At 35.8% G+C, this 51,922-nt stretch overlaps 3 protein-coding genes across 4 annotated transcripts in view; 2 read left to right on the plus strand and 1 right to left on the minus strand.

The window, feature by feature from the left end:
• Positions 1-937: 937 nt before the first annotated feature.
• Positions 938-4,603, minus strand: LOC148867271 (methyl-CpG-binding domain-containing protein 1-like). Its single transcript, XM_088978004.1, has 2 exons — positions 4,464-4,603; positions 938-1,669 (listed from the first exon to the last, which is right to left on the minus strand). The coding sequence occupies exons 1-2, from the start codon at positions 4,503-4,505 to the stop codon at positions 1,169-1,171; spliced, it is 543 nt and encodes a 180-aa protein (XP_088834130.1). The 5' UTR covers positions 4,506-4,603; the 3' UTR covers positions 938-1,168.
• A 10,769-nt stretch (positions 4,604-15,372) lies between these two features.
• On the plus strand, positions 15,373-20,184 carry LOC148867272 (RING/U-box superfamily protein). Its single transcript, XM_088979466.1, has 4 exons — positions 15,373-15,513; positions 15,850-15,886; positions 16,051-18,302; positions 19,492-20,184. Exons 3-4 carry the CDS (start codon positions 16,164-16,166, stop codon positions 20,032-20,034), a joined length of 2,682 nt encoding a protein of 893 aa, XP_088835592.1. The 5' UTR covers positions 15,373-15,513; positions 15,850-15,886; positions 16,051-16,163; the 3' UTR covers positions 20,035-20,184.
• Positions 20,185-46,039: 25,855 nt separating this feature from the next.
• Positions 46,040-51,922, plus strand: part of LOC148867273 (pyruvate, phosphate dikinase, chloroplastic-like) — a 16,129-nt gene continuing 10,246 nt past the window's right edge. For both annotated transcript variants that reach the window (XM_088981566.1, XM_088981568.1), the window contains exons 1-5: positions 46,040-46,339; positions 48,600-48,935; positions 49,984-50,040; positions 50,723-50,956; positions 51,234-51,371. In XM_088981566.1, coding sequence (XP_088837692.1) covers positions 48,630-48,935; positions 49,984-50,040; positions 50,723-50,956; positions 51,234-51,371 — 735 coding nt within the window. In that variant the 5' untranslated portion in view covers positions 46,040-46,339; positions 48,600-48,629. The remainder of the gene's footprint in view (positions 46,340-48,599; positions 48,936-49,983; positions 50,041-50,722; positions 50,957-51,233; positions 51,372-51,922) is intronic.

Consider the following 51,922-nt stretch of genomic DNA (forward strand, 5'->3'; position numbering starts at 1 on the left):
CATTGCTGTAAAACTAACTGGATCTTCTGCCCAAAAAAAAAAAAAAAAAAAGACAAAAAAAAAAACTGGAACCTTTCAGTCCAATACCACAAACTCCAAGGCGGAGTGGAGGATCCCAAAATACAATTAGGACCTTTGAGTCAGAACATATAGCTGGGGAAGTATAACCAAGGTCCACAGCAAAACAAATCCCATAAAATAGAGTGCAATGTTCAACCACTAGATTATTTGATAGACCATAAAACGGGGCAAAAGAAAAAGGAATAACATTGTGATGATTCCTCAAAACGAAACCACTGCCACCAGTACTAGGGTTACCCCCACATGCCCCATCAACATTCATCATAACCTCATTAGACAGAGGAGGAACCCAATGATTATCTTAGCTCTCATGGAAGCTATCGGCCTGCTGAGTACACCCAAAGAATCAATTTGAGCAAGTTGAACATGACTAGGAGCCTTTGTAAAACTTAGAGGGTAGCACATCTCCTATAGCCGATGTATAATCTTAGAGATTATGCCTTCGGAACTACAAAACTTGTTCTCTATGTAACACTAATTGCATTCTTTCCATATTTCCCATAAAATAACAATGGGTAAGCTACCAACAACCCAGCCCCATTGAGAGTCTTAGTACCTGCACTAATCTGCCAAGTATGAAGTCTACTACTATCAATAGAGTCCTCTGGACTAATAAATGTACAAACCCAGAATGGAAGTAAAATAACTCCAAATCTTAGTAGCAAGAGTACCTTCAATACAAATATGATGAACCGTCTCCTCCTTTGCATTCCTACAATAGACACTTCATAATGGATCTAGTTCAGGTTCAAACTCGGTCCAAGGAAGTTGCAAATTACCACAGAAGTATAAAAGGAAGATGGTTCCACATGAAAATTACAAAAGATTTATCACCCATGTGAAAAAGAAATAGGAATGATACTACTATTACAACACAAATATGATTAAAAAATCAATGATTTTACATGGTTAAGTATCTTATGAATCTCAATAAATCACAAGATACGCTGGCCAAGAAGCCTAACAGCAGAAATCAATCAAATGTGTGGAGGATAGCAAATACAATTCTGGCATAAAACCAACGCATTTTAACAAGCTTTGGAGAGAACTCTTGAGAATACTCTTTTTTTTATCAATCTGAGAATATTCAATCATCACCCACCTTTGACATTTTTAGTTTTTTATTACTGCTTGTGGAACCCCGTCCTTCCACACCTTTAGGAATTGTTTCCTCCATTACTTTTGGGACTGCAAAATTGAAGTCTGAAACAGCCACACCTTTGTATTTTGGATTTGCTTCTAGATACTTCTCTACCTCCGAAGGAGCTCGGACTTTCTTCCCAGTTGGTGTAATATAATAGGTATCCATTCTAGAGTAGTCTTTCCTCATCACAACTTCCCTCTCAAAACCATCTGGGGTCTTTGGTATGTTTGGCTTGTCAATGACCCAGGTACGAGTATTATCATACTCGATCTCAGCTAGGTCCTCACAGGAGATACCAGATCTGTTGCTACAGAACCATGGATCCTCAACAAATCTACTTCTGATGTCCTCGTATTCTTCTTTGGTTGGAATTACCCTCCATTTGAAGCATTTGCCACACTGTACAGCATATAGACTAACTGAGCCTGTGCCTCCCCTTGATTTCTACATGGAAAATGTGTACTATTCAGTAAACCATACAATCTCATACAAAGCTAAACAGACCTTTGAAGTTAAACCAAGCAACATAATCAGACTAGCATACATACATGACTAGATGTTCTGATTGTACAAAACCTTGGAAAAAGAAAGATAAATAAATAAACAGGTATTGAAATGAGAAACATAAAAGCATACACATGCAGACACCCCCCACCCACTCAGAGTGAAAACCTAAGCAGCCTCCAGAAACTTTTCTTTTTTATTTCTTGTTCTCTTTCTTTTTTTTTATTTCTTTTGAAGGGCTACACAATGGGGGGTAGCCCATCCCCCAATCCATAACCCCCCCGCCAACCCAGGTGCAGGCGGGATTCGATCCCAAGTCTCTGCTACGACCAGCAGGAGACCTTACCAACCAGCTGGTTAGCACATTGCTTTTACTTCTCATTCTTTTACTGATAACTGGAAAACATTTCTTTATCAGTAATTGGAAGGATCAAAAAGAGTAAAAAAGAACTCTACTCCCAACATGATTATAAAAGGATATTCATAAATGCCACTGAGTTTAAATACATGTGGTGACTGTAGTGTATTCCAACAGAAACCTGTTTTATACATTCCTTCATGGACATCTCTTTTCTAGATATTACAACCAACTAAATATCAGGGATACGCTTGCCTAGGAGGGACCTTCAACGTACCTATGTATTGGTGACCATTACTGAATTTGTAGCACCTGTCTTTTTAATAACTCCCCACTCACCCACCCACACACACACAGACACACACACATAAAAGGAGTCTGTTAGTGACCATTGCAGGCGGCTGGGCTCATCCAATTCATGGATGAGTTGTCACTGATGGAAGACTCTTCAGTAAAAGCACTAAAAGCTTCATATAGATTTCTTGTAAAATATCAAAAGACTGAACAAAGAAAAAATTATCATCAATGGACTGGAAGTAGGCAAATCTTGCTATGAAGTTTGGATAAAGCCTCAAAAGACTAACTAAATGAAAGGATGACTCAAAAAAAAAAAAAAAAAAGATCTTTGAAATTTAATAGAGTATGGACATTTCAAAGAAGCCCTAAACAAGTGTGACTGAAAGAGTATGGAGTCAGAAATCAAAAGGATTTTTAACAATTACAGGGTAGGGTTCTTGAAAGCTCATAGTGAGGTTTCTGAAGTATTTGGCATTGGCAAAAATGCACACCATATTGGAGTTATAGCACAAGCCTTTTGAAAGATGAATCGTGCCAATTATATGGCTTACTCCTTAAATATAAAGTCTCAGATACTGCCACTCATGAGTCATGAGTGGTGGGAAAGTGCAGTGCAGTGACAATTTCTTGAGAACTCAAACACAAACATTAGAAGTTGTGGCTAAATCATAACAGTGTGAAATCGTGCTCTAGGTCTTGTTACCAGTCCCATTCATGCCAGTTTCAGTGACTGATATGAACAGGTTCCGACATGTTTCCAAAATGTTCAACAAAGCAACTAAAATATAATTGAAACTCTGGTGACAGAGATGCCAGGAAATTGGATCTCTTCAATTTTACAGGTTTTTACCATAGTTTAAAATAGGAAATCCTAGTAGAAATGATCCTCTGTTAGTGAACAAGTTTAGAGACATTATAAATTTCAGAAAAATATACTATAACATTAACTCTTTCCATATAGCCAAAAGGCAGAAACCTACTTAAAGATGTCAATGAGCCTGTCTCAAAGGAAATTTGAAATTTCTATCTTAAATTAGCACCTTAAGATATCTATATGGTACTCATGTCTTTCAAATAGAATACCAATATCTTGGTAAACTATACCAAATATAAATTGTACCCAAAACTATGATAAAATCTCCTCAATTTTTCAGAAGAAAAGGACAAATAATTATTGATTCCAGGCAAAGGGGAGGATTAAAAAAATCAAAATGTAAGAAAAAAATATATATTTTAAAGAGTCCCATGAACGTAAACATGACTCTAACTCACATCTACTGCAAGTTCTTGCTGGGTGGCTCAGGACATGCTTTCATAGGTAAAATTTCTGAAAGATGAGATCCGTTAAGGGGGAAGCATTTGGTTATATGGAAGAGAAGCTTACAGCTGATAATCTTGATTCATCCAGCTAAAGACATTGTTACAGTAAGTATTGGATACAAGAATTCCTTCACTAACCAAAGGCCATCTCAGACCTGATCGCCAAAAAGGATTACAAAGGAAATCAGGATAAAACCTCTCTTGCATCCTTATATTTGTCTTAAATTCCAATTTATCTGGACATTTACCACTGTCCATTGAAACGCAGCTCATCCTATATACCATCTCATGCCAATCAATGCGAAACAAGAGTCCGCCTCTAGACTAACAAATCTCACTGACTCAACCTCACGTGACAATTTTTGTACGTTAATAAATTAGGGAAAGATGTCAAGAAAAAAAAAAACGAAAATCTAGCACATGGATTTCCAGAACGACTGAAAGTCAGAAGCAAAAACAGAATTTCAACTACCACGAACACTTTCCTTTGAGTTCATCGTTGAAATGAACTTAAATTCCTACAATATCGAAAGAATATATTGGAATGAATACATACCTAGATCGGAAGATGAACTTAAAACCCTGTTTTCTAAATTTTTCTGGTGAAACCAAGTTTTGATTAAACAAGATGGAAATTAAACTAAGCTCCATTTCCCCAACTTTCCCCTTTCAAAACTTAGATTGTAAGATAAAACAGAGCTAAGAAATGAAGTAGAACAAGCGATCGAATCACATTGAGGGAGAGGTGAAGATCCATACCTCTGAGGTTTTAGGGGTTGATTGACTGCCAGGTTTCATCATAGTTCAGCTCAGTTCTGATTCGAACACACGCGCTAGATACTCGTGGTCTGCGTAAACCATTGGATGAGCTACGAATATAAATGAGTCAAGCCTCAAAGAACGCTTCCTGTGAGCTAAGTTCACATGGAGTTCGGGTGATCATGGGCCGTGCTCTTCTTTGGGTTGCTGTGGGGGTGATCATGGGCCGGGCCCGGCCGGGGTTCCGGGCCTGAAACATAAGCCCGAACCAATGTCTACAGATCTCAGAGCAGGCCAGGCGTGATTTCGGGCCTATGTCTTTCATATTTTAGTGTGTACATGGTTTGTATGTGGCAAGTTTTTATGATGACAATGATATTATTTTATATTTTCTATATTTTTTTATATTTTTACATAACTGATTAGATTTAGATTTGATTTCTTTAACTATCATTTTTTTCCATATATTTATAATTCATTTTTTTGTTTGTAAATTTTGTTCCCTTAGTGGGAGGAAAATTTACATTTACAATGGTGTATGTGAAGGTGAGGGTACATTTCCTTTTAATTGGGTGAATTTTAATGGGAGCAAAGCTTTGGGCCCTAATGGTCTCAATGCTTTATTTTTCAAAACATACTAAACTATTGTTAGGGATTCAGTTTGCAAAGTGGTGAAGGCATTCTTTCACTCAAGGAAGTTATGTAGGATTCTAAATAAAACTTTTATCTCTCTTATTCCAAAAAAGAAAAACCTAGAATCAATGGATAGTTATAAACATACAAGTCTTTGTAATGTCATTTATAAAATTATTTCTTAGATTCTGGTCAGTAAAATCAGACCTTTGGTGGACAAAATTATCTCCCCATTTCAAAGTGCCTTTGTGCCAAATAGACAAATCAATGAAAATATTTTAATCGCCCATACGATTCTATGAAGAAGATGAAGGGTAGGTCCAGTTTGATGGCTTGTAAGATTGACATGGAAAAAGCTTATGATAGATTTGAGTGGGATTTTATTGAGAAAATCTTGAAAATATTTGGTTTCCATGAGAAATGGGTGGGCTGTGTTATGGAATGCATCAAATTTGTCTCTTACCAGATTTTGATTAATGGCAAGTCCTCCAGAAAAATCCATCCCACTAGAAGCATAAGGTAGGGAGACCCTCTTTCTCTTTACATTGTTGTTCTTTGTATTGAAGCTCTTGCAAGACTGTTGGAGCAAGAATCTTAGGATGGTGGTAACCCTATTGGCTGTAGAATTTCTAGGGATGCTCCCAAGATTCCTATACTACAATTTGCAGATGATTGTCTTATTTTTGCTAAAGCCACTATCCCTGCAAGTCTTAAAATCAAAGAAATACTTGATGACTATACTAAGGCATCAGGGCAAAGCCCTAACTTTGCCAAATCTACAGTTATTTTTTCCAAAAATATGCCCATGAGATTTAGGAAATTGTTACCTAAAATTATGGAAATCCCCCCTGGAAGTGAACTCCAAATCCTACTTAGGGGCACCAATCAATAATGGTAGGGTGATTAGAAATACATTCCAAGATCTCTGTGAGAAAATTGTTGGTAAGTTGGCCAATTGGAAGAAGAATACCCCCTCTATGGCAGGAAAAATTACTTTTCTCAATTCTACTTTAAATATGATCTGTCAATTTATTATGAGATCTTTCCAAATTCCAAAAAATGTGATTGAGGAGATTGATAGGTGTCAAAAGAACTTCCCAACTCTAAGGGTGGAAAGCCGATTCATCTAATGAATTAGGAAAAACTTGCACTTATAAAAATAAGGGTGGTTTAGGGCTCAAAAATCTTATTTGGGTTAATGAAACTAATCTTGAAAAAATGGGTTGAAAAAATCTCACCGAGAAGACAACCTTTGGGTGAAAGTTGTAAAGAGAAAATACCTTTAAATAATAATTTTTGGATGTTAAAATCAAAAAAGGAGTTTCATGGGTATGGGAAGGGATTCTAAAGGATAGAGATCTACTTATCAATGGTATGGGGTGGGAGATTGGCAATGGTAGATCAATGAACTTCTGGAAAGATAGACGGTTTGGAGATAAGGCCATTGCTGATTTGATTTCTCAAGAAAACATTGTTACTGAGGAGCTTTTAGTGAGTGATGTAATTGATCAAGAAAGAAAAGTATGGAGGGAGAAAATCTGTAATCTTTTTCCAAACAATGTTTGGTTGAAGATCAAGGCCACTTTCATTCCTTCAGATCAAAAGGAGGATAAGTTGGTTTGGTGGTTTAATTTTAATGGAAAATTTTCTTCTAAGTTCGCTTACAGATTGATGTATAAATGTGTAATCATTTAGGCTGAGTTTGGAAGGAGTACAAATGCAAATATGTAGAGTGCAAAACCTTATATTTTGTATGTATTTATGCTGTATATATTTGCATTTGTACTGCTTCCAAACTAAGCCTTTGTGAATCCTATGAATGGTTTCAATTGGAATAAGATTATATGGAATCTCAAGTGGCCTCCAAAACTGCAAGTTTTTATGTTCCTTCTGCTGAATAATAGACTACCCACTAAGTCTTTTTTAAGATGTAGAGGAGTTAATATTGATGGAGGATGTAATTTATGTGGTGAGGAGGAGGATGTGAATCATATTTTCAGAGGTTGCTCATTTGCAAAGAACTATTGGTTGATTATCTATCCAACTATTCAAGGTTTGGACGAGAAAGAAAGATCCTTTAAGCTATCCTTGGTTTGAAGGAAAAAGTAGGGAAAGGAAAGGAAAGATAGAGAAGTCTTTACAAACATTGCATAGGTTTCCCTACCTTTCCTTTCATTTTTCTATCTTTTCCTTCAAACCAAACATAACCTTAGAGATTGGTGATTGGACCTTTTCAACAACTTACCGAATGAGGAGGAAAGGTCAAGGGAAAAATTCGTATTTTTTCTATGGAAACGCTGGAAAAGCAAAATCATTAGGGTTTTTAAAAATATTTCGATACCCCTACTAAAGTCATAGATAAAGCCTGTCTCCTTTGAGGATAGCATGATAGATATCAAGGGAGAGAATAGTATCAAGAATTGTAACTATATAAGGTGGAGCCCCCAGGAGAGGGGTGTGATTAAAATAAATTTTGATGTTTTGCGGTTGGAAGGTGGTTTGTGCACCATTGCTACACTTGCTAGGAACCACCTTAGTGAAGTGCTGGATTTTAAAGCCTATAAATTGGGCCTTGCTTCTATTAACAAAGTTCAAGCGTGGGCTGCTTGAGAAGCCCATAATTTGGCCTTGAATTTCAAGAATTATCCTTTCATTATAGAGGGAGACCCCAAGATCGTGATCTCTTGCCTTAATAAGGTAATGTCTTGCTCGTGGAACTTGCGGAATGTCATCTATGACTACTAGGAGCTGAAAGAGAGGTGCGAGAAGGGAATCATCTACAGACATGTCTTTCGTGAGGCTAATCAGGCTGTAGATTGGCTGGCCCACCATGCACATGAAGTCCAGTGATCGGTTAATGGTTGTGTTTGTCTAAACCTTTGTAAGCTTCCTTGGTCTTTTGCTTCTATTTGTTCCAGTGATTTGTGGAGACGTGTTACCCCCATCTTATGCCCCTTCTAGTCTTATCAAATAAATAAATAAATAATGGGAGGATGAGGTGGCATCTATCCATACAAATGGCTTCTATGGTTCAACAATGACTTACAATATTAAATGTCTTAATTATGATGCTTTGTCAAATTACACATTTGTCCCCAAGAAATTCAGTGATTAAAGGACAATTTATGTCCAATGAAAATTCTAGAAAATCAGGCCCTATTCACATAAGTATTATATAAAATATTACATATATAATATTTCATATTTAATGACATATAACATGTATATAAATTTATTTTATACATTATATAATATAAGATATCATATATAATATAAATTATAAGTGTCATATTATAATATTTATATATAAAATAACACACACACAAATATATATATATATATATATATAGGGTAGATTGGGTCTAGGCTGAACTTGAAGTATTAGGCCTAAGCCCAGAATTTTTGGGCTAGGTTTGTGCAGGTCGTAACAAGCCAAGCTGAAATGATCACCCTTAGTTGCACCTCCCCAATGAACACGTGAAATTGTGAACTGAAGATATGTATGCTACTCTCACTCTGTGTTGAATTAGGCAGGCTGTGTTACACTGTTACCAATGAGAATACAGCAGGTTTGTATCACACAAGGTTTGTTCTTTTGGGTAAATTGTGAAACTTCTCCGACTGAGGCTGATTTCTATAGAGAAATTCTCTAATAAGAAGCATGGAAATGTCCAAAATACCCATGCAGTTATTACTGAGGCTGATTTCTAGAGAGAAAAAAAAAAACAATACAAACTTTATGAATAGAAAGAAGAGTTTAAAGTTGTAGTTTTACATTTGAGCAAATTATATGAAGGCAAATTTGGAAAATAAATCAATTTTGGAAAAGAGATAGGAGAGGCATGGATAGTGATTGATATGAAGAAAAAATTAGGAAAACAAACATTTTGGTCAAAAGTAACTACATGGGTATTTTAGGCATTTTCATGACTCTTGTTAGAGGATTCTAATAGAGGGGTCTACTTGCAACTGTATTAGAAAGTTTAGGAGAGGTAATTGTAATTACCAAACTTCAAGAGAGGTCTTAGCAACAATGAAAAACTTTAGGTGAGGTTTCAACAATTTACCTTTTTTTTAAAAAACAATTTTCATAACCAAATCACCCTTGAATGGTGAGTTAGAGGAAAAGGGTCTTTTTCAGTTTTCAATTTTATTGTTTTTTTCATTTTTAATGTTTTGTTTAAATTTTTTTTCACATTTTTCTATTTTCTACAATCTATAAAATTTCCTGTATATTTTGTTATTTATTTGCAATTTCTGTGTTTTTCTATAATTTTTGGTGTTTTTCTAAAATTTTTATTTTCTGATTTTTTTTTTCAATTTCTATAGTTTCTATAATTTAAAAATAAATTTTTATTTCCTGTGCAATTTCTATAACTTTTTATATTTTTTGTAATTTATGTGTTTTTATGTATTTTATATTTGAAATTTTTTAAAACTTTTTCCTTTTTATGTCTAAATATTAAAATATATGTATATATTCTATATTTTTCTATGAAGGTTAAAATGGTAATATATTAACACCCGTTAGTCTCTTTAACTTTAAGTTGGTGACATGGTGAGTTTTAGACAATTTCCCATAAAATAATGACCTTTTATGGACAAGAGGTCATTATTAAAAGAGGCAATTTTATCCTATCCAAGTATTGGCAACCCTCCACCCCCACGTGGAAAAGTTACTTATTATTATTATTATTATTTTTGCTTTAAGTAATAATGGTATTTATTCAAAACAACAGAGATTAATGATTCATTACATCCCATACTTATATACTCACTTGGGAGATTGGTAAGGTGATACCCAAGAAAAATAAATTTTCCGTAGACTCCATATAAATCTGAAAAAATAAAAAGAACATGGATATCTTTGTCAATGGAAACTAGAATCTCATTTGATCAACTTTCCCCCTCTCAAAATCCAAAAAACCGAATGGGCCCTAATGTTAATGCTTCAACTTCAACCGGGGAATACAAATAAAGAGGGCAAGGTTTTCGAACAGTCGTTGACCCGGACAGTTAGGTTGTTCGGCCTGGGAACAATTTAGGCAACCAGTTCTGTTTTCCCTAGCCAAAAACTATTGAATTGGTCAATGGCCCATTGATCCAAACGATCAAACCATTGACCCGTTTAACCCATTGAACGGTTTTTAACCGTTTTTTATTTGAATTATTTTTTAATTTTTTTGTCAAAATGAGCCATCAGTTCGAACCGTCAACCCAAAAACCGGTGGCCAGAATGGTTCCGATTCCAGGTGAGTTTTTAAAACATTGAAGGAGGGCATAGACCTAGCTATGATAAATGCATCATTATGATCTCTCACCACCATTAGATAAATCAACCCAAAATCAAAATCACTTTGGAAACTGGTTCCTAGTTAGTGATTCAACTGTTTGATATGAATCGATTAGCTCGTGATGTTTTAAAATTAAAAAAAGAAAGTTAAAATAAAAATATGGCCCCAAAAGCCATTGTTTGGGTTAAATTGGTGAAAAGTTTGATCGCTTGGTTCGGTGGGTTTTTGACTAATTCAATGGTGTTGTGGGAAAATAGTGATTCAAGGGTGAAACCAAACCAATACTGACCCAAACCGATACGAGCAGTCCAACTATTAGGGCCAAAAATGGTTTCTAAGCCTTGATGATGATGATGATGATGATGATGATAGTAATAATAATGTAATATAATAATAATGATGAGAAAATATTTAGAAATTATTATTATTATTATTACTATTATTATTGTTGTTTGTGTTGTTGTTGTTATATGAATTATCTATGTATTATTTAATTACATATTTACTTTTTTTTGTTATTTGTTTAATTATTTATTATTTCATTATTTTAATTAATTAATTATTTAATAAAACAACAATTATATAGTTTCTTTAGTTATGTAGAAGTAACTACATCTTAGAGAAGGTCGAAACTTAAAAGCCAATAGAGATATAGGAGAAGTCTAGAGAGATGTGTGATAGGTATTCGAGTTAAACAAAATCTAGCATAATCTACAATTTAGGGCTCATTTGGTTCACGAAAATAGTGATCTTGAATTAGAATCGGAATGGGCTATTCCGATTCCAATTGTTTGGTTGGGCAGAATTGGAATCCCATTCCCATTCTCGTTGGAATGGCATTCCCACATTTCAGGGAATGGTCATTCCCTCACCTCCCTTGGAATGGAATCCCATTTCAACTCATTCCAATTCCGATTTCAATTCCTGTCTAAATCAAGTAGACTATGGGAATAGACCATTCCAATTCTGATTTCAAGGGATTTTGATTTGATTTCAATTTTGATTCTAACTACGAATCAAACGGATCCAAAACTTAATGGGCTGCCATCTCATAATTAGTTTCATGCAAAATTACATGGTTTTAAAAAATGAAAATTCAAAAAAAAAAAGAAAAAAAAAGGAACAAGGATTTTGGAGCAAACACAAACCATATTAACATGAGTAATGATTATTTCCTAAAATGGGAAAAATGCCATTCTAGCAAGAATGGGAATGAAATTCCTATTCCATCCAACCAAACAATTAGAATTAGAATATGACCCATTCGGATTCCAATTCCAGACATCTATTCCCACAAACCAAACCGGCGTTTAGTATATAATATAAATAAGAATTGCACTCAATCATAAAATATTATCTACAAGAAAGAATTAAAATTGATGGGATTGGTCTCCTACCAAATATTATTGATTTCAAGAACCAGTACAGGAGTATTAGGGCCTTGTAGTTAGAACTTAGGACATAGTTTTAATCTACACGAAAGCATCCATAATATAAGTTGGCCCTCATAAAATCCTGACCCACCAACTACTCCCCACAAATGAAAAAAAAATAAAAAAAGGGTTTAATCGGCAAGAGCACGACGCAAATAATGTCCTTTGGGCAAGAGTTATGCAATGTGGATTATAACTAGGCAAAAGAAATAATATGGTATACCTGCATCACCATTGAACAATACGATGTACTCATTATCTAAGCTTGAAGAAAACTACTATTCTCAACTCTAAAGACACTCAGGCTCCACCCCGTGTACCGTGTAGTATCAGTGGAGTACTGGAGATCTGGAGCCCACCTAAGACACCAAGCCTCAATGTCTACCAATATCTCATGGCTGAGAATTCTTGAACAGAAGGGTTGGTTTGTGCAGATGCTCATGGTAGCATTGCTCAATTAAAAATCTCTTGCTACATCACCCATTACGCAATATATCTTGTCATTATTCTTGAGTGAGTCAGAGTTCTTTACTTCATTTTCCCATGAGAAAAACAAAATAAAATAAAAGGGCTGATTTAACGAAATACCAATTCATTTTTTAGATTAGTATAGGGATCGGGAGAGAAAAGTTTTCAATATTTGAATGGGATAAAATTGACCCTTTTAATAATAAATTTTTATAGATGAAATATTTCTCAAAAAAATAATTACCCAAATAAATAATTTACCCAAAAGTAAACTGGCCGAAAAGTAAAAGGTGGGGAAATAAAAGACAAAATAAAAAACATTTTTTTTCAAGTATCTATGCTTCCAACGATATCCCTTCTTTATTTGGTGGTACCACCATATCTATATCCAGTCATCTACAGCAATTCCTTTTCTTCCATTTACTTCCTCACTAAAAACGCAAAATATCATTTCCTGAGGAATTCTAATTACATATTCTGATCAAAATGAATTTGTATAGGAGTTGATAAGATACCATGGATTTAGTAGTTACTACCTCAAGTGGGAGTTCAAAATCAACCCCCCACAATGTCCCACAGCACATCTCCACCGTGTATTGAGAGTATCTTTCGATGATGGCATAAACATTTTTGGGATTATTGCTGGGAGATGTTTTTAATACACGGTGGGAATGTGCTATGGGATGTTGTGGGGGCAGATTTGGTCTCCTCAAGTGGGACCTGGGCACTGAGGCTCTACATGATGTACCAGCCAAATGGTCATGAAAGCAACCATATATAAATAGGAATCGGAACTGAAACCCCTTTTGCCACATGTTTTTAGGCCAGTGTGGTTAAACTCTTCGGTATGAACAGATCAGTCCATGGCATTTTAAAAAACTAAAAAATAATAATAATTAATTAAAATAAAAATTGGCCCATAAATCATTGTTTGGGTTGAATGGGCTTAAAAATTAAAAATATAATAAAATATTGTTTGGGTTGAACAGGTTGACAGTTTGATGGTCCAGATCCACAGACTACTAACCAATTCAACGTTTTTGGGAAAAAATAAAAAAACAAATTGGGGCTGAAACAGAACTGGTACGATAACTGGTTTCTAGGCTGAACAGTCTGACTCAATGTTTTAAAAGCCAACCCAGAACCGGAACCACTTCGGCCACTGGTTTCCAGGACAGCGGTTTGACCATCCAATTTGAACGAATAATCCATTCCAATTTAAAAAATAAAAATAATGATTAAAACAAAGAAACGGTAAAAAACAATTGTCTAGTTTGAATGGGTTAACAGTTCCGACTGCTTGGATCAGCAGGTCATTGACTAAATCAACGGTTTTTGATAAAAGACCAGGTTAAAGTGAAACAGAACCGGTTACCTAAATAATTTCCAAGCCAAAAGGTTCAACTGTCCGGATCAACGACCCATGGTCCGACTACCCAATCAATGAAGGTTTGAAAACCTTGATAAATATGGTGTGAGCGACCCATATGATTTGTACAACTCCGCTTTTGTTTCTTAGCTTAATATATTTAATATTTTTTTTCTTTCTTTTTTTAGTTATATATAAATTTTTTCATCAGGAGGTTAATAGAAAATGATGAGGTTAGAAACTTTATTCTTCCTTCTGTTTTTTTGGTTATATTTAAAGATTTATCTCTTTTTTGCTATTAAAAATTCATAGGAGAATTAATTTTTTCTGCGTACATAATTTGTATGCATGTATTTGAACTAATATGTAAGATTTAGCGATGGTTTATGTTCACATACAATGAAGGCACCTGCAAATCCATTTTTGTTATTTCTTTTTGTTTGTTCTATAATGACGACATTGATATATTTAAGGAATTATTGATATTAAAGACTCTAGGATACATGGCTCATGTGCAAATGCTAATGAATGTAGAATTCATGTGTATATGGTTATTTTCCTTGCCTCTTCTTTTTCTTTCATTTTCTTGATTTTGATTGAAGAGGTTGGTCATGGCATGATGATGGTGAAATTAAGGTGGTATTTGGTTTCATTGCCATTTTTTTCGATGTAATGATATGGTGTTTTTCTGTGGCAATGTTTAGAGATATTTAGTCCCACACTCCCATTGCTGTTTTATGAGAAAATGGTACCACAAGAGTCACATCAGTAACCATTCTTTGCAATGATCATCCAATGCAAAAAATTAAAAAAGGGAAAAGAAAGGAAAGCATCAAAATGGCATTTCCAGAAGTGATGCCATTTTTTGAGAACCGATGAAATGCATTATTTTTGCTATTTTTTAAGAAAAACGATTAATCGAACATCAAATTCGACTGATTTCTAAAAATTGATACTAATCATTGTAGGGATGCAAACAGATTATATTGGATTCAAAGCAAGGTATATCTGAATATGATCCGATAGCACACATCCTAGATCTGATCCCATCCGAAGATCTGGTTGGACTCATAAATGATGATTTGAATTCGAATCTGTTAAAGCTATCAAATTTCTGAATATGATCCCATCCTATATATACGTCTTTTTATAATAAATTTACAAAAAATGCAATATAACCGTATTTATAAATATATTAATATATAGGGGGTGATTCAAATTGGACTGGATTTTTCAATCGAATCCCATTATTTAATCCAAAAATCCAATAAAGGGTTATCCAAATCTAAAAAATCGGATCCGATTTAAATTACCGTTTTCTCCTGAAACGGTAATGGAAACAAACACTTCCTAAATGTGTATATTAACGAATATTTTCATGTATGGAATAATACAGGAGGGATTACAGGGTTCGGGACAAATGGTTAACACATGTTGCTTGGAACCCGGATCTCGTAAAAGTAAAAACCGTGTAAATACTCCCAGAGCATGACATCCAGCCGTACATCGGGAATAATTTATAGTAGATGTTCACGATGTGCGGCTGGATGCCGTGCTATCAGATCCCGTATATGTTGCTTTGGCCTGGCTTTGGGTTTTTAACTGTGGTTAATTCGCATAAGCGCAAATGAGGTAACCATGGTTACTTGTTTGGTTAACATCTAAATTTCTGATTTTCTAAATATAAATACAAGTAAATACCCCCTCTTCTCCCCCATGCCCGAATTGTTCATGACTTCGCACAGAAAAGATAAATAAATATATATAAACGTAGAAAAACTTTCTATTCTCCCCCTCCTTCCCGATGATTTTAGATTGAGTTTCATCATCGATTGAGCAAGAGCTTACGGCCGGTACGTCTCGATCGGTCTATTGCCATTGGGAATCAAGTTTATTGTTTTCTGTATTGTTTTATCTTTATGGATCTTTTCTAGTAAATCTTGTGTGATATCTCTGATTTTTTTTTTCTATACTTTTTCAATCGGGAGATGGTGCCAGAGGAATTGGTGGTTTATTTTCTATCTGGATTTCTTGTAGAATATACTCATTTTGGGGTTTTAAATTTTTTTTTCTGTTGCATGAATGAATCTTTCTGGTTTTGCTTACTTGGTATCTCGTTCCTGCATCGCTTATTGCTTATTCATTTCCTGGTAGTTTGAGCTTTGATCAATTTGAGTGTTTCGATGCAGGAGTATGAGTATTATTTTGTAATTGCCAGACCGAGTGGTACGCTATTTTTCGCTTTGTTTTTTCTCCTTCTTGATTGTGACGATCAATTGTCGATTTTCTTTATTAATTTGATTCATCTGTAACAGTGGTTCTGTAATTCTGTTCCCAAATTTTCCTTTTATGACGATACATTTTCTTTTTTTTTTTCATTTTTCTTTTAGGTTATGTTGATGCTGGAATTGGAATATTGGTACTGTATTGGTGATTTATAGATAGAGGTTGTGTGAGTGGTGGTGAGGATCTTGAAGACGGTATTCTTTTGCATTGTATAAAAATGGCAGCAGTGGTCGCTAAGGGTAGTGGTAGCAGTGGAGGTGGTGGTAGTAGTGGCAGTCAGGTGTCTTCGTCCTTATCAATCCAAGAAAAGGGGAGTAGAAACAAGAGAAAATTTAGGGCTGATCCGCCTCTAGGGGATTCAAACAATCTCCCTTCTTCATCTCAAACTGAATGCCCAACTTATGAATTCTCTGCTGAGAAATCCCAAAATAGTCTCAATTATGAGCAGCAGGGTGCCTGTGATCTATGTGGCCTCAACCAAGACCATATCGATGCTCCAAAACCTGATATTAGAGTGCCAGGTATCCCAGGATCATCTGAGGAAGGGTCCACTCGGCCTAAGGAGGAGGTAGAAGAAGAGTTCCAGGATGCTGATTGGAGTGACCTCACGGAAAGCCATCTTGAAGAACTTGTCTTGAGCAATTTGGACACAATTTTCAAGAGTGCAATCAAGAAGATTGCTGCATGTGGGTACAATGAGGAGGTAGCCACAAAGGCTGTCTTGAGGTCTGGCCTTTGTTATGGGTGCAAGGACACTGTGTCAAATATTGTGGATAATACATTGGCTTTTCTGAAACATGGGCAAGAGGCCGATTCTTCAAAAGAGCACTTCTTTGAGGATTTACAGCAACTGGAGAAATATATATTGGCAGAGATGGTTTGTGTTCTTCGAGAGGTCAGACCATTCTTCAGTGTGGGGGATGCAATGTGGTGCTTGCTGATCTGTGATATGAATGTATCTCATGCTTGTGCAATGGATGGTGATCCTTTGAGTGGTTTTGGTGCTGATGAGGCCCCTGGGGGTAGTCCCTCTGTCGCTACTGTTCCCCAATTGAAGACAGAGGTTAACAGTTCTGAACTCAATCTTCCAAATCCCATTATACCAAATCCAATTTTCCCTTGCTCCCATGGTCCTCACTCAGATTCTCCCACTGTGACAGGAATCCCAAATTTACCTAATCCACGTAGCCCCCTTGTTCTTGAAGGTCTACCCCCGGAGAAAGAGAATTCAACGTCCACCTCTGATGGTGCTGATAAGCCCTCAGGTGTTATTGGAGAACGTCTCCAGATGACATCCCAATCTTCTGTCCCAGAGGAGAAGTCAGGTGGTGGTAGAAAGGGCCATTCCAGTAGTGCAAAGAGAGAATCTATTCTTCGACAGAAGTCACTCCATTTGGAGAAAAATTATCGAGCATATGGGTCCAAAGGAGCTCTGAGAACAGGGAAGCTTAGTGGCTTGGGTGGCTTGATCTTGGATAAGAAACTAAAGGCCGTCTCTGATTCAACTGGTGTGAATCTAAAGAGTTCTTCCTTAAAGATGAGTAAATCGATGGGAGGAGAAGCATCTCAAGCTGATGGAAGCCATAACATTTTAACCAGTGCTGGACTTTCTACTCCAGCTTTTAACCCTAAAACTGTCAATCCTCCACCTGCATCACCTATAGCCAATTCCCAATCTGTGATACCTGCTGCCAGTACTGAGTTTTCTCTCTCATTGCCTTCAAAAATAAGCAATTCTTCAATGCCTATCAGTTGTAATACTGATACTCCTGATTGTAGCTATTATGGGATTCCATATGATAAAACCCTAGGTCGATGGGTCCCACAGGACAAGAAGGATGAGCTGATAATGAAATTGGTCCCCCGGGTGCGGGAATTGCAAACCCAACTCCAAGAGTGGACAGAGTGGGCTAACCAGAAGGTCATGCAGGCTGCTCGTAGGCTGAGCAAGGACAAGACTGAACTTAAGGCCCTAAGGCAAGAGAAAGAAGAGGTGGCACGTCTCAAGAAGGAAAAGCAAACATTGGAAGAAAACACCATGAAGAAGTTGTCTGAAATGGAAAATGCACTATGTAAGGCTAGTGGCCAGGTTGAACGGGCTAATGCTGCTGTTCGCAGGCTTGAAGTGGAGAATTCAGAGTTGAGGCAGGAGATGGAGGCTGCTAAGTTGCGAGCTGCAGAGTCAGCTGCAAGCTGTCAGGAAGTGTCAAAAAGGGAGAAAAAGACACTGAAGAAGTTCCAGTCATGGGAGAGGCAGAATACCTTGTTTCAGGAAGAGCTTGCTACTGAGAAGCGGAAGGTAGCTCAACTGCAACAGGAAGTACAGCAAGCTAAAGATCTCCAGGATCAACTCGAGGTAAGTTTCTGTAGAGAGGAAATTTTTAAGTACCTGGTGAAGGGTGGTATGCTAATGACATATAACTGTATAAATTGCATACATGCAGGAAAAGGAAAAGGCAGGGGGTATATATGCTATTACCAGAGGTCTCCTTTACCAACAAACTGATCTGGTTGGATGCTGAAAATAGAATAGAAATGATTGCATTCATTTGGGCAATGGGAGAAGGATACTGCACTTTTCCAGAAAAAAAATGCCCATAAAAGGATACTGAAAGAAAATCCAATCAGGTCATTTTGTGGTTAGGATGTTTCTCACCAATTTTGCATGGACACACACACATACATGGATCAGGTTTTGATGCATGTCCAAGTCTAATTTGGCAAAGATTTTCTTTTAAAAGGACCTGTGGACACACATTATAGTAAAGTAAAAACTATTAGGGTCCGTTTGGTTCGTAGTTGGAATCGGAATTGGAATGGTCCATTCCCATAGTCTGTTTGGTTCAGACAGGAATGGGAATGGGAATTAAAATCAGCAGGAATGGGATTTCATTCCCAAGGGAGGGGCAGGGAATGGCCATTCCCTCAAATGGGGGAATGCCATTCTAGCAGGAGTGGGAATTTGATTCCGATTCTGCCCAACCAAACAGTTGGAGTCGGAATAGCCCATTCCGATTCCGATTCCAGACCCCTATTCCTGCAAACCAAACGGACCCTTAGAATAGTTGATACTTTTTTTTTATAGGAAATATGACATTTATGAATCATACATCTATTCATTGATGTCAAATAATCAGGGAGAAAAGGAAAGTATTACATGGAATTGTCCTTCAAGAATGCATAGTTTCTGAATCCAATGCATGTCCCAAAAGGACACTTCATCCATTTAGGAAAGTCCATGCAAAACTGTTTCCCAGATAAGGCCTATTAGCACATAGTAGCAAGGTTCTCTCCATCTGCATGTGTCACAAGTACTTGTTTGCCATCAGCAAGCCACTCTTATGTTCTCTCTACCAGATTCTACGTGACGCGTACCTCAGATTTCTCTGTATACTTCAGTTTGAATGCCTTATTTTACAAAATGAGACGTCTTAAACTTGACATATCTTTCTTTACTATTTTATCCATTTTAGTTGGATTCTTAAAAAATACTCTGTTTTTTTTTTACTGGGTGCTTTCTCATCAAGCTTTGGAAAAAATTACAGGCTAGATGGAAGCAGGAAGAAAAAACAAAGGAAGACCTAGTCATGCAATCCGGTGCTTTAAGAAAAGAAAGGCAACAAATTGAGGCTCGGGGAAAACAGGAGGAGGACATTATAAGACAAAAGGCTGAAAATGATCTACAGAAATATAAAGATGACATCAAAAGATTTGAGAATGAGATTTCCCAGTTGAGGTTGAAAACCGATTCCTCAAAAATAGCAGCACTGCGAAGGGGCATTGATGGAAGTTACGCTAGCCACCTGACTGATGGAAAAAGTATTCCAGCTCCCAAGGGGATCCAAACCCCTTACAAATCTGAGATTTTTACCGATATTCAGGACTATTTGGGGACCAAAAATCTGAAACGTGAAAGAGAGTGTGTTATGTGCCTCTCCGAGGAGATGTCTGTAGTTTTCCTCCCATGTGCCCATCAAGTTGTTTGCACAAAATGCAATGAGCTCCATGAGAGACAAGGAATGAAGGATTGTCCTTCTTGTAGGACCCCCATCCAGCGGCGTATTTGTGTACGTTATGCTAGTTCTTAGCTTGAAAAACCAACTTTTTTGCAACTGTGAAGCATTTTGAATAATGATTTAAGGGGTTCCTTGGAAATGAATAATGCACCTTGAGTATTTCAGAGTTTAGACAATCAAGTTGCCCTTATAAATTTCATACTTCGTGTTGATTCCCTATCACTATGTCTTCTTTATTGTTGGATATATTTTTACCAATGAAATCACTTATTACCACAGTTTCACCATTTGTTCCTTGTCATTTTCATCCTACCTTTTACAGATGAGAGCTTAGGAGTTATGTGACATCTTCACATCGTTAGGTTTCAGGATCTGGGTCATTTAATATTCAGTGCAATTATGTTGTATTTATTTTATTTTCTGATTGTTTTTTTGAGGTCTGAGTGGCTGTTAATTGATGACTTAGATCTTGCATATGAATGGCATTCCAAGAGAGAACAAGAGTCCAACTGATTATTGGGGTTTGTTAGATTTAGATTATGAACAGAGTTTTTCAGATAACAAGAAAATGCCTGTTTTTAGTTGGTTTTTTTCCTTATCATTTGAAGCTTTGTTCAAAATCATTTTATAGAAGTTCGTCAGCCAACAATGGAAAAATATTGTACATGCTTCAGATCACAAAGCAGTACCTATTAGATTTCTTCTGTTTGTACAGCTGGGCTCTACTATTCCATCAGTCATGATTCTTGTTCTTGATGTATCAGTGAGAAACAGATATTGATGGGCTGAGAATGCCATGATCCCATGGAAACCAAAACAGACTGCATTTGGGTTGAGAATGTAGAGACTTGAGAGAGCCCATGAAAACCAACTTTGGGGATACCTTGTTAACAATTTTGCTTCTCACAGTTTTTGTCGAAGGATAGAAGTTTATCATATCTTGGTCATTCTATTGTTTAGAACTGGTGTTTGATGTCTTTACACTGCATATCCTTGATCAATGTGCCAAATTTTCTTGTTTCATGGTCTGTCTATGCCACTTAGGATGGATCGTACTTGTTATTCAAGAATTTTTGTGGCGGTCGAAAAATCAATCTCTCTCTCTCTCTCTCTCTCTCTATATATATATATATATATATATATATGTATTTATCTAAAGTGTGAATAGATATCATTGGTTTATGGAATTTTTACTAGATGTGAAATGCTCCATCTCTAAAGTTTGAATCGGATGAACAATGGTAAAAATGTAATTTTTATTTTCTATTTAATGCTTATTAGGAAAAGAGAAAAAGACAACTCTCTTTTTTCGTTCATAAATGTAAAACAAGCCAATGACAAAAAATGTCATTTTGCATTCCCATTTAATGGTTAGAAAAAAAGAAAATCACAAAAGTCCCTCCTTTTTTCAGTAATAAGAAAACATGCCATGGCATCCTACGGTTTTTTTTTTGGTAATATAGAAAACACTACAAATAGGTCTGATTACTACATCAAACACCAAAAAGCTATACCAGATATATCCTCCCATAAGACCGATAGGAGCTCCACTAGAGGATGGATTTAGTTTCTATATCTAGACCTTTGCATCATAGCTATATTAGCCATTCTATCAGCACATCTGTTAGCTTTCCTACAGCAATGAACCAATAAAAAAACTTGTATATTTTCTAGCTGTTCCAAAGTATTTAAAAAGAGAGCCTCCATCTTCCAGTTTGGACATTTCCGATTCGACAATAAGCCTTTGAATTCCTCTACTCCTTGCCTGCAACAAGCCTTCATGAATGGCCCATAACTTAGCCACCTCATTTGTTGTTTCTCTGACTGTAATTGTAAAACCACCTTCCCATTGTCCCAAGTGATCTCTAAATAGTCCTGCTGTAGTTGCCAGCCCTGGATTACGTTTAACAACACCATCAGTATTAAGCTTAATCCATCCATTAGGAGGAGGTTCCTAATGAATGCTTATCCATACCCTGCCATCATTGCTTGAAACTAAGTTAGCAATGAAATACAATTGGAGACTGTAATTTATCTATTTTTGAATAGATGCATTATTGATAGGTTTTCCCCAAAACATGTACTCATTTCTTGTCTTCCACATTGTCTATATCATATAGCACAATCTAGATTTTTCAAAAGTATTTAACATGACTAATATCTGCATTAGCTATTCATTAAAATTTAGTGGAGGAAGTATAATAAAAAGGAATTCCAAACTTCCTGAGCCATGGTACAGGTAGAAACTAGAAAATATATGATCTATATCCTCGACTTTAGCTCCACAAATTTTACAGCTCAGATCTTGAATTATATTCTTGTAAGTTTAACTTGAAGTAGGGAGTCTACCCAAAAGCAGCTGCCAAACAAAATATTTCACCTTATAGACACATGGTAACTATCATATTTTAACAGGAAAATTTTGAAAATTACCATATTGTTCCTTGAAGAGATGTTAGTAGACTAATTTTAACGTTACTTGACCATATTTGCTATTTCCCCAATACCACTCATCTTCTAAATCCAAGTTAGAAGGGAAAGGAATTGCTCTTATTCTTCTAGTAACATTTTCAGGCAAAGGGGACTCTACTTCTTGAAGATTCTAATCATTATTTCTTATACAATCAACAAACATGATTGGATTATTTTGTGTTATTGGTCCTTCCAATCAGAATTGGTTTAATGGGATGTCCATAGCCCAACAATCATCCCAGAGTTTTGTTTGTAGGCTTGTCCATATTCTACTTCACTTCTGATCCCCCTTTTCAACCATCCAATGCCTTTAATTAAGCTTTTCCATCCTCGGGAGTCGTTATCAGTAGTTTTCATATCCCCAAAACTTCTGTCTCTCCCATATTTTGATATCACAACTTTTGCCCATAATAAGTCTTGATTGTATAGTAACCTCCATTCTCCAAGCATTTTTTATGAGAAAAGCTTTATTAACTAGAGGAGTTTCTTTTAATCCCAATCCCCTTAAATCTTTTGGTCGTATCAAAATTTTCCATCTTACTTGATGTTGCTTTTAATTTTGCTGAGTTGAATCCCAAAGGAAATTTTGTTTACATTGATCAATTTGGTTTGCCATTTGTATTGAAATTTTAAAACTATGCATCATGTGGTTAGGGATATTCTCAATCATACTTTTAATTAGAGTATGTTGACATGCTAAAGAGAGAGAATCACTCTTCCACGAAGTTAATTTAGATCTTACTTTATCCACCATTGAATGAAACATAGTCCTAGTAGCATGACCTAAAATTAAAGGCATGACTCAAAAGTACATTTGTTCTCAACAACCAATATTGGGCCAAATGAACCATTGTGAAAAGATTTTCAACTTGCTAATGGACAAGTGATTCATTTTTGGACAAATTTTTTAAACTACCCTTACTATTTAGTTAATTGACTAACTCTACCATTACTCTTTATATATTATCTTAGACTATTCCTAAGTTTTCTGACAATTATTCTGTTAATGTTTTGTCAAAATCCGTACACATAACACCATGTGGCATAAATTTTATTAAAATCCAATATTACCCTTCATCCCTCTTATGTAAGCTGACTAAGAATCACCGCCCATGAGCGAAACTGTTGCTGCCACTGTTACGGTCTCTATTGATTCTTCGCTAGTGATTCTTTGATCGCTCACAAAGACAAGAACAGAAATTGGCGGCATCTACATCGAATCTGACTTCTCCTTTTCTCTCTCCTCTCCTCTTTTTCTTATTCTTCCTTCTCTCCCTTCTTCTTTCTTTGGGTTTAACACGATCAAAGGGTAAGTGTTTTCCTCCTCTCGCTCGTTCCTTTTCAATCGGCATCTGACCACCTCCTCTCCCCTTCTCTGTTTTCTCTCTTTTTTTCTTCTTTGTTTAACCTCGTACACATACAAATTTGCCGCTGCAACTCCAACAACGGCAATGTTTTCATCTCTTTCTCACATTCTACCCCATTTGTCCCACTCCCTGTCATCGTTTCTCTCCTCGTCACCTTCCTGTCATTCATTTCTCTCTCCTCTCTCTGATTCCCCCTCACCACTCCATGATGCCCCCTGTTTTAGTTTTCTTCTCCCACTGGCACACCAGCCACTACAATTTACAGTGGTGTGTCAAAAGGGTTAATCTCTTATTTTACGGAGCATCAATGACCGCCCCTATTTCAAATTTCTTCTCCCATCGGCGCACCATCCACTGCAATTTACGGTGGTGTATCAAATGGAACTACTATGGAAGTTCGCCTATTTGTTCGAACCCACCTCCGTGACTCTCATTTTGACTGTTGTAGTTGTAACTTTCGGATCAGTATTTTGAGCTCTAAATTACGAGAAAGACGTGGAACAGAACCGTGATTTGTCGAAGGCGTCCATCATATTAGATAGGTCCCAAGAGCTCATGATCCTATATTGAGCTCTTGCAGCTTGCTTTTGATGTTCTACCTGTTCTCATCAGTCTAACAGCTCCTCACTGCGTTCACGGCCGTGGATCCATATGTCACTTATGTTAGGTAACTATTCGTCTTAGTGTATCCACATATTTCTTGATGTTGTTTGAAGTCGTTTAATTGAAGCCAAGGGATCTTGGTTTTGGTGTGTGCTATCTGTACCAAGGCGACGAGGAGATTTTAGCAGTAAAGAGATCCTCAAGGTTTGAAGGGGTCAAGGTCTTGGAACGAACAGATCTGTTAATAGTGGAGAAGCAGGACAAATCATTGAGGACCAGAACTCTTTCAGTTTTTCTCTTAAGGGAAGAAAAGGACAATTCATCCTTTCCGTTATGATTTAACGAAGATGGCTATTGTCAAAAACAATAAGGGTGGTTTAAGACAATAGTTAAACAGTAAAGTAGAGTTAGTCGATTAGCATTGGGGTAGTTTAAGAAATTTACCCTTTATTCTTTATCATGATTTCTTTTTTTTTTAACCTATTTTCATTAACGTAGTTCTTGGTCATTAACGTAGCAAATGGTTTCCTCTTCTTTATTCCCATCAGATGGTGGGTTAATTCTTCATTTCCATTACCTTAAAACTTGTATTATCAAATGGTAAAGTATTTACAAGAGTAAATGATATTTTTTATAGTACTTCATTGTAAGGTTTTCAATGGTTAAGGAACTGAAGTTGGATTTATCATCTAGAAATTTATTGTTGCAAAGGTAATGAGAATTCTAATTAAATTCTGATCAAGGTAACTGATAAAAATTATTGTTGTTTATTATTGTATTTATTTATTTCCAAACTGTACTCCAGGTGGAGGGAGTCACCTAAAAATTTTATTATGAATTATAAAAAAAAAAAAAGAAAAAGATGAACTCTCCTAGACATTCTCAACTTCACCTCAAGAAAAAGAAAACCAATACAACACATTACATAAGTGTCTAGGGATAGGCAAATTTAAGTAGACATCCCGAATTAGAGACTTAGTTTTAACTTGGCAACTAGAAGAAAACTATAAAAATAGCATTAGAGCCTAAATCAATATCTTGATTATCCAATACGCCTACTAGTCTATTAGTTGGGTAATGGCCACACTCATTTACGCTATCAACGAAAGATTTGCAATTGATAGTGGATAGCTCAAGGAAAAATATCATGTCCACCAAAATTCTATTGTCACATTCAACTAACAAATGAGTCCAATTAGATTTAAGGCAAAGATTTAAGATTTTAAACTATCACGGAGAGCACAAGCTTCAACTTCCATAGAAGTATAAGACATAAAGCCAACAAGAAATTTTATCTTCCATGTCTCTTATCACACCCCATCCTCCCCCAAGCTTGGATTTCCTTTGGAAGCACTGAGATCAAATCAGCCCCACACAAGCCTGTCCCCCACAATGTCTCACAATACATTCTTGTCATGTATTGGGAACATCTCCTGATGATAGTATCAGAAATGATGATGTCATCATTTGAAGATGTTCCCAACACACGGCAAAGATGTGATGTGGGATGTTGTGGGAGGGCAGTCTTGTGGGGGCTGATTTGAATTCGGAAGCACTATTTGTATTCAATTTAACCATACCATTGGGGTGGGAGGGGGGGGGGGGGAAGGTCATTCTTGAGGATCTACTTTTAATAGTCTTAATGATTTGAAGATCAATGGTGGAGGAGCTAAATTATTTCAAAGAATCAATTTTTAATACGAATAATAATCTAGCTAGTTGCTAAATACTTTTCCTTCATAGTAGTGATCACTTTTCAACCCAAACTTTCTATAGAAGACTAAAGGCAAAATTATAAGAATTTGATTTTGTTGAGAATTTCTGGTGCAAAAGATGCACCAATCCCTAACTCTACTCCTCACATGCTGTGATCTATGAATGGAGATATCAAAAACAACAACAAAATACTCCCAACATTTCGAAGCCAACACTCTTGTGGAAAATAAGTGATCAAAAACTGTATTAATCTTTATTAATTATTGTAAACTATTAATACCTTGATTTATTCTTATGTTTGGTTTTTTTTTTTTTGGCAAGTATAATCTATTCAAAACGTTTAGAAGAGGATTGTGTGAAGAGTTGGAGCATTTGACACTCAAGAGGGCAATGCGTCTTTATCACCTTCATCGATCTGTAACGTTTGAATAGTTTGAAGAGAAATCAAATATTAATGTATTATATATAGAAGAGTGGTAAAAAAAGGTTCATATGAACCTAAGGAGATTTACAATCAAATTTAGCAACAAAGCGGAGATTTAGGGCATGGTTTTCAAAACTGGACCGGACCGGATGGTCGGATCGGAAAAAACAAGAACCGGTCAACTGATCAGTTTCGTTTTCCCCCAAACCCGCTTTTCCCCCCAAAACCGTTGATTTTGGTCAGCAAACTGCTGAACCGGCTAGTTAACTGTTCGAACCGTTTAAACCGTTTGAACAACTTTAACCGTTTTTCAACTTTTTTAATTTTTTTAATTTTTTAATTTTTTTGTCAGAACGGGCCAGCCATTTGGGTCAAACGGCCGGACCATTTGAACTGGTAACCTTACCCCTAACCGTTTAGGTTTTAAAGACCATGATTTAGGGGATGTTTGAAAGCTGGCCGTTTTTTTGAAAAATAGTGCCACTTTGGATTCACATAGGCGGTTTCACAAACGCCCACATAGATGATTGTTTAGTTCAAGCGTTTTTTGAAAAAGCGCTGAAAAATGGGTAGCCTCGTAAATCGGGACCCAACCGTTGCATGAAACGTCAAATTTGGCGTTTCATGCTTCGGTGAACCATTGCCCCCAACGGTTGACTGATTGGTGATCATGTGTATCCTATGTGGCACTTACCTGTCAGTATATACATGAAAAATGGTGATGAAAATCACCTTACCAAACAGCATAGTGTTGCTCACTGCCTATGTGGCAGAAACACTCCCAAACATATCAAGGCGTTTTTTTGTAAAAAATGGGTCTAGCAAGCATAGGCATTTTTTTTTGAAAATCAGTCCAAAAAAATGCCCATGCTTCCAAGCACCATCTTAGTTGATTCATTCTCTTGTCTTAAATGCCAATGTACATACTTGGTTGTTTGAATGAAACAATTTCGGAAGATTGATCTATGAATGGGAATGTCATTTGCATGGTTTTCAAAACCGGACCAGACCGGATGGTCAGACCAGAAAAGCCAGGAACCGGTCCGATGAACGGTTCTGTTTTCCCCAAAAACCGTTGATTTTGATCAGCGAACCGCTGAACCGAACAATTAACTGTTTGAACGGTTTTGACCGTTTTTAATTTTTTATTTTTTTGTCAGAACGGGCCAAGCATTCAGTTCGAACAGTCGAACCGTTCCAGTCACCGGATTGGTTTAAAAACCATGGTCATTTGTGCAGTAAACAAGAGAAATACTAGAGGTGCCTATAAATTCTGAGCCGAAGAAATTTAATTCACAACAACGAGATGGAAGAAGAAAGAGTTCATATTCACAGTTTCCTACTAATAGCATTATACACAGTTAAGGTAACTGTTATGTACTCTTTATAGACGGGTTTTAGTTAGAATGATATCATGTGGTTTCATTTTTTATTTATATATTTGTAATTTATTTCTTCTATAATTCTTTTGTGATGTATTGTTTAGGAAGGCATCTTAGACTAGATTACCTTAAACTTCATTCAAAAACATTGATGGGTTGCGTTTGAAATAGATAATAGTGTAAATAGAAAGCTGGACCCATATTGTAAAAATCAAAAGCTTATAAATTTAAAAAACCACTGCATTCCATTATTTCGATCATTTGGAAAAAGGGCTTTCCTTATTATAAATAAGAAAAATCTCATAACGCACCATAAGAAATTACAATAATAGACTTCAAATCCAATAAATTTTAGATTTATGATAATCCATTATCCATTTTATATGCATATAACAAAGCATAATCTCACCCCCTATCAAAATCCTCAAGATAATTGATCCCTATCTCCCATATCCCCAAATAAGAAAAAAAAATAATAATCACAAACTCAACAATTTCACTTTCACTTCTATGTTTTAAAATTTCACTTGGGTGGGTTTGTTTCTGATGAAATGATAGTGCAAGATATCCATGGCTAGCTTCTTCAAAGAATGCAATCTAGCCCAAGTATAAAGATAAGTAATTAACATATGATATGAGATATTTAATTAATATAAAATATGTAACTAATTAAATTCAAATCCAATAAAGCTCACTTTGGAAAGAGTATAAATATAAATATGTAGAGTGAAAAACCTTGTATTCTGTATATATTTGTATCACACATATTTGTATTTGTACTCTTTCCAAATTGAGCCTAAGGTAGCGTTTGGTTGCAATTCAATTTTATTTGCACTAATACAATTGCATGGAAGTGCAAATGAAAAAAAATATGCAAATTCTCGTTTAATTTTGTTCTGTGTTTTACTTTATTCTGTTTTATGTCTTCATTTATTTCATTTGCACTCATTTGCACTGCAATCAAACAAAATAAACTAAAATTTGAAACAAAAATAGGTCAGAATTTACACTCAAATCATTTGCACTGCCATAGTTTTGCATCAATGCAAACACAACCTAATTTACAAATTGACAAAAAAAACATGAATACAACTGAAGAAAAAATATTTTATTTTCCAACTATTTGGGGTTGCCCAGATAGATCTTCCTAGGTAAAGAAAGATCAAAATTGTAGATGAGAAAAGGAAAAATACATCTTCACCAATAGCACGAGGAACATATTGTAATAAGTGTAAAAATGACAACACCAAATATCAATACAAGTAAGAGCCATAACATAGCAAAATTTGAATTTTAAACAATGTCACCAATATCCATTAATTTACAGTTTTCAAATATGCATCATATAAATATATGCTCAAAATGATCATTTTAGATGACACTCGAAAGACTACAATTACATTATCTGAGGCAATTAAAGAAATAATTGGTTGCCCAGTTGTTGATCTTGTCAAGCTTAGGTTAAAATTGCAAATAAGGCATACAATAATTACATTATTAAAAAAAATTGTATATTAACAAGACTTAAATAATTTTTCAAGACCAAATGGAAATTATTTCATAAAAAATACAATATATAGTTAGAAGAAAAAAATCTCTGTCTTCATTATTTGGGTTGATAAGAGAAGCAACTTGACAGATAGCCTTGACAAAGCTGTAATGACTAATATATTCAAACCTGACAATTCATCAAACATCTTGAATTGAATATAGGATATGGATTTGAAGAAGAGAGCAAAACCAAGAAGATTAAAAAATGAATAAGATTATTACTAGATGATGACCTTAGTAGTCTATTTTCATACGCTCAAACTTTTTTTTTTTTGAATGTTTACATTTCTAAACTTTAAAAGTTTTACAAATTCCAATAATTGAATACAATCTATGTATGCTAAATCAAGTCATCCTTTTTTTTTTTTTTGTAATGATATTCTCTAAGAAGATATTGCTCATGTGTGTAACCACGTGCAATACACACAATGAATGAAGTAATACCTTGAAACCATAAACTAAATTCGAATTTAAATTAATTGCTTTTAAATGTTCAAAATGTACTATAAAAATGCAATTGAGAAATTAACGGTTGGATCAATTTGGTATTGGGTTAAATCCTATAAGTGTGGGGCCAATGATTAAAGTATTACTATCAGGTATTGTATAGGATAATTTAGATACGGATACAGATACATTTTGGAAATGTATGGATACGAACAAAAAATATGGAAACACATGGATACAATAGATAAATACATATAAATTTTATAAATATATTAATAGCACTAAATTTAAGATCAAAATGATCACAAAATAATATATAAATAATAAAAATGTAAATATAAAGGATATATACGAAGAAATAATGATAAAATGATAAAAGTGTCTTGTAGCCTTTATAGGCACCACGTGAAATGGAGTAATTTATTCTTTTCTTTTTCTTTAAGGCCCAAAATTTACCAAAAATGAAAGATTTAATTTCAATTTAGTTTTAAATGGCCTTGAGTTTTACACTATTCGCCTATGATGGATTTATTTCATGTTGTTAAAGTTCATTTTTTCCCACAAGAAAATCTGAGATAACCTTATTCCAGTGTCTATTTAATTAGCATCCACATATTGAATCTAAGATGAATAATATAAGGATGTGCTTGGTTTGAAAGAAAAGATAGAGAAACTTGTACAAGGTAAAGGAATTCATTCTTCAAGAAGTAGAATAACATAAATTTAAAGTAAGCTATTGTATAACAATAGTGTAACATGTAACATGTGTGTATGTATGTAATATAATCAACATATATGATGCTACATGATCCATTGACGTAAATAAATAATCTCAATCCTTTTGTGGACAATTTTCTTTGTCTCCTCTAAGTTATAGACTTAGGGCATGTTAGGTTTGCAGAAATAGGGGTTTGGAATCGGTATCGGAAGGGGTAGAATCAAAAGTTCTACATAACCCATTCCGATTCCAACTGTTTGGTTGTGTAGAATCGAAATTTCATTCCCATGACTGGTGGAATGGCATTCCCCCATTTGAGGGAATGGCCATTTCCTTCCCCCTCTCTTGGGAATGAAGTCTCATTTTAGCTTGTTCTAGTTCCAATTCTGATTCCTATGTGAACCAAACACCCACTACAGGAAAAATCGGCTTTAGCAACGGACAAAACTGTTGCAAAAAGATACAAAAAACCGTTGCTAAAGGCTATTGCAATGGTTTAGCCACGGTTTTATGTTGGTGGTGGATATTGGCATGGCTAAAACCTATAGCCACAGATATTGTACACAATGGCTACAAATGTATGTATAACCATAGTTTTAACCGTTGCTAATTAAAAATTTTATTGCAACAGATTTATTTTATACCATTACTACAAATTGCTATAACGGTTTTAGTCATGGCTATAGAATATGGTCTATTGATGAATAAGTAGAAATAGCAATGGTTTTAGGTAAAACCGTCGCTACAAGTATTAGCTATTCTTTTGTATTGCCATGGTTTTTTGCATTAACGGTTGCTATAAAATTCTCATAGCAACGGTTAAGGTCAACAACCAATGTCGTAGAGTGGTCGTTAGAAAATATAACCGTTCCTAAAATTTCTGCTGTATGGAAGTTTTAGCAACGATTTAATAAAACCGTTGCAAAAAGATTATTTTTCATTTAAATTTGAAGGAATGTCATTACAAAAAGAATTAATTGTTAGACAGTTTTTTCTGCCCTTAGTTTCAATCAGAATGATGTACATTATGAGTTTATTGTAAATGAATAGAAGTACATATTTGATTCATGTTCCCTTGGTATGTTTCTGTGTAATACTCTTAAACTGGACACTTAATGAGACTCGTGTTAGTTTAGAATGTTCACAACCAGTGAGTCGGTCTAGGGAGACCTATCCTGATAAGGCTGACACTGATGTGCCACCAAATCAGTTGGGGTGGCCTGTCTCAGTTGCTAGGGTGACCGTAGGCACATGTAGTGTAGGATTAATTGAATCTTTGAACTGGACCAGATTTCCAGTATTGCCTTGGACCTTGGAGACTAATGGGCAAAACTGAAAAGTTACACCCGACTCCTAGACTCGATTATGATACTGCACTAGGTGCCGAATTGGGCTATCTTTGATGTACTAATCAGTGAGATCCTTAGCAAGGGTCAAAACCTGGGTATGTTGGGACAGACTGAGAATTCACCTGAGTGGGTGATCATAGTGACAGGATCAGCCCCTTTGTCGGACAAAGGTAATGATCGGGGATGCACTCTCACTGATGGAAACCAAGACTGCCGGCAGCCGATTTCAATCGTTGAGATTTGTTTTGCAAAATATATTTTATATGAGATATACAAGTATATATATTATGGTTTCTAAAATATTTGCATAAGGTTTCAATTCCCAGGATCCATATAAGCAGAGAGTGCAACACTGTTCCTTGCAGCCAATGGAGATGTCCTCTCTTGTCGGGCAGTGTTTGATCATTATGGGCTGAGAGGTTAAGTGTAAGACCATTGAGGATAATGCCTGATGGGCTAATCTTGCATCTGCCCACAGTCCCCAAGTGTTACAAGGTGGCTTGGCCCAGGGACCATTTAGTGTAAGTGTTGGGCCCATAGAGTCCATTTGATGGGTTTCAAGGGGTGCACTGTCCATAGCAGTGTATTCGGCTAGGCATTGTAACAAAGGCTGGGTCGAACCCATGTGGTTAATGTGTAGATCAATGCTTGGGTCTCATGCCATACAAAGAAGCCCAACTGGGCAGCATTTAGGAAGGCTAAGTGAGCACATAAGCTTAATGGGCCTAAAGTCCATTTCGAACTGGACTAATTTAATAAGTTAAATATGGGCGAATTCTGAGATGGATCAGCAGATAGGATAGGGTCTTAATCTCATCCACTTAGAGAGTCTAGATCTGAATATGACTCGGATCTAGAAACCTCCTAATGAGATTAGGAGAAGGCTGATCTAATCTGCAGAAAAGATAAGGGTTTATCCTTATCACCTAAAAGGATGTCTGATCCAAATATGATTTGGATCAACAACTCTTAATTGAATTAGGAGCTGATCTTTTAGGATTACAAAAGAAGGAGGGGGTGGTAGCCTTTAGAAGATACACATACTCACATCCTCTTCAGAGCTGAAATCACAGAAGGAAGAATTAAGCAACCCTGCTGAATTCTTTCTTGCCACCCAGTTTGCCAGTTCGATCTCTAGTTGTGGGAGAAGTCAAGATTCGATCTTAACATCAGTTCTTGAGAAAGAATTGATAGGAAGCTGTGCTCACATGCCATCCCGCTGTTTCTTGCGAAGGACAGAGTTCTTGGAGAAGAACACTACTGATTCTGCTCCATCCTACACTGCACCATCTTTAGTGGGAACAGTCTTTGGATCCTTCCTTGGGCGTGAACACCTTCGTTGGGAGATATTATTTCTCCTATCAGGTATAATCCTCTCCTACTCCTTTTGGTTCAGATTTGGTTCAATTTATGGTTCAAGATTGATCATTGAAAATATGATTATCTAAATAGAGAATGCGATTCCCAATTGAAGGGAAGGAAAAAAATTTTGAAATTCACCCTCTTTACTCCGCATAGTTTGGGCGTCCATACGATGGATCTCTCATCCCTTCATTAATTTCACATGTTCTTATATGATAAAACCTGTATAAAATTACACAAAATATCTGTAGTAGTATTTGTTCAATATACACATTTAATAGTTTTTCATCACCAAAAAAGAAAACAAAATTAACAAAATTATCCTTGTTGCATCTGAACAATAGCTTATATGCACATGCATCATACTCAAGACTTTTGCTTTGGATCATAACTTCAATTTGTCATGTTCAACAAAAATGAATACATAAGCATTGATGTAAATAATTAGATATATAAATTAAATAATGCAAGTCTTTTATATGCATTATACACTTACCATTGATTTAACCAATGTGATGTGAGATCTAATGCATCTCCAAGAGTTACCCTAGAAAAAAATCCAAGAGAATCAAAATCAAGATGGGACAACAAAGAAAGCAATTCATGTTGGATAAGACCCCCTACACTTGCTGTAAAATCTTAACATTCTTCACCTTCTCATGGGGGCCCGCTAACCCCAAATAAAGCCCCTTTAGAGGTTCACATGATAACAAGTGTCTTATCATCCCTCCCAAATTTATTATTTATCACTACTTCAAATCCCTTTTCAGATGCAAAGCAACTAGAAAAGAAGATGAGAACCTTCCTATGGGTTGGTTGGAAAAATGATAACAAGTTTCCAAACCTTCCAACATTATAAGCATGCATCAGGGTGGCCTATCCTACTTTCAAGATATGCTCTATTGCATCATATTTTCCTACCCTCTTGTACAAATTGTGGTAAGCATGACCCTAACATGAATATTGAAATGGAGAAAGATGATGAACTAAATCCACCGAGACATGTGAGCAATCACATGATGGACATAGTAGAGGCAAAGAAGTCATCTTATTATTATAAAAAAGAAGTAGAAAAATGCAATTAAGGATTGGAAGTGTGTAAAGAAGCAAGAGAGAAGGCTGGAAATTATCCATAAAATGATTGTTCTTCATTGTGCAAAATTTACATTACATGACCATTGGAAAATTATCAGATTGGTAAAGAAACATAGACATATCCAGTTTCAATGGATAGTGCAACAGATTGGTTCATGACCTTTTTTGATTCAGAAAACAAGTTATTTTTAAACATCAATATGAAAACCATGAAAGAGCATTTTAATATTAACAAGGAAGTATCAAAATTATATAGCAATAGCAAAGGATTTTGGGTTAGGTAAGGGGAATGTTATTCTAAATCATAACTATCAAATCTGAACCCTTCTATAAATGATCCAAGAATTGTCATCTTTTTAAAGGTAAGGGGAAAGTTATTCTTTTCTATTCACTACTTTAACAGGTAAGCACACAGATAGTGCAAGATCAACATAGTTAAGCCAAAAGTTTGACACATATGACTAATAGGGGTGTTACTGTTTGAGATTGTTTTGATTTTTAGAGGCAATCATCTCCCGGTGTTCTCAGTTCATGTGCCACCTGAACAATTGAGAGGTGGAGGCTTGTTTGCAATTGTTGAGACTCCTATGTGGGGTTCATGTCCAACCTTCTATGCCTGACCATGGAACATGAATTGGTATCAGATATGATTGACATCTACTCAAGTGTTAGTTTCCTCTTTTGATGTTTGTTTTTTAGATAAGAACCAATAGAAACCAAATTCAGGACTGAACTTGCTTCTAGATGGGCTATGTTCCATGTGTCCCATTCATAGTTCATACATACCTTGGGTCCACCATGGCTATCTTATCTACAAATCTTCAACTTTTGACCAAATGGCCCACTAGTGCCATGGATCCCTTTTAGAATTAAAGGTTGTTTTATTTAGGGGCCCTAAATGTATTCTTTCATCATAACCCAACACTACCATTAATGATTATACCCTTCACCTTGCCCCGCTAGTCTAATACTAGGGAGAGAGAGATTTATTGCAAAGATCTATGTCCAGATGCAATTATAGAGCTTTGGACCATGCACTATGGGTGAGATCAGAGTAAAATCTTGAGGGAAAACAATGGTGTGATTGCATAAGAGACATTTGGTCCCACCAAATGCTGAACCCTCAGCTCAAATAGATCATGCAATTGAGTAAGAAGTGGTCCTTGTTATACACGAATTCTCTCCAAGTTCAAGTTGATGGATGGCAACACATTTTTGGGTAGGCACATTCTTTTAAATCGTGTTCAATTTGAATGAATGTTTCATTGATGATTAGACCTGTTCAAGGCCTGGGTTTAGGCTGGGTTTGGAATGGGCTTTACCACTTAGTAACAAAAAATGCCCAAACCCGAGTTCATGAAACCCAATATACATGATGCAATTGTAGAGCTCTGGACCATGGACTAGGGTGAGATAAGAGTAAAATCTTGTGAGAAAACAATGGTGTGATTGCATCACAGTAAAACCATATGAATTGACAATGGCATCACTAGATTATTTCAATTCTAATAACACCCACATTCACTGCACTTATTGTCATTTGGTCCCACCAAATTCTAAACCCTCAGCTCAAGCAGATCCGACAATTGAGTAAAAAGTTATTGCTGCCCAATATACAATTATACACTTATGTTAAAAAAAAAATCATACACAAAATATGAAAGACAATAATAATTCAAGTTATTTTGAAAATAACATTTTTAGTGATCTATTGAACCACAACACTGAAAACATGTTTGGTTACAATTTTTGGCACTAAGGCATGCATCCAATCAAAATTCATTGTGTTTTTGGCACTAAAGGCCCCCTAAAGGATTGTCTGAAAACCGCTGAAGTGCTTGAACTGAATGACTTGTGTTTGTGACTATTGTCTTTCAATGGATACAATGGCCATATGATAAAATAACTCCCAATGAAGAGGGGTGCATCTCATATCAGGGTTTACAGACCAGTAAATTTGCATTGAATGTGGGGATAATGTTGTCCCTAATTTCCCTTTCACAGGATTCCTACTTTATCTTTCACAAAGTCCTCTCAAAATCTGCCTACATAATACATAGCGTACCTTTCCAAACTAAATCCCCCTACCTTACACATTCTACAAGCTCATTACTAGTTTTAATGGTACTATAGATATAAATATAGTTTACATGAGATTGAAAGCCTAATTGCTAGCTTTCTTTTATCAGCTTTAGGTATAGCCCTAGCTCACTAGCTCTAGGGAAAAGTTAACAAAATCTATTTTTTTTCTTCAACTTATATGATTTGGATTTTATATATAAAAGGATACTACCCATCCTTTGGATGCATTGTCAATTTAAGGCCTGGCTACTGGCTTTTCTTTAATCAGCTTTAGATATAGCCCTAGATCTAGCCTCTAGGAAACCAACAAAGCTGCTATTGGAAAAACTTTGACTGTTTATATAAAACAACATTGGTTGCATGTTTTAAGAAACTGTTGTGATTGACATCTCATAATGAGTGAGGGTAAAAATGTATTTATATTTAAATATTTTTCTTAGTTGAAAAGACAAATTAGGACTTGAGTTAGCTAAGGTGACATGTGTAGAGACTCCCAAAACAGCCTAGACTATTTTTAAGAAATAACCATAAGTGAACTCCCTATTATTGCCTTCACAGTTTCCTTGTGACCTAACCTAAAATGTTAGGGGATGTAGGCCCCTAGTTAAACCAATAAGACTATGTCTTAGTCCAAGTTGTGAAGGACTTATCTTATTTGTACAAGGCTGATTTTACATTATTCTAGTATTAGAAAAGATAGCCAAAAATGAATAGACTAAATAAAAAAGTTGTCACTTACATCCTTCTCCAAAGGTATCTAAATTCATTGAATCCATGTAGAATACCTTGTGAATGTAAGTCCTACAAATTGACATCAATCAACATAAGTAAATAACATTAAGGAAAGCAAGACAATCGGATGTTCTATCCATCTACCATCTTAGATTTTTTTTTTAGATAAATAACTATAGAAAGTAAATTAATGAAATAAATCAATCCAAACCAATCAAATTGTTATAATTATTGTAAAATAGTTGCAAGTCCAACAATAATTATGGACCAGAGTATTGGACAGTCACAAAGCAACATATTCAAAAAAAAAAAAAACAAGTGTAGTAGAAACACATGCACTGAGATGGATGAGACAATGAGTGGAAAACTAGAAAGATAGGATTGGAGATGAAATCATTAGAAGGGATCTAAGAATAACTCAAATAGATGATAAAATGAGAAAATTGGACTAAGATGGTTTGATCACATGCATAGAAGACCGACTCTCTTTACCAAATAAATAAATAAATAAATAAAAATGACTAGCTCCAACAATTATTAGAAGTGATCTTTCCAAGCTGAAAAGAATAGAGCGATTAGGGACAGACCAAAAAGTACATTAATTAATTAAAGTAATAGGAACCTAAGAACTGATCTAAGCACTCAGAAGTTAACAATTGATAACACACTGAGCAGAATAAACAGTGAAATTATATTCATAGCTAACTCCTTATAATTGGGAGCTGGGTAAAGATGCATAGCAATAGTGAAATTATATTCATAGCTAACTCCTTATATTCATATCCTTGTTTAATGATTCCTATTTCTTAGCCACATAGTTCCCCATCTTATACTACCTTCATCTAGGACGTGAGCTACTTCTATTGTCCTGGAATCACAATATTTTACCTTATTACCATATAAAAGATCTTTTCCTATATCATGTGCATATACATTGAGCGTGTGTGAAGAGTTTCTATAAAGCTTTGCAAATTATAAAAATCTTCCACTTGCAAATTACCATGAAATCCCAATAAACAATAACATTACTAATAATAAAAGAACCACAGAAATGAGCATATCTAATTGCATTTCTCAAGGAAGAAACAATATCTTAATCATTCTTATTTAAAAGACTATAATCTAGTCTTCCATTTTTGGTTGTTAAAGGTGACTACAGTAGAGCTAGATAAGAGACATTTCTTTTAAACAAGGCCAAACAAAGTTTATCCAAGGTTTCAAAATATCGATACAATTCGAGATGCCGGATGGGACGTATTGGCCTGCACCGGAGCTCTCTATTTTTTAGTTCTTTTTCTTTGGAACTGGTTCAAGGGGTTGGTTTAAGGTCAGTCTACCCCCTGAAATAGGTTGGACCCCGAAACACTAAGTGTAGGGGCATATCAAAGGGGCCCTTATATGACATGTATTGGCCAATACATCCCCTCCCCCCCTCAATATGTGACAAAATTATAATCCTTGGGTTTACCATGATAGTTCTTTTTGAATAGGTTGGCTCTTGATGTTGAATATCTCCATATCTCCATACTGATAAAAAAAAATCTCCATATCTCTCCATGCAACTGACTAAATGGTGCTACTATCTATACCAAACTTCTAGAATGTATGATTATGAAAATAAAATTGTACCATGAACTAGATTACATGTTACATACAAGAACCAGATTTGTAAAATGTTAAGGACTTAAGTGTACAAGGGGATTAGTTATAGGGACAATTGACTAAAGTGTTCAGTTCATTTTTTTATTGGTCGTTCTCTTCACTATTATAGAGTTCAATGTTCATAGTCCATATGAAGTTTGCCTTTTGTTCGACAAGAAAACATAAGAATTCTTCTTTCCCTTTTCTTAAAAAAATCTCAAATTTACCAAGCTTTTTATCCTATTTATTAGGCATAATTATGCTAAGCAACCAAATAAGAGATTTCCTACGTAAGCTTTAGATCCTACTTATCATGAACTATCTTGCAAACTAGTACAAAGCATACCAGTTCACAGGCCTTATAGTACGATCGAGCAATTTAGGCTAGTTAGTGTGTGCCAAACCTACAAAACAAATTCTATAGTGTAAAGAACTAAGGACTAACATAATGTTTATGATGTGTTCTAAGCAGTGTAAAGAATTAAGGAGTAAGAATTAGCAAGACCATTTAAAGCTGATCAACTAGCACTAACAAAACCCAAGACCTGGTCAGCTATCCAATTTACCATTTCACTAGTTCAACCACTAGGGTTAACAATAGTGTACAACCATTGATTGTAACTGTTAATGTGATCTCAATGCAACTTGATGTATTAAAATTGGTTCACAAGAATAATTTGATACCTAAATATGTACCTAACAACAAAATAAAAAACAAAAGATCATAGAAAAGAATATGTACCTAACTCTAACTGTCATAAAAATGAGAGCGATGCCTCTGAACCTGCAACACAATAACAATAAAGTCAAAAGATTAAAATAAATGGAAACACTAGAACTATCTACCACTACATTAGAACATACAACCTAGTCGTTTGAGACCCCTTGCATTTTTTTCTCCTTTGTTTTCTCATAAGCTCCCATTTTCTAGACATGGTGGGACTATGTGTCCCCCATCACTAGTACACTACAGGGGTAGGGGACCATAGTAATAAGATTCCAAAAATGTTGTCTTTCCCAAAATAATTAAGTTAAGCATGAAAACAATTAGACACGTGAAAAATAAACAAATAGATCAACTAAACTAAAGGGGAACAAATTCCCTCACATTAGTTCCAATTACTTTGGATAGATAAGTAGATATTCAACTTAGTCTGGCCTTTTTAAGCACAATGTTCTAATTAATAGATTTTAAATAATAACAAGCAACACAAAAGAACATGATGACTCAATGACTCAACATACCTTTGTCTAAAAAATGTTAGAGTTGATGCATGACCTACAATACATTGAGTCATTGGCACAGTTTTGTCTTTGATTGGCATATGAAACCAAAAAAGAAAACCCTAAATAATCAGAATTTGTAAGATGATAATAAGTGTTTAGCGGATGTCATCTAACTTGATTCTTTTATGCAGCAATGGTGTTGCTATGCCTCTATGGTTTTCCTTCTTAGATGATAAGATAGATAATAAGAGGCTTGGCACCAAATGAAGATTTCTTCTCCAACGAGGATGGTTTGGCACCAAATGGAGGTGCTTGTTATCTTCCACAAACTTGCTTTGTTTTTTACCAAAGCAATCACTACCTCTGAATGTCATTCAATCTGCAAACATTTATGGTTGAGAGATTTAGCCAACCTTAGATCATGCAAAATTGCTCATTATTTTGCTCCAAAAGAATCATATATGTCCTTCCTAATTTCTAAATACTCCTAATTCTAGATAGTCCTAGGTTCCCTAAGCTTCACCTAATCACCCATCAAAGATATCTTATTTTATTCAAATTGGGTGTTTGTAATATTGTTTCTTATTTGATCCTTGCCGATGATGAGAATGATTATTTGGCCATGAAAAGCCTCCACAATTTTAAACCAATAGAAAATTTGTTGATGCCAAAAGGCATTGATTGTAATGGACATTCCATTTGTTTGGCCATGAGCAGCTTAGAAACATAGGTGGTGCTAGACATGGATGTCATCTATTGGACAGAACGGTTCCCACTAATCCAACATTCTAAAATTTTTTGTTTGACTTTTGCATTGCTAAGAAATAAAAATTTATTTTATATAAAACCAATTAACCTAGACAAGTGGCTGCCTACTAAAAATGGATGAAAGCACACAAATTATGGGATTCACCACTGAAATAGTAATCTATTCATCATATGAATGCAAACACCCAAATTAGTTGATTGTACGATTTTCCATTGAAATAATAATAATAATCTAGACAAGTGGATGCCTACCAAAACTTATAATCGAAGGAGGCAAAAAAAGTAAACTCAGTTGACATTTTCTTGCAAGATAGAAGACAAAGTAGATCTTATTAGGGTGTATCGATTAGAAAAGACAAATCCCAAATAATAAATCGTATAAACCCATCATTAAGATACAAATTAATGGGTAAGGAAAAGGAATGAGGAAATTGATGAGCTGTTACCTTGGTCTTGGTCTCGATGCGGACATTGAGAGAACAGACCTTGGTTGACAAAACACTAGCATACCATTCACCGGAAAAAGGGCTAAAGAAATGGAAGCCGAGAGGTGCCAATCTCTCGAAAGGACCCTATTGTGAGTTGCTCGCTCACAAGGTAAAGATTAGCTGCCCCGTAATGGACGTTGTTGATGATGAATCCCAATTTTTTCAGAGAGAGTGAGAACGAGTTTGGTTGATAGAGAGTTGGAGCAAGTTCAGATGTGTAAGAGAGAGAGAGAGAGTGAAGATGATAACTGAGAGAGGCGCGGGAGTAAGAATGCGCGCAAGCCAAAATTTTTAGATTTTAGAACCCGTGCAAATTAAATTGCCACGATTTAACATTTTCTTAATAAAAATGAGGATGTGTTGCAACGGTTAAATTAAAAACCGTCTTAATAAATTATATTTAAGCCACGACCAAGAAACTATGGCCAGATTGCAAACAAAAAATGGGAATATTGCCACGGGTGGTATATTCCATTGTTATATATTGTATTTTAGCCACGGTTTTTGGTCTGTTGCTGAAAAACCGTGGTTAAAAATGGTTTTTCTTGTAATGACCCTATTGGAAATAGATCATTTTGATTATGATTCCAAGGGATTTTGATTCTAATTCTGATTGTGAACCATATGGACCCTTGTCGTTTTCCAAGAGTAAGAGATTGAATCAAGTAGCATTTCTTAGATATCATCAACCACTTATGACTCTCTCGGCTTAACATCAGAATACTTCAAACCCTGAGTTACTAAATTAGATAGACAATTCTCTAGCTGCTCCTACTTGTCGATAGATGGAATTTTAACTATGACGATGTTTGGAAAGTTTTTCGTGTTAGGAAGGTCGAAAATTAGTCCTTTTCCATTTTGTAATCAAAAGTTGGAAAGATTAGAAGACGTGTGCACAAAAATTACCAAAAAGACTGAAAATGTTGAATTTTGGGAAGATTCAAATGAAACTTTATGATCTTTCAATGTGATAAATTGCCTCTAAACGCATTTTTAAAAGTCTAATAGACCGAGTTGCTTACCAAACAATCTTTATCTTTAAAGGTAAGACCCTAAAAGCTCAATACATCTTTTATAAAATTGAAAATACATATAAATTTATAAATTAAAAATAAATTATTAAAAGTTAAAATAATAATTAAAATAGTAATAAAGTCCATGAAGCAATGAAAAAAATATTTAATAATTAGCAAATTAATATCTTAAAACTATTAAAATATTTAATAATTAATATAAATTAATAAAAAAATAAAAAAATATTTATTAATATCTTAAAACCATTAAATACAAATTAATTATAAAAAATAAAAATAAAATTGGAAAGTAGAAAGACGGGGGAGAGGGTATTAACCGTCGTTGCTGATAGTTGCAGTGGCGGTGGTGGGAAGATAGGGGAGAGAGACCAATGAAACCAAACTCTACGCCCCATCGGAAGAAGAAAATGGAAGAACAAAAAGAAAAAATCTATTCTAGTGATCAAACCTGTCGGAACCCTAAGGAGAAAAAAACACGATGTCCACTTAAAAAGTCTATTCTAGCGATCAAATGGTTTTTTGGCGATTAACTAAGAGCAATAATCTCCATCTCTCTCTCTCTCTCTTTGCTGTCACAATTGTTGGCTTCAGAAAAAATGTGCTAGGAAACGAGTCACTGATGGATCATCGGGAGAACGATAACCTAAATCATTGGGAGACTTGTCCAATGCATCACTAATGGTTAGGCATTCGTCGATCGGGCAATGCGACAAGTCCCTTTGTCGTTCAAGAGCTTGAATGAGAAGAAAATTGGGTTTAAAAAGGGACATGCATTGTCTATTCGAATATTATCAGGGGCATTTTAGACTTTTGGACACATCTGAAATGTGCTTGAGCGCATTCAGTGATGACTCACAGTGTAAACATTTCAGATCTGAAATTGTCTTTAATTTGTTATCAAACACCACCTTAATCTTCTAAGAATATAAAGGTCGAATAATTATGCATTAATTTGTTTCTGCCAAAATTTATAATAATCAGGAATGGAGGATTTGCGAAGCCACAATCAATTTGCCCTGAAGCATATTGCTGACATGGCGGAGACCATTACTCTCAATTATTCAGTCCATGAAGCTCTACCATGGATGTTAATTATCAATTAAGCTGGATTAGTTGATGAAAGATAGTTTTACATAGGAATTTAAGCCACATAAAAGCCATAATGTTTTGGGCCTACATGAGTTCATCTACACAAGGTATTTTGTCACATATTGCTGCTACTCTACATGCATTTTCTCTTTACAACGAACACTGCAAGAGAGTGGTTTAATTTGCTCCTGGTTGGGATTACTAGCTCTTTACCCAGGTGTTGAAAATCAGACCGGACTGGATGGTTGGACCAGTTGACTTGAGAATTAATCAGGTAATCGGTTCTATTTCATCCTAGAGCTGTTCTTTGGCAAAAAATTGTTGGTTTGGTTAGTGATCCATTGACCCGAGTGGTCGAACTGTTGACTTGTTGATTCAGACAATGATTTTTGACTTTTTTTTTTATTATAAGTATTTTTTTTTTATTTTTTAAAATCATAACAGGTCATCCATTCAAATTGAATAGTCAAACCGTTTGACCCTGAAATTGGTGGCCAAAACCAAGGTTTTTAAAACCAACTCGAACAACGAATTGGTTAGGGGTCCGGTTCTCGGCTCAAATGGTCGGCCCATTCTGTCAAAAATTAAAAAAATAAAAAACGGTCAAAACCATTGAATGGTTCGAACGGTTCAACTGCCCGGGTCAACGGTTTATTGACTAAATCAACATTTTTTGGCAAAAATCCGGTTTTGGGGAAAAATGGAACCAATCACCTGACTGGTTCCCAGTTTTTCCAATCCGACCGTCTGGTCCGATCTGATTTTAAAAACCATCGCCAAAATGGTTTCATGTCTGGTCCAATTTTTAATTGATAAACGTTTCCTACAAATTTGTCTCAAAAAAAAATTCAAGATAAATTTGTTTTAAACATTTTTTTTACAATTTAGTGCGAGTAGGTGACGTTAAACACCACAGTGAAAAAATGCTTATGATAAAAAAAGTTTATTTTTAAAGTTTTTCCGATAAAAGGTTTTCACATAACCCAAGGGAAACGTTTATCAATTTAGCGCTGAGTCGCACTGTTCTCCAAAAAACGCCATGAACACGCTACACTTCATTTACCGTGTCAGGGTGGCACGGGATAGATCCCAGGTCTCTACTCCTACGAGTCAGAGAACCTATCAACTGAGTCACCATCAGTTGGCTTTTATAAGCGTCTGATAAGAGTTGATTATAAAAACATACGATTAAACAAATGGACCATCCATGTGACGATGAAACAAATTTGTAGGACGGGGGTGATGATTTAGTGCTTAGGCTCTGTGTTCACCGAGTGTGCCTACCAGATTCGGACCAGGATAAGATAAGCCATACGAGAGAGGGTGAGAGGTGGATTACGGTTCTATCAAACTTGTGTTTAAGAGAGAAACACGTGGCATTATGAATAGTGGAATCAAAGTATAATCGGTGGCTCCACCCACCCGTTACCCGTAACGTCTTTTATTTTTTTTCCCTTTTTAATGGGTTACTGCTTCCCAATTTCATTATCAACATCCAAGACCAGGAAATATAAGATGCTCTAATCCCCCAAATACCCTTACGAAATATATCTAATTACCTCCGAATAACTCCTTTTGAAGCGGAACCCGGAAACAAACTTGCATTTGACTGATGACTAAGCCAATAACCGAGTGACCACTTAGAAGGGATGATAATTGGGCGGGTTTTGGGGTAAGGATTGCAATTTCCACTCTACCCTGCGGGTATCTTATCTCAATGGGGTGAATTTTTTTTGTTCAAAAAATAGATTTTAAGACAGGTATGGATTTTGGGATTTTACAACCCGTGGTATGGATACCGTAGGGTATTAGGTTAAACCTGACCTTCTCCAACCTGCATATTATTGAGAGGCATGTGAATTTATGCATTAGGTATTACATTTAATAATATTTTGAATTTTATGTAAGGATAATTAGTAGGATTTTGATGCTTGTTTATGTTATTTTATTTGTTTATTGCTTATATATATCAAAAAATAATAAAAAATTAGAAACGGGTTCTAAACCCAACCCAACCCACCCTCAAATACACGAAGAATAGGATTGGAGAGGGTTTTGCATTTTCATATATGGGGGAGAGTTTGAACTTTGAAAATCCAACCTATTACTACTTTTGGGGAGGGTATGGGTTGAGAGGTCCAGGGAGGTGGGTAATGTTTCGAATTTACAAAACTCTCCCTGAACACACTACATTGCCATCCCTAGTTTTTCTGTTTTTTTTTGGGGGTGTAAATTCCAAAAGTAATTGTGAATTGGAATTTTAGAATCCAAACCCTTTTTTACATGAAAATGCAAAACCCTTCCCACATTTGAGGGTGGGGCAGATCATATTGTTGGATTCAATTCAAAACACACACCACCCCCCAAAAATAAACCATTTTTCAAGCAAAAGAAAAAAATGTGAACAAGAGTTGGTGGAGGGTGGAGGAGGGAAAGGCGTGTGAAACGTGAATGATTGATGATAGGGGCATTATGGTAAATTAATAAATGCTGAGGAGTTTATCTCCGTCGAGGGTGAGATAAAGTATTTGTGTGACTGTGTGTCCCGTCTAATTACTCCATCAGTCCTCAACCTCCTCCTTCCCATCCTCAGAAAATAGTGACGGCAAGCAAATTGCCTAGGAATCAGGGATATAGTTGGAATTTAGTAGCTGGGTCAGACTTTGTATATCCTTCTTTCTTCTCTCTCCGTTATTTTTCTGCTATTTAACACAAGCCTGATCATTCGCCATTTTCATTCCTCAACGTTGGGAATATTACAAGGCTACGGATTAAAGCTTCGGAAGTACACGATCTGCGCACTCTATCTATCTATCTATCCATCGCTGAGGTAAGTTGATTTACTTTTTTAAAATTTTCCTTCTCGTTTTCTTTTGTATTCAATTCGTCGTTTATAGAAATCGGTAGGATGTTCACAAAAACACGATCATGATGATCATGCTTTTCTTTTGTCCCTTCATTCATGTCTTCTCCTCTGCAATCCGATATCTGAAAGATCAATATATTGATATTCAAGTAGAACTGATTAGAATTCTATTCATCTTCTCCTTCTGTGAATCATTTGAGCCTGAAATGATCGATAAATAATTAAATAGTGAACATTTTCACTACTCTCTGTATTCATTTTTCTTGAATTGAGAAGGAAATCAATGCCTTCTCAAGAAGAAAAAGAACAAAAAAAAGGATCGCTCATACAAAACATTACAGTGTATCGGAGCTTGAAATGATCACTATCAGTTTTGCTCTTTGGAACTGCCGTCTTAACGCCAACGCTATATTGGTGATTGCCTGATTGGTGAATCAACACTGCGATCTTTTACATATTGTGATATCATCTTCTGACAATATGTAAAGAAAAGAAATGAACACAAATCTTCCTGTCCTGGTTTTTGAGACTGTTGTCGTTTTTCTAAGAAAATGGCGCATGTCAGAACCACACGCATTTTTAACATATTTTGGTTAATCAGTAACCCCTTATATATATATTATTTACTAATTAGTCCAAGATTGAAAGATTGTACTTTAACGGCCATAGAATTATAGAAATTAGCCAGCACTGTTAGATACCAATCTCTCTGCCTACAATAGAAAAAAGGCGTGTCAACAATATTCTGTTGTGGGCCTCTTGAATTTTATGCTCAGTATGTAGGGCGAGATGTGATCTTATTACGTTATACTAATCATGAAATCTAGATCACCTGTCAGCAAAGCATATTCCAACACTATCAACATCATCTGACACTACATTACGGTAGATGAACAGTGTCAGATCAAGATCATAGGGTGTTACCGTGTTAGTACGTATTTTCTTTCGGTCCCACTCTCGAGAGTTCTTCTCATAAGTCATACTATACCCGCCCTCATCCTGGAGACTGCGTTATACTCTAAGAATCTGGTGAAGTCCAGGTCTTATACTCTTATTGATAGAACTACTCGAAATCACGTTGCAGCGTGAATGTGGACCAACCGGACCCAATTTGCACATGCGTCGTGAGGGTTTTATAAACTGTGTTGAACTGTTTTCTTTCTAAATTGGATGGATGGTCTGGCCGTCTGGGGATTGGGTTGCATTCGGGGGTTGAAATTAGGAAATGCAACTTGGTCCGGGTTAGCCCGAATTCAAGCTAAAAAAAGTCAAGTTGGATTGGAGCAGTTGAAGTTTCGGTTCGGGTTAAAGTTTCAATTATAATTGTGTCTTATCATATTAGAACCGAAATTTCTTATTAATAATTAGGTTGGTTTTGGGTCTGGTATGGTCCAAGTAATGGTAGATCTGGTCCCGATAAAAAGGAGACCGGACCAAACCCAGTGATGGGCCCATTATGTAGCGGGCCTTTTGATATTCGATCTGCTATTGGATATGGGCATTTTCCCTATGTTTGTTGACTGGATCTTCTTTATGTTCGAGTTTCAAATATCTATCAAGTAGATGGCGTTGGGCTTGGCTTTATACTGTTTTGGGCCTGGGCTTTGGACTGTTCCCATTTGGTTAAATCCAAGTTTCACAAACCCATATAACAACAAAAATGTTAAATTGAAATGAAGAATGTATGTCTGTGCAATAAATATTACATTGACTTACCATAGAATATTAAGAATTAAGTTGTAAAGAAATTAAAGATACAGTAGTATTGCGAACAATCAGGTGATATTCATCAAAATGCCAAAAAGATAAAAAGTCATGATATGAAAAAGGCTTTGACCAATTATAATTTTCCATAAATTTTAGCGAAAACTCACCTAATTGGTTGGTTGTAAGTTTTTCTAATATCATGACTTTCTAGCATCGTAGTCGAACCCTTCATTACAGGATGCTTTGATTGGCATCGTAGTTGAATCCTTCATTACAGGATGCTTTGATTGGACAAAATTCTTCTGCACCGTGTTTTTCCGGGTATAATAGATTTTCCCTTGTTTTTTTATCCTTTTTAGTATCCCACAGTCCCACTCCAAACAAATGAAATGAAAAATGGAAAATTATTTGTTATTGGAAGGGTTAAATATACGGTTTATGACTTTATGCATGGATGGCTCAGCTGTTTCATCTGCTTCATCTGTTTCATCTGTTTCATCTGTTCTGTTTTAAGCAGAGGGGAGTGGGATCAGGAAACAAAGTGGAAATGTCTACGGTGATCAAAGGTATGCTTGTAGGGTCCATCCCCGACGTCTACAATCAAAGGCATCATCTGAAGGACAAGAACATGGAACACACCGGTTTGCAGCCCACAGAAAGTGGTTTCTCTGTTAGCTTCCACCGGCTGGGCTTGAACTCGGCTCAAGACGAACGCATCATGATTAACTCCCGATTCCCATACTCGAAGGCTAAGAGATGCGTGGCGCCACTCCGAAGCCGATACCGATGCCGAGCCGTCCTGACTTCCGAGCCAGTGCCGACTTCTGAGCCAATGCCCACCATTATTAAGAAGGTACATGGTTGAGCTTATATGTTATGTTACTAAGGTGAAGAGAGGTGGCAATTGGCATACGTATCTTGTCTGCCTTTGTCCAATCAGAATTTATTGGGTACTTGGGCCCACGTGGAAGCTTGAACGACCATTTCCCATTTGTGAATAGGGTGAGGGTCCTCTTGATGTTCAGCATTCACTGGGAAAGAAATTTGTAACTTGTACCTCTAGGTGTTAGAGTTAACGAGTCATGTACACGGGTAGGGGTGAGCATGGGGTCGATTAGGTTCAGTGTCAAGGAAGAACCTGGAACCTATTTTATAGTGATCATTTTCATGTTTTTGAAATCGAAAATTATCCTACCAAAATCAGATCTGGGGTTGGTTTAAGCTTGGTGGTATCGGGATCGATTCCAAGAACTTGTTCTTAAAAAAAATGAACATATTCTTTAAAAATTTAATAATAATATAAATAAAATAGTTCAAAACTTATCATTATAATTAAATTTTGTAATATCTTTTACATTAGTTATTATACACATTCACATATTAAAATAAAGATAAATGATCAAATCACTTAGGGGATTCAATGGTCAAGTGTAACCACGAGTCCAAATCTTTACATCCTCAAAATATATTGGGATTTATTTCAAGACAACTTCCACCAAGACCAATTCAGGTTGATTCTTTAGGTTGATTTAAGGTAAACCCTTCTTGGAACCAGCCTAGGTGGAGGAACCTTATTGGGTAAGGGTAACAAATTGGATATAACCGGTTTAAGATCAAATTCATTCAGTGTCAGATACAACTTACCCATTTGCTCACCTTATATATGATGGATGTAATCATGAAGATTGCCTACAAGCTGAACACACTAGAATACAACGTGGGTACTTGTGCCACAATTGTACGATTAGTATCATGATTCATGAAGGTATTTATTACCTATAGCCTAGTAGTCGTAGGTAATGTGGTCTTTCTTTCATTTTTAATGGCTGCTTCATCTAACTAAGATGTGTCTTTATTTGGGTTTTGATCATTCTTGTTTGCTTTTAATTTGCGCACAACAGCGAGTGTTTACTTTTGGCAAGGGAAGGAGCGAAGGAAACAAGGGCATGAAATCATTGGTAAGTAATCCTCTTCTAGCATCCTGCACCTCTAGTGTGAGTTCGCAATTGACGATAACATTCTCCCATAGAGGTTGTCAATGGATCGGTTCTAGCTGATAGAATTGAACCGATCATATCAGCTCTGATTTTGTGGTTTGTGTCTTGATTAATAATTGAACTGAGATTGGTTAGTATAGTTGGATTTAATGGCTCAGACCCGATTAGCACGATTAATAGTCAGTCTGGGACTGGTCCATTTTATAGATTAATAATGGGGCTACGTATAATTGGATCTTAAATCAGGTTCTATTTTGTAGAATTAATAATCAGTTGAGGTTGGTCCTTCCTGTCTGGAATCAGACCCAATCTATAGATAGCTTTATTCTCCCGATGAAAGTAATGGAATTCACCTTTCGGCAATTCAAAAAGTTAGGTCAGTGTGGGTCCTAACTCCGAAATCCTAGGAGGACAAATTTGAAAGCTTGAAATTCCAAGGCCGTGATTTCACGGTTTTGGCCCAGTATACTTTTTAGTGGAGTAAACTGATTTACTCCCAACTTGAAATATACCAGACTACTGTACAAGTGTGGTAAATATCATACATAAGAGCTTTTATTAATGCGTCATCACCTTTTCACTTGTCATTCATCCGTTAATGTGATTCCTATACCTTGTCTCCTAATTAATCTTTGTATTGCAGTTGGGTGGGAAAGGAGCAAACCTTGCAGAGATGGCAAGCATTGGGTTATCCGTACCACCAGGTCTCACAATATCAACAGAGGCATGCCAAGACTACCAGCAGAATGGAAAAATTTTGCCAGAATGCCTGTGGGAGGAGATATTAGAGGCTTTGAAGAGCGTGGAGAAGGAAATGGGAGCTTTTCTTGGTGATCCTTCTAAGCCCCTCCTCCTCTCTGTGCGATCAGGAGCTGCGGTAAGCGTCTCATGTATGATCTATCTAGTTGGGTTGCTTTAGTGGAACTAAACAAATACGAACATTCCACGTGACAAGATGGTAGGGTACCATATATTTCTTGTCAGCATCATCACCATTCACTCGGAGGCCACTGTGGAACTTTCTATGCTGAACAAAGCCCGTTCAATTTCGGGATTGAACTGGTTTCGAGAGTAATGTTTAGTGCACTAAATGATCCATTATTGGATTAATTGGGAATTACTAATTAAGAGTATTCTTTTGTTCTTTCATGTAGATATCCATGCCTGGCATGATGGACACTGTCCTTAACCTTGGTCTCAATGATGAAGTGGTTGGTGGTTTGGCTGCGAAGAGCGGAGAGCGCTTTGCTTACGACTCATACAGACGTTTTCTAGACATGTTCGGAGATGTTGTAAGTGATGTCCATGGATGCACGGAGTTCATAGACATATATTAATCATTTTATTCGCAAAGCTAATCAATAGTTCTTTATTTTTGTATGTAGCATTCACAAAAATTCTAAAATTGATGTTTTTATTAAGTGGGTTTCTGTTAATTCTCTCACTTGTGTTGTTGCATTTTTGTGTTTGTCTAATAGCCCAACTAAAGGTTTTAACTAATGTCTTCTTTACCTAGTATTTTATCTGAGAGTTGCAAATTCACGTATGAAATGTCTGAGTGCTACATGAAATCTAATTATTTGGTTTTAGTTTTCATTGCATATGAAAATTCACAATATTATTACAACAAAAGAAAAATGTCATCAGTTCCAGTTATTAAAAAAAGGAGAACGGAAATGAATTCATTGCTTGAAATCGTCAAATTATCTCATTTCCATCTTTAGTTTGCAAGATTGAACATTTGTTGATTCATATACAACTGAAAACCACAATATTGAAATTCCAACCAAGGTGCATCTTGTTCTGAATTGCCTTTATTTAATACTTCACCTAATTGTTGTAG

Source organism: Nelumbo lutea, chromosome 3 (genome assembly GCF_056320005.1).
Source record: "Nelumbo lutea isolate HS-2025 chromosome 3, American lotus-T2T, whole genome shotgun sequence".
Classification (NCBI taxonomy): Eukaryota; Viridiplantae; Streptophyta; class Magnoliopsida; order Proteales; family Nelumbonaceae; genus Nelumbo; species Nelumbo lutea.

Excerpts from the sequence above, each read along its gene's own strand:
- LOC148867271 (XM_088978004.1), bottom strand. The coding sequence starts at position 4,505 with ATGATGAAACCTGGCAGTCAATCAACCCCTAAAACCTCAGAG. Across the intron at positions 1,670-4,463 it reads CAACCCCTAAAACCTCAGAG|AAATCAAGGGGAGGCACAGG; the intron begins GTATGGATCTTC and ends TTTTCCATGTAG.
- LOC148867272 (XM_088979466.1), top strand. The coding sequence starts at position 16,164 with ATGGCAGCAGTGGTCGCTAAGGGTAGTGGTAGCAGTGGAGGTGGTGGT. Across the intron at positions 18,303-19,491 it reads ATCTCCAGGATCAACTCGAG|GCTAGATGGAAGCAGGAAGA; the intron begins GTAAGTTTCTGT and ends AAAAAATTACAG.